General features: G+C 35.7%; 1 protein-coding gene across 1 annotated transcript; it reads left to right on the forward strand.

The window, feature by feature from the left end:
• Positions 1 to 219: 219 nt before the first annotated feature.
• Positions 220 to 51,981, forward strand: LOC149837352 (GTP-binding protein, HflX). The gene is made up of 13 exons (XM_090005983.1): positions 220 to 807; positions 920 to 984; positions 2,202 to 2,268; positions 2,421 to 2,506; positions 2,676 to 2,788; positions 35,639 to 35,707; positions 37,370 to 37,514; positions 42,764 to 42,819; positions 42,929 to 42,979; positions 43,120 to 43,174; positions 43,264 to 43,320; positions 51,183 to 51,302; positions 51,433 to 51,981. The coding sequence occupies exons 1-13, from the start codon at positions 432 to 434 to the stop codon at positions 51,838 to 51,840; spliced, it is 1,668 nt and encodes a 555-aa protein (XP_089862109.1). The 5' UTR covers positions 220 to 431; the 3' UTR covers positions 51,841 to 51,981.
• Positions 51,982 to 64,312: the final 12,331 nt, after the last annotated feature.

Here is a 64,312-nt window from a genome sequence, read left to right on the forward strand (position 1 = left end):
ATGTTTTCTATCTATCACAAGGCAAGAACGAGAAGACGGTCATGTGTTGTAACACAAGCTAAAAACAAAGGCAGAACGTGCAAATATATTTATGAGAAGCGAGAGGACATTTTCATCCAAGGCATATCCATCTTACATCAGGATATTTCCGTCAAAAGCATACCTACTTTTTTTATATGTTATTTTATTATAAAGTCATCGCCGGCAACATGAGCATATGAACTATCGTGGGTAAGTTATTCTTCCGTACAAACCAGAACACGTGAATTTGTGTTCCGGGGATAACACACAACCCTCTCCTCCACGACCATTCCAACGAACAGATTGCCATCGTTGGAGAGCGCTGTTCAACACCATCTCTTTCTACCAGAGAAGCATAGGGCCACGACAGAGAGGAAGGGGAGCGACGATTGAAGCAACACAAAAGGCAAATGTTCAGATCAGATTTTGCATTCCAAACGATATCCAAGCTCATCAGAAACGTCGCAAACTCCAGATTTTCCAACGACCCATTTCTCAAAACCATCCATTCTTCCCAAGTTTGGCACTTCTCCCCCAATGAATTCAAAGATGAGGAAGGTTACTCTATCCACAAGGACCCAACGAGGCCGCCGAATCTCTTTGTGGTTCAGCCTCGCCTTAGGCCGGACACCCTCTTGAAGGCCAAGCTTGATGAAGCTCTAAACCTCGCCAATTCCCTCGAGGAGCAGAGAGATGATTCGTTTTCTGATGGGTTTGGTGGGAATAAGGCGCCCCCACATCTGGTTGTTCAGAACCCTGCAGCTAGATCACTCAAGGCACACGCAGGTTCTATATTGCCCACAATTGTTTGTCTTTCTTTATTTCTTTCGTTTTTTTTGGTGGGGAGGTGGGGAATGATCTTTTCAAATTGTGGGTGACAAGCTGGTGGTGATTTTAGATACGTATTTTGGACCTGGCACCGTTGAAACTGTGAAATATCACGTCAATGCTTTGGATCCCGAGGCAAGTTACTTCTCTTTTTTTTTTCTAATTGTGATAATAATTTTTATTGATTTGCCTCATATTAACATCGTATCGTTTAGTTCACCATAGTGCAGTTGACGATTAACTTCATTTAGTCACTTCATAATGTGAAAAAGAGAAAGAAGAAGTCCATCTTTTCCCCTTTCCGTGAAATGCTTTTGTTTATCATTCTATTTAGGTAGTTAGGCGGTAAATGGTTATACTGTTTGTTTTATCTGTATTAATAACTATCTTATGATCGTACATTGACGATTTGATCCATTGATTGAAAATGGTCGTGCTCTTTGCAGTCGTTTTCTTCATTCCTGTCGTGGTTATGTTTGCAAATGTTAGTTTTGTGGCGTTTTTCTAGTGTTCTTCTTTCCATTGTACAAAATACTCGGTGAGGTATCCGTGTTTCAATTTAACCTAAGTGGTCTCAGTCTCATCATGTTCTATGCTTTTAAATTTTGATAATCTGTTATTATCATTTGTGGTGAACAAAAACAGTTTATTAGTTAAATAATGTATGTGTTTTATGTATTCCTTGCTTGTACTGCAATAAAACTTGTAATCTTAACTGGTTTTCATTTGGATCTGATGCTTCAAAATATTAGTAACAACATTCTTATCCTCTTTTGGTTGGTAGTCATGTTGATTCGGTTCTTTTTTTGTTTTCTTATTCTTTTTCTGTTTGCCTTGTTTTGTGTTATTTTTTGACCATAGTCACAAATCTTGTTCTTGGGAAAATCTCAGCAAGTTCTCGGTATATTTTAAGAATTTGTTTTTTTCTTAGAAAAATATCAGGAAAACGTCGGCATGTATAAGATGCACAAAATATATAGCATATATAAATAAAAATCTAAATAATATAAAAACCAAAAAGCTGTTTTCATGATGATAATATCACGATTAAAAGTGATATTTTCAAAACAAATGACATCTTGAAAATATCATGTTTCTCGGCACTATGTCGGCCGTTGAAAATCTCATGACAAAATTGTGATGTTTTAAAAAATATGCTGATATTTGTGACTGTTTTTTGACCCATGCTATTGATTAAGTTCTTCACAATCATCCAAACAATGGTTTCGGGTGTTCGGCTCTCCATGATATACTCTTGCAGTGTAATGCTAAAGTTTGCTGTCTACATAACTATTAGATGAAGATGTTATAAGTCATGCTATTGTTGATGTTCTAACTTATAATTCTGACAGGAAGATTTAGATGCAATTTTTGTCAACTCAATTCTTTCTGGGGTTCAACAGCGTAATTTGGAGGCAAGTTCTGTGCTCCTGTTTGATGTTTTCTTTTTCTTCGTGAAAATGTCAAGGAACAGCTAAATCAAAATTTTTGATTCTATATATTTTAAGGGAAGTTTGACGAAGCTAAAATATTTTTATTTGCCACACTATGCAAATGTGGATGGCAGCGAGCATGGGGAAGACCGGTTTTGGATCGTGTTGGTCTTATAATAGAGATATTTAATGCTCATGCTCAGACAAAAGAAGCAAAACTTCAGGTGCATTAAGTCCTCCTCAGCTATTTGTTCTTGTGCATGATATTTCTTAATATTCTTTTAGTTTCAATTTTGACTTGTATGATTAGAGTCAAGTTAATTTTGTACAGGTGTTCCTAATAGTCATCTATTGGTTCTTATTGCAAATTTTAGTTTTTGTATTGAATGGCAGTCAGAGTTGGCAGCATTGATGTACAAGCGAACTAGGCTTGTTCGTGTAAGGGGTCCCGGAGGGCGTTTAACATTTGGAGCAGACGGTGAAGCTGAGGTTGTTAGTGCTCGTGGGTGAGTATGACTGTCAGAATATGCTTGTGTGGCATTGATCTATTCCATTGACATGTAAAAACTGAAATCTTGAGCAATCATTATATTTCAGCACTGTGTTCTCCTTCATATTACATATATAAACAGATATTTTCCTGATTTCAACTTAAACTATAATGGTGTTACCATCAAGATGCCTTGCTTCATGCACAAGTATCAACAATTTCTTACATACCTATATCTTGGAAATGGAGGAATTGATGCAAACAGGAAGATTGCTCCTGGGCTATGCATATTGAATACTAGAAGACAAACTTAGTGAGAAAGGAACTGCAGAGTAACTAATTTTTTTTACCAAATGACTATGAAAGCAGAAAAATAAAGGACAGAACAACAAAATTAAAGCTTCAAAAAACAGAAAAATAAAGGAAAGAACAACAAAATTAGAGCTACAAACAATCCATAACTCTACTAACTAATCCTTATATAGCTAAAAGTTTCTAAACTTTAGTTTATAATTATATCTAATTCAATTATCTTATCGTATCTTGGGTTAAATCTAGATCAAACACAGTTTCATGTTTTCATGGATAGATTGGGCAAGGTATCTGACTTCTCATCTGCATGAGGAATCAAGCTAATGAAAGCAGTTTATGGAGCTAAAGATGCTTCCTTGTTTGACATGATAAATTGCTCTCTGCCAACCTTGATAGTGGCTTCTTTGGAAATCCCTTATTTCTTTCTCAGTTGAAAATGTCACCAAGATATGAAAGATACAACATATTCAAAGTTTCAAACAATCTAAGTTACCCATGGATCATCGCTCTTCTCTATTCTGAACAACACTAAAGAATGATCTGCCATGTTTCTGTTGGTGATACATCTTGGCGGCCTTTCGCTTCCTTGGGTGCAGAAATGATAGGACATCATATTCCCTATGCAGCAAACTTGTTACTTCATGGTTTATTGGTCAACCATAAATAATGAGATAGGGTCATGTGGAATTGGTGGCTGTTCTCAACATGGTTTGCACTTATTGAAATGAAATGGGGATCTTCGAAACACGTGCTTTGATTAACAAGAGCAAGTGTCAAGAATGACAGTAAAGCACAACCCTTAAAAAGGGTATAACTGGAAACAAAATAAAAATAAAAATGTATTCTTTATTGATATGAAAAACCAATTGCTTAAGAAGCATTGGGGTAAAATACAAGAGGGGCTGCACCCCTTTATATACACAGCTGAAAGAGGACTCAATAGAGCTGTTGGGTACAGTCCAACAGCTCTATTTAGAGCTGTTGGAATGTGTCAGTCCAACAGCTCTATTAAGAGCTGTTGGACTGTGTCAGTCCAACAACTCTATTGCTAGTCAAGTCTGGACAGGACTTGACTAGCAACAGTCATTCTAGTTCAAACTGAACTAGATGACATAAAGACAAAAAAATAAAAATAAAGGAAAAAAAATACAGAAAAGAAAGAAATTAAAAATGTATTTATATATATATAATAATATAATATTATTATATATACATATATGTACAGTTTTACATTTTAACACTCCCCCTCAAACTTACGGTACAATGAGCGAAAGTTTGTCTAAGAGAAAGTGAAATCGGGGAGCAGCGAGAGGCTTTGTAAAGAAGTCTGCTAACTGATATTCTGAAGTGACATATGGCAGATCAATTATCCCGTATAGATATTCCTCTCTGACGTAGTGACAATCCATTTCGATGTGTTTGGTGCGTTCGTGGAATGTTCTGTTACTGGCAATGTAGATCGCACTTTTGTTGTCACAACACATTTGTGAAGCCTTTGTTGCTTCAACTCCCATGTCAGCAAGCAGTCGTCGGAGCCAAACTACTTCCATGGTCGTGGTTGCCATGGCTCTGTATTCAGCTTCGGTGGATGAGAGAGATACCTTCTGCTGCTTTTTACACCTCCACGAGATTAATGATTCCCCTAAAAAGACACAAAAGCCAGTGGTTGAGTGTCTGTTATTGGGATCACCTCCCCAATCAGCATCAGTATATGCAATTAAATCAAGAGAAGAGGAGGAAGATAAGAAAAGTCCTCGTGAAAGAGAGGACTTGATGTATCTGATAATACGCATGACTGTTCCCATATGAACAGAAGTAGGAGCATGTTGAAATTGACTTGCTGTATGAACAGCATGTGCTATATCTGGTCTGGTAATGGATAGATAGGAAAGTGCCCCGACAAGCTGTCTGTAAGGAGTAGGGTCTGCAAGAAGTTCTCCATCATCAATCTTCATTTTAACATTAACAACTTCTGGAGTGTCAACTTTCTTATCATCAGTAATACCAGACCTGAAAACAATATCAAAAGCAAATTTAGTCTGAGATAATAAATATCCTCTAGGAGAATAAGCAACTTCAATGCCTAAAAAATATCTCAACAAGCCCAAATCAGTCATTTCAAAATGAGATTTAAGAAGTGTTTTGATTGTTTTAACTCCCTGTTTATCGCTTCCGGTGATGATCATATCATCCACATAGAGAAGAAGCACAATGATCCCTGCATCAGAATTCTTAATAAACAAAGCAGTGTCAGTTAAACAGAATTGAAAACCAATATCAATCATAACACGACTAAACCTATCATACCAAGCTTTTGGTGCTTGTTTAAGTCCATAAAGAGCTTTTTCTAAGCGAAGGACTTTACCCTTAGGAATACTTAGACCAGGAGGGGGTTCCATATATACTTCTTCAACTAGCTTTCCATTTAAAAAAGCATTTTTGACATCCATTTGAAAAATAGACCATTTTTTGATAGAAGCTAAGGCAATTAAGGTTCGGACAGTAGTCATACGAGCCACCGGAGCAAAGGTTTCTTCATAATCAATCCCATATTCTTGGGCATAACCTTTGGCTACTAAACAGGCTTTATATCTTTCAAGAGTACCATCACTCTTGGTTTTAATTTTATAAACCCATCGACATCCTATAGTTTTCTTCCCTGGAGGAAGATCTTGAATATTCCATGTAGAAGCCTTTTCAAGTGCATCTAATTCAGCTTTCATGGCTTCTATCCATTTGATATCATTTTTTGCTTGAAAATATGTGGATGGTTCTTCATATGAGTGAATTAATGCAATAACTGCCCTATATGTGGGTGAGAAAGACTCGTATGATACAAACTTTTCTGGAGGCCTCGAGATTCGGGATGATTGTCTAGTTGGAATGTTAGAATATTTCTCAAGTGCACATGGAGTATTAGACTCTTATCGCCTGGAATATTGAATACTAGTATCTCTATGAACTTCTTCATTTTCAACATTAAGATCAATAATTCTTTGATCATCATCAAAGTTACAATCAAGGTCATATTCATCAGATGTTGATGTTAGATCTAGCAAAAAGGAGTACTCAGTGACGTCTTTTAATTTTCTAAAATCAAAGAAGCTCTCCTTTTCAAGAAAGGAAACATTTCTAGACACATATAGTTTATTATTTTTGAAGTCAAAACATCTATAACCTTTCTGGTTTTCAGCATATCCTAAAAAGGCACAGGGAATCGCACGAGGGGAAAGTTTATCATTTTTGTCAGTAAATATGAAACATTTGCACCCAAATATTCTTAATCTAGAGTAGTCTGGAGAAATGTTCATTAGTTTTTCAATGGGAGTGATATTTTGTAACGAAGAAGATGGCATCCTATTAATGAGATAGGTGGCGGTTAAGGCAGCTTCTGCCCAAAAGTCTTTAGGGACTTGATTTGCTATTAATAAAGTGCTAGTGGTTTCTATAATATGGCGATGTTTTCGTTCTGCCAGTCCATTTTGTTGAGGTGTATAAGGACAAGATCTTTGATGTGTGATGCCATGCAATTTAAGATAATTTTGAAAATCTGTGGATAAAAACTCTCCCCCTGAATCTGTGCGAAAAATAGTAATATCATTTTGAAACTTGTTTTTAACCATATTATGAAAAGTTTGAAAGTATGAAAATACTTCAGACTTATGTTTGAGAAAGTACATCCACGTATGTCGGGAGAAATCATCGACAAAAATAACATAGTAAACAAATCCTCCTTTAGAAATTACTGGTGCAGGACCCCAAACATCCGAGTGTATTAATTCAAGTGGTCTTGAAGAGAAAAAGGTTCTGTTCTGAAATGGTAATCTTTTCATTTTGCCGAGAATACAATCTTTACAATCAAATGATTCAGAGTTACAAAATTTTCCTAGATTTGGAAAATGTTGGATTTTGGCTATATGTGGGTGACCAAGTCTCTTATGCCACAGTTCCAACTCTATTTTTTGAATATTATAACAAAAAGCTTTCTTCGGCATTTCCAAAAAATCCATGTAATAGAGTCCTCCTTCTCTATGGCCTTCCCCAATCAGCTTGCCTGACTGGCGATCCTGTACCCAACAACCATGAGAAGAAAAAGAAATATTACACCCATAATCAGAAATTTGAGATACAGATAAAAGATTTAAATTTAATTTGGGAACATGTCTAATTTCTGGAATAAAAAAATTTTTTGTTTTATAAATTTTTTCAAAATTTCCTATTCCTTCTATTTCAAGAGAAGTCCCATCAGCAGTAAAGACCTTTGACACACTTGTTTTATTTTTAACACATTTGGATAGACTTTGATTATTTGGGGTCATATGAAAAGATGCACCAGAGTCAAGAAGCCAAGAAATTTTACCTAAATCAGAAAAAGATGAGGCTGCTGCGCCGGTTGAAGCTTCAGATGAAGAAGAGGCACCTTTGATGAGAGGCTGAAGAATCTCCATTAGTTGGGCCAGGGAAACTGGTGCATCCTGATCTTTAGGCTCCGATCCAGCAATTGCAGCTCTTTTTTCTCTCAGCTCCTTAAGTTTGGGACATTGTGGCCTGTAGTGTCCCGGTTCATGACAGTGATGACAAATAACTTTCTTCTTATCATAGTCACCATTTTGTCGGTTAAAGTGAGGAGGCCTATATGATCGAACATGATTCCCTGGTCTAGACACGGCTAAAACGGAATCATCTTCAATTTTTAAAGAACCTTTCCGGAGACGATTTTCTTCCATTGTTAACTCTTCAATAGTTTCAACAATAGAAGGAATTTTTCCCCGGTGAAGTAGGGCCGATTTAGTGGTTTCAAATTCCGGCCTTAATCCAGTGATAAACTGGTAAAAATGTTCAGCATCGAGTTGTTTCTGACGAAGCTCGATGTCTTCGGCACAATGCCACTTTGGTTCTAAAAGGGAAAGTTCTTCCCAAAGTTCGGACAACCCATTGTAATATTCACGAATAGTTTTGTCTCCTTGTGTCATCATTCGAACTTTTTCTTGGAGGTTGCACACGTGTGCAATATCTTTAAGGGAATACATATTCTTAAGGTATTCCCATGCCTTATCGGCATGATCAAATTTGGCAAGACTTGAGCATTTTTTAATGTCAACGCTATTGATAAGCCATGACATTATCTTCGCATGAGATATTCTCCATTCTTTCCATTTCTTCTCGTATGAGGCAATAGCCTTGATTTTCTCTTCTTCCGATAGAGGGACCTCTTTATCTCCCTCCTTTTTAGTAAGAGATAGCTTAGGTTCCGAATCGGAACCATCCACAATCCCCCATAAGCCTTTTCCCTATATATGGTGCTTCATGATTGAAGCCCATGTTACATAGTTCGTATCGCTTAGTTTCATAGGCATGATGGTGACTTTATCATTGTCATCCATCGATTACAAGGAGAGAAAGAATAGGGATAGAAGAGAAACAAGAAGGAAAATGAGAAAGAAAGAAAAAAAAAACAATACAACAAGATGTGAAATCTTCTCCAATGAAGTGATAAAACACTTCTCTTCAAGTGGCGAACACTTTTGCAAACGGGCACGGAAACCGAGGCAGCTTTTCCTCAAGATTTAGTACTTCCGCGGCTCTGATACCATGAAATGAAATGGGGATCTTCGAAACACGTGCTTTGATTAACAAGAGCAAGTGTCAAGAATGACAGTAAAGCACAACCCTTAAAAAGGGTATAACTGGAAACAAAATAAAAATAAAAATGTATTCTTTATTGATATGAAAAACCAATTGCTTAAGAAGCATTGGGGTAAAATACAAGAGGGGCTGCACCCCTTTATATACACAGCTGAAAGAGGACTCAATAGAGCTGTTGGGTACAGTCCAACAGCTCTATTTAGAGCTGTTGGAATGTGTCAGTCCAACAGCTCTATTAAGAGCTGTTGGACTGTGTCAGTCCAACAACTCTATTGCTAGTCAAGTCTGGACAGGACTTGACTAGCAACAGTCATTCTAGTTCAAACTGAACTAGATGACATAAAGACAAAAAAATAAAAATAAAGGAAAAAAAATACAGAAAAGAAAGAAATTAAAAATGTATTTATATATATATATAATAATATAATATTATTATATATACATATATGTACAGTTTTACATTTTAACACTTATGACTTGAAAGAAACTGTAGTTCTCTCTCTTCTTCACCCTGCTATCTCTTTCTTCCTTTCATCTTGGGTTTGAGTTGGAAACATTCTGGCACCACACTTCTCTTTGTATGTGTGACTTCTTTTAATTTGCATACATTTTTTTAATGGCTTAAATAAGTGTGCCAAAAACTGGACAGCTAACAGAACATTTGCTATACCTTTTTGAGAAACCTATTATAAAATGACTTGAAAGCAACCATGAAGAAGCAGAGCCTTGCAAGTGACTCAATTTTTTGGCTGGATCAGAGCTGATCCTAATCCAGCAAAACCATGTATTATCCTGGTCCAAACGTGGATGGAGATCGGCCTAAACACTTGGTATCTGAATCAGAATTGAGGGCTGAATATGCAGCCTATTTGAGAAATATTCACTAATCCCATCCCCACTATCCCCTTAGACTGTTATATCGTAACCAAATTGGATGTTAGATATACTTCATGAACAAAACCGGGTCCAAACAAGATTGAGGTTTATGAAAATCTGACCTGGTTCTAACAAGGTCATTCTCTAAGGCATTGGTCGACGGCCTTATCAACAACTTATTAGGTGCATTAGGTTTCTTGGTGATAGATTTTGGTTTCTTTAATGGAGAAAACCGTAGCACATATACAAATGAAGAGGAGAACGAAAGAAGAGAAAATGAGGCTACACAACTCCCAATTAGGGCTGAAAAACGGTTCGGCTCGCCATGAACTCGTTCATGTAGCTGGTGAGCTGAGCCATGAGCAGCTCGTGAACCAAAAATGATTTAATTGGATCAGAGACCTTTCAGTGCAGGGTTTAATATCTAAAATTCAGATCCAAATAGTTTGGATTGGATCAAAGACCTTTCAGTGTGAGATCTACTATCCGAGATCCAAAGGATCCAAAACCAATTTTGTCAAATCGGATTAAATGTCTTTTGATACAAGATCTCATATCAGAGGCTTTTCAAAATAAAATCTGATATCCGAGATCCAAAACCAAATGAGACCAGATCAAAGGTCTTTCAATATAATATTTGATATCCGAGATCCAAAGATATAAAACCAAACTGCATCAGATCTGACCAAAATCCTTTTGACATAAGGTTTGATATTCAAGATCTAATGGATTCAAAACTGAAAGATTGGACCAGATCAAAGGCCTTTCAACATAAGATCCGGAACTGCCTAAACGGACCATTCAAAAGGCATTTGCATCCGTTTTTTCGGACCCGTTTCTCATCTCTCACCAGCAAATCCTGGTCCCTTAACAGACTTCTAAATATCCAAGCTTGAAGTTGCAGAACAAGCCCTCCTCTATTAGGTGTAGGAGCAACTTGGAGAAGAGAAAGCTCCATGGTTTTCCACAGGTTCTTTTGCAGAAGTAAAGCAGGGAGCAGGTCTGAACCTCCAAGTTGGGATAAGTAAAAAGGGCTTCCAGTGTGGGATTTCACTCGTCTGATTATGGAGTGGGACGAGTGGGAGTCTTTTATAAAGAGGAAAACTCCTCATTAAAAGAAGGGTGGGTGGTTGTTTGCAAAGTATAAAAAACTTCCGCATCTTAGATGCACCCAAACCAAAAAGCACTTGCAAGGATGCAAATGATTCCAATGAAAAAGAGCCAAAAGCATATGAATGAGGATGGGAGGAAAAGAAGTTAAAACGAAAAGGAAACAATCAAAGTAAATGTTAAGTAAAGAAAAATAATTGTAAAAGGCTATGTCACATAGGTGCGGGTGCGGCGATGCGGCACTTTAAAAAAACTTGGGTGCGGGGGTGCAGGAGGATCTCTCTCTCTCTCTCTATATATATATAATTTTTAACAGTTAACAGTAACACTAATGAAATAAAAAGCAATTATCATAATATCATCAAATCAATTCATCATGCATGCATGCAATAAATCAAATTAACAATCTACAATTCTATTATTTATCATAAAAACTAACACCACAATTAAATCAAGGCATGATTTGCAAGAGAATCATATGCTAATGCCATTGTAGAGCTCAAAATTTAATTTTGAAGTTTGCACAAATGCTGAATATATTATAACTTTGAGCTCAAATATGAAATTCTTATGCACGATTTTGAACGAACACTGAAGTTCAATTAAAATTGGGTTATTTGAGCATATAGGTTGTGTTTGAAGTTTAAGTTGTAACTGATTCATAAGTTTGTTGAGCCTTTGTGCTTATTAATTTTCATTGTTGGGTTTGAGTTCCTTCTCTCAACAGGCATCAATTTCATGGTCTTTCTGATCTTATTGGTTTCTTGGTGTTTCTGATCTTAACATTCTTATCATGGTAGGAAAACCCAGTTTCCTTCCACATGAGATCTCCAAAGGACAATTCGTATACCTTTAGATCTTGTTTTAGGATACTGATGTACACTTTGTCAATGTATTTTTAAAAGGATATTTTGATGAAAAGTATTTATGAAAGTTGGTCACCAAATTTTAAAAATCCAACTCTCACAAGTAGTGAGAGCCGGGATCGAACTCGAGGATCGAGTTGATAAAACTTCGTATTCCACAAATGCCAATTGTTTATTGCCTTAAAAAGGAAATTTTGAAAAAGGAAAATGTTAAAAAATTTGAAAATGAAACTTTTTTGCCTCTTCACTTTAGATTCAAATCCACTTCATTTCAACGTTGTGGAATCAACAAATAGCGCCTCCCTGCAAAAACAATAAAAAAAACACAAAAATACGAAATTCTCACTAATTTGAATTAACATGCGAAATTACAATTCTGTCACTGATTATTACAAAATTCCCTATCAGAACAGGTTTCTATAATTTGACCAAATCATATGTCAATTGGATTCAAATCATTCTCAAAATTTTTATATATATTCTCAACATGTAAATGGAGAGAATCCAATATACAAAATTGTAAAATTCAGTGTAAAACTCAATTTATTAACAAATGAACAACTTCAAAACTCTGAAAATTGCTGTCAAATTTTCTGACGACTTCCGGTATTTAACAGATTCAGTATAGTAAAACAGATTGAAAATGAACACAAATTTCACAGCAAAAATTAGATTTGTTCAGGAATCCAATCCATTTTATGGATTTGGAGTCTGGAAGCTTTAGATATATCAAAAACAAAAAACAAAAAATAAAATTTGCAAAAAACAGAGTTGCCGAAATATGTTGTTGCAAAAACTCAGAATGTGCCATGAAATGGAGTCCGATTCCGTTGATTTTTTGCAGAGAGCAAGTAGATTCAAACACAAATCAGATCCAATTTACGGATCGTAATTTGGATTCCGAAAACTCTATTTATGATCAAAACAAAAAGTTACAAAAAATCATCGAAAATGAATTTTCAGAATTTTGATTTTCACACTTTGATCTATTGAATTAGATCAAAGGATGAAAAATTCGAGATTCATAGAGTAAGATCTAATTCCTAAATGATCTAATTGCAGAATTAAAAACAAAAATTACATAAATTAAAATTCAATAAAAAAGAAACAACTACTCTAATGAACAAGATATCATCTATCCATCGAATTGCGCAAGAAGCAATTCCATTGATTGATGTATCTCTTTTGAAATGAAAATTGATTCAAAAGCAATGCTACAAAACTAGTTAAACTATTGACATGCTTAGAATTACATAATGATCAAATCAAACTAAAAACAAGAACAAATAAAAAAGAAAACACACATTTAACATGTGTGAATTGAAGAGACGGAAAAGGAAAACTCACCAAATCGCTAGATCCAATGAGTTCGATGACTTGGTCGAGAGAGAATGACCTTCAACGAATTATGGATGTGCATCCCTCTTTCGAATTGGTTTTCATGCATATCTCTGTTGCTAGATGAGAAGAAAAGAAGAAAAAGAAAAAGAAAAAGAAAAAGAAAAAGAAAAAGAAAAAGAAAAAGAAAAAGAAAAAGAAAAAGAGGAGTTTGGGAGCAAAAGAGAAAAACATGGAATTGAAGAAGGGGAAAAGGGAGAAGAAGACTAGGGCTGGCATGAAAGGGGCTGAAGACCCCTTTCACGCCCCCCAATGTGTTTTATTTATAGTAAAAACTAGGTAAAATTAATTTACAAATTAACTATCTACTTTCTTCTTATTTCTGAAATAAGACCTACTAATTTGAAACTTGCAAAAAAGAGGGTGGCGCTTTTTTCAAAAGAGGTTTTCTAAAATGTTTGAATTGGATTTGGCTTTAATGTGTTTGCTGAACACATTAGCAATGGATCCAAGATCCAATTAATGTGTTTTGGACTGGATCAAGGTCCGAATTGCCTTGAGATTCGCTTCATAACTGTAAAACGACCGTAACTTTCTCGTTTTAACTCCGAATTGCACAAAATTTGAACCATGACTTCTTTAACTCTGAAACATTATAATCATGAAATGTAAACCAATAAAAGATGCTTAAATGCATGATTTTATGTTTTAAGAATGAATGTATTGTCATGCATTATCAGATACCGAGTTGAAGGTACTAAATTTTTGAAGTATTCTGAGATTTTTAGTCTATGTTTAATAGGGGAACATTGGGGATCACCAACAAACAAAGGAGCTGAGCTCATTGGGAATCCAGGGGAGTCCCAATTCCAATAGTAAAATCTCCGGTTCTACATAGTTTCATGTAGACAAAAATGCACCGCTGGTCAGTGTATTAAAGGCTTCTGCCAGGTGCAATGCTGCTGGATTTCACTTTCCAGGACACAATAGGGGCAGGGCTGCACCACCTGTACTGGCTCAACTTATTGGCAAAAGGCCTTCTATGATTTGCCTGAGCTACTTGAACTTGATAATTTATTCTCTCCCGAAGGCGTTATCCTTGATGCCCAAAAGCAAGTTACAAAACTGTTTGGAGCAGCAGACACATGGTTTCTTGTGGGAGGAACGACATGTGGGGTTCAAGCCTCGATCATGGCTACATGTTCACCAGGGAAAACACTTGTTCTTCCTAGGAATTCCCATTGTAAGACCCACGAAATTCTAGGTATTTTTCTTATTTATAATTCATGTTTCTAAGATCTAGAATGAGAAACTGATAGGACTAATTAAACCTAGAATAATTAGTCAAAAATGTATTTTAGAAAAATATAACCTTTTATATGAATTTTGGAAAAATACAACCTTGTAATTGAATTTTGGAAAATATAACCTTTTATCTGAATTTTTGAAAAATATAACCTTGTATTTGAATTTTGGAAAAATATAACCTTGTATATGAATTTTGAAAAATATAGCTTTATATTTGAATTTTGGGAAAATATAACCTTGTATATGAATTTTGAAAAGTATGACCTTGTAAATGAATTTTTGAAAGTATAGCATTGTAATTGAATTTTGGAAAGTACAAGATTCAACATAGAATTATCTTAAAGTGAGTAAAGAATATTCTAAGGAATAAAATGTACATAGTTAAAGTAAATAAAAAAGGCAACTAAATAGTTAGGATCTAATTAGAAGAAGTAATATAAAGTTTAAAGTAACTAACTAGAGGGGGGCAGTTTTGCCTAATGATTAGATTGGATTTTTTAAATCCAATAAAATCCATAAAATATCTATTAAATATTCAAAATATCTTCTAAAAAACTAGAATGATTAGCTTGATAGGTCTTCTTAATAGGGTCAAGGGTTATGCTTGGGACAAAAGTGTTGATAGATTGAGATGATTTAATCTCAACCCTTGATTCTTTGTAATTCATCTCAACCCTCAATTTAGAAAGTAATCATTACTCTCCCTCTATAAATACCCCATCAAATTGAGAGTTTCAAGCCTCCAAGAGCTTCTCTCTTCCTTCTCTCTCTTGTTTTCTTCTCCTTTTAATTTTTGAGTTTTTTTTTTCCTTTTTTTACTTAAGAATAGTGAAGGGTGCCTCTCTAGAAACTTTTCTTTATTCTCTTAGTGCCTTGAAAGAATCCAAGCAAGAAGAAGAGGTTGAAGCCTAGGTCCCAAGTCAAGGTTAGTAAAGTTATCCCTTATGCATCTTAAAATTATTTAATTCAATTTCTATTCTCTCTCTTAATCCCTATCCTCATCCATATAGGAAAACATTTTCATAACATATGTAGTGTTGGGAATTGAATTATTATTTTGTTTTTATCCATTCTCAAGATACACGATTTTTCTTATTATATTCATATGAAAAGAAAAATGTTTTAAGAAGAAATTTCTTGATATATGCATTCATGCATTTTAGAATTATGCAAGTCATGCTTCATTCAATTTAAAAGTTTTCTTTTGAAGTCCATGTACTAATGATAAGAGAAAACTATACTTTTGAAAATTCGCGAGAAAGGATATGTCTTGATCCTACTTGAATTTGTGAATTTGATTCATGTGAGAATGAATGCTCAAAATTTGTATGATGTGCAAATCAAATTTTGAAAAATCCGTGCAACCATGTGTTACAAAGTATGCGGAAATGAATTACAAGAATGCATAATGCATTCATAAGGTCCAACATTGGACAAACACAACCCCATAATGGGGAATAACACAATGGTCCACTAAGGGACACCAGAAGAAGCCTACGAAGAACCATAAGTTACATAAACTTTATTGAATGAGGGCCTAAAAGGCCATGCCTTACATGGGGGAATACCCCTCTATTTATACACAAAGGAGTGAGAGAAAGAGTGAGAAAAGAGTGAGAGAGAGAGAACATTGGGAGGCCCAAAAGGGGACTCGTTGGGCCCCCAACGGTCACATTTGTGACCGTTGGGGGTCCAACGACTCCTTTGGTTGGGACCCCCAATGCAATGCATTAAATGCATTTTACAATAAATGAAAAAAATAAAAAAGGAAAAAGAAAATGTAAAATTAAATACATGTAAAAGATGTAAAAAAGACTAAAATGCCCCTAATGGGCAGAATTACAAAAATACCCTTTATCGGGTATGATGAGATAAATACATATATATATATGTATATATGATTACATATATTTTAACACCCCCCCTTAAAGTTTGCGTAGGGATAACGAAAAGTTTGAAGATACAAAATGAGGGTTCCAGTCTTTAAAAAAATTCTTCAATGAAAGTCACCAACATTATAGCACATGAAAGAACTTTGCATCTGTCAGCCTTTAACTGTCTTTAATGATCATCCCCAAGCTCCTTTCACGATGTATCATAGATGCTTCATTCATCCCATCTTGAAGATCCTGTGGAACAAGCCAAAAGAACTCCAAGTAAAAAGTACCTTTGTATCTTAATCAAATAAGAGATATAAAAAATGCATAATAGACCATAACATTGATTAAGAAGGACAATGGTTCAAAAGATAATTTATGCATTTTGATTGAGTATTTATGCAAAACACGAATTAACCTTAAACATTGATAAAACACACGAAGTTCTTGAAGAAAGATAAGTGCACAAAGGCCACACTAAGAACATTTGACCAAAAATATCCCTAAGAACCATGTAAAAATGCTTTGCACTTCAAGCACCAATCACCACAAAGGAATACGTGTGCAAAGACACACCAAAAACACTTGGAATAAAAGTACCCAAAGGTACAAAGGGGACACCCACAAATGCAAAAGATTGAATTTCTTAGAATAGGTGAGCACTAAGGCTCCCAAAATCATTCTTATAAAGGGTTTTATCAATATTTGAAAGTAAGGAGTGTGTGCACGGAGAACACTCACAAGTGCACAAAGACACAAAATATGAGATTTGTACTAAGATCAAGTAAAAAATTTCATGTATTAGAAATATATCTAAGAAGACAATGTTCACATAAGAACAAATTGCTCCCAAGGGAAGTGTACAAGATCATACGAAATAAAGCATGTTTAACACACATAGATCACCAATAGGGAGACTTTTTATCAACAAAAGATGAGTTAATGATTTCTCGCATCTTAGAGAGAAGAAATTCTATGCCAAACAAATGCCATATGTGAACTTGCAAGGACATGATCTAAAAAAACATTCACCCAAGAGTCAAGATAATGAGTTTGTTTTAGTAGAGAACCTTACACATTTATGAACATCTCACTCAAATGATTGCAATTACAAAAACTCATTTTGAATATCAAATACAAAGGTGGCAAAAACCATAAGCACTTAATATGTATATTAAATGCCAAAAAAATCAATTTGATCTTAAAATATGCATATTAATGATATGATTCACTTGTATCTTTTAAAAAACAAAATATGAATGAAATTTCACAAATTTCAACAATAGTTCATCCACTACAAACAACTACCTGATTAGTCCTCCAAAACCCATAAATCAAGTGTATAAGCTACTAGATCAAGAACATAAATATAATGTCATTAAAGGCCAAAGACACACACAAAGGTGTATAAAAATACCTCTTGTCTACATGTAATAATACTTGAAATGAGTGCATCAACGGCAAGAACAAGAGAATACATGCCGACATGGACCAAAAGCATCTCTTATCTACGTAAAAATACACTCAACATCAAGTATGTTCAACTACTAGAACAAGAGAATCAAGCCAACCATGGGCTAAAACACAATACATCTCTTGTTTATATAAAATGACACTTGAAATGAGTGAAAGAAGCCAACCATGGGCATATATCTCGGCGACTAGAATAAGGACACAAATGCCAACATGAACTAAAATCACACACCATGGTGTGAATCAACGTGCCTTGTCTACATATAATTACACTCAAGACAAGTGTGTTCAGCTACTAGACCAAGAGAACAAAGCCAACAAAGGGCTACCAACACACAAAGGTGTAATAAAAGTCTTGTCTACATATGATGACACTTAGATAAGAGTTATAAAAGGAGAAGACTTTTGAGACAATAGGACTTGTAATGACAAACATTTAACCGATTATCAATTTCAATATATGTTAAAACACTTATGGTTTCAAACTTTAGACATCCATCACATGTATACATAATTAAGAGCATCAATGGCCAAAATAAACGAGTGACACAATCATAATTAGAGATCACATAACAAGTCATTTTAGAGTCAAACTACAAGTTGACAATCTAAAATGACATAACAAGAGGTGCACATAACTCACCTCAACAAACATCTCTAATATAACAATAATAAGACCAAACAAATGATGCATTAAATAACATATGATGGACAAATATAAATGCCATAAAAAAGCAATAAACACTTAAGGGAATCATTTTCCAAATAAAAGTTTTTACAAAGAGGACCGATTAAAAATTGAATTAAAGGTCCTATATAATCAATCACAACAATATGCTTCATAACAACAATTTTGCATAAACACGAATTATGCTTAATCATGATCAATTCTTTAATTTATACTAAAAAAGACTTATCATGAAACATTAAACAAATAATGCATATGAAATTTCTATATCATGTAAGAAGAGGAAGCTCATGAAAGCTCTCATAATACAACATGCTCAAAAAGAACACTTGTGCACAAAGAGCACAATACAAACTCGCAAATGCGAACCCAAAAGTCATAAGTTTCACTAACAGAGCTTGGGCTATAATCCCACAAGCTTTAACCATGATAGATATAAAATGCAATTATATGCACACCAAAAGATAATAGATGCAATTTTTATGTAATATAAGATGTTGAATGACAATATAACAAATTTAGTTTAATATGGGCATTCTTTAATAGATGCGGTAAAATTTGGAAAAACTCATGCGGAAAAATTCACAAAAAAAACAAGTTTGTAAAACTTGCAATATTAGTAGAAAATCAAAAACTAAAGGACCAAGCTTGTAGAAAGAATTGGACTTCTACAATTAGACCTTCAAATGCCCACAACAAAACTTCTCAAAAGAATAATCCTTTTAAGACCGAAACTTTGAAGGATTTTCACAAGAACAAACACTCTTCTTACAAGAACTATGGAAGTCTCACACATAGTATTCACCAATAAGAACCACACAACACTCAAAAACGAGTATGTAAAGCAAAAAAGGAAAAACTTAACTCCAAATGGAAGAAAACCATACTTCAAGAGTTACTAGAGGTATTCATACATCACTACATGAGGAATCTCTAATTACAAAAAAATGCACTAAGACACATGATTTGAAATCATTTTTGAGATTCTTAAAAAATATCACTACATGAGAAATCTCTAATAAACATAATATATGATAGCGTGTAGAAAAGAATGTGAATTATCACAAGCTTTTATATGTTAAAGAATTTCAATCTCAACTCAACTTTTCTTTAAAAAACTTCCCACACATATATAATTCATGCTTTTAAGGAAACATGCAAGAGATAACTTCAAAGTACCGAAGTTATTTGATAAAAATTTAAATTCAAGGAGTCAAAGATGGACAAGCTTTTAAATCATATGTAGGATTTGAAAAACAACAATAAGATCACAAAGACTCCTAAAACCATACATAGGAGTTCAAGATTGACATCAACTTATGCTTGAAAGATAAGCACGATTAACTACCCTATTAAAGGAAGTTTTAAGCAATGACAAACAAGTTCACCGATTTAACTAATTATCTTTTAAGAGATTTTAAAAATGTGATATACACAAAAGCAAAGGCTCAATGAAGAACCGAATAACACAAGTACTAAAAAACAAAAAACACATACATATAGATTATTAAGGAAGTAGATATTTCTTTATAATGCATGATACTAAACGAAAAAGAATACATACCAAATAACTTTAAGAAAGAAAAGAGAGAACAAGAAAACTTCACCATTTTTCTTAATATTTCTTGAATAACACGTTTTCCGATGCACCAAAGAGCAACTCGGTCACAACCTTGCTCTGATACCATGTTAGAAAGTATGCGGAAATGAATTACAAGAATGCATAATGCATTCATAAGGTCCAACATTGGACAAACACAACCCCATAATGGGGAATAACACAATGGTCCACTAAGGGACACCACAAGAAGCCTACGAAGAGCCATAAGTTACATAAACTTTATTGAATGAGGGCCTAAAAGCAGTGTTTTAAAACTCGCCGAGTCAACTCGTTGACTCGGCTCGGCTCGCCTCTCCAGCGAGTCAACCCGGCAAGGCAAACTCGGTTTGCCAAAACTCGGGCTGGACTCGGCTTGACTCGGCCTGACTTGGGCGAGTTTTGGGATGTTTGAAATTTGTTTTTTGAGTTTCAAATTACAGTTTCGAAATATATAAGTACATATATTTTAACAAGGGTTACCCCCAGATTTTGTATAAAAAAGAAAATAAAAATCATTTAAAGATAAAAAAACATTTAAATCCATAGAATAAAATCGCCATGTTGTTCGAACTACTGTTCACCCTGTGTTATCAACTTATTCTAGCAAAATATTTTAAAGAAATGATTCTCACTATATATGGCGGGTCAACTGTGCCTATGGGAAGTATTATTTAGGTTTCATCATCCATTTGTTATGTGATCAAGCATTGTACATATTCAAATATTAGTAGTCTTTTTATAGTTGTGCCATTAATATATTTCCTGCATAGTTTTATACATGAGAGAAAATTGCTTATTTATGTTGATATTGGGCATTCTGTAAACTTTCAATATGCACATATATCCCTGTTTTACATTTATGGATTTGTTAGAGAGGGAATTAAAACTTTTAAAACAAGCTTGCATATATGATTGGCCATTTTAGGAACCTTAGGTAGTAGCATACTGAACTCATGGTGACCAAATCCTCTAATTCAAGTCATGAATTAGTCAAAGTGCTTGTATAGATATCAAATTCAATTATTCAAGCAAACCTCTATAGCTCTTTGCAGTTGTTTTTATATTCTTACAGACATTTGGAGACTATGTTTACTCAAAAACATGGTTTCAGACAAATTGTGTATTGTTTTTCTTTTAAAATCAAAAGTTAACAAAACCCGGTCCGAGTCACCGAGTTGACCCGCCGAGTCACGAGTCAATAAAGAGCGAGTCGAGTTCCGAGTCACAAGTTTTAAAACCTTGCCTAAAAGGCCATGCCTTACATGAGGGAATACCCCTCTATTCATACACAAAGGAGTGAGAGAAAGAGTGAGGAAAGAGTGAGAGAGAGAGAGAACATTGGGAGGCCCAAAAGGGGACTCGTTGGGCCCCCAACAATCACATTTGTGACCGTTGGGGGTCCAACGACTCCTTTGGTTGGGACCTATGTCACATGGGTGCGGGTGCGGGCGCGAGTGTGGGTGCGGGGATTCGGCACTTCCAAAAAACCCGGGTGCGGGGGTGCGGCAGGGGCAAAAATGTAAATATATATATATATATAAGGGGTCGGGGGCGGGTTTTTTCAAATTTTACATGATAGCACAAGCAAGGCTACCACCATCATTGAAAAGTCAGGAGCTGACAGCTGCTGTCAGCAGATTTTTTTTTTTGTATATACAGCTGCACGATAGCACAAGCAAAGCTACCACCATCATTGAAAAGTCAGCAGCTGTCACAGTTGCTGTCAGTTTTTTTTTATATACAGCTGCACGATAGCACAAGCAAGGCTACCACCATCATTGAAAAGTTAGGAGCTGACAGCAACTGTCAGCTCCTGACAGCAGCAGATTTTTTTTTATATACCGCTGCATGATAGCACAAGCAAGGCTACCACCATCATTGAAAAGTCAGGAGCTGACAGCAGCTGTTAGCTCCCGACAGCAGCAGATTTTCTTTTTATATACAGCTGCACGATAGCACAAGCAAGGCTACCACCATCATTGAAAAGTCAGGAGTTGACAGCAGCTGACAACTGCTGTCAGCAGATTTTTTTTTTTTTAAAAAAAATTCGCAGGGGCAATTTTTTTAAAAAATAAATAAAAAAAGGACATAAATGATCCTGGGTGCGGTCAACGCACCCAGGATCGGGTTGACCGCACCCGCGTCGAGTCGCGTCGATGCGGGTGCGGCACCCTGCTAGCCGAATCCCTGTGACATAGGTTGGGACCCTCAATGCAATGCATTAAATGCATTTTACAATAAATGAAAAAAATAAAAAGGAAAAAGAAAATGTAAAATAAAATACATGTAAAAGATGTAAAAAAGACTAAAATGCTCCTAATGGGCAGAATTACAAAAATACCCTTTATCGGGTATGATGATATAAATATATATATTTTAACACCATGATCACTAGAATCATGCCCAAAGCAAGTAATTCGAATAGTTGTGGTTCACCTAATTAAAAAGAAGATTTTTGATCTCTTCCAATAAAAATCGGATTTTTGAATGAATATGAGTTTGTGAACAAATAGATTATTGGATTTGGATTGTCGAATTGTGATCCAATTCTCTTTAATTGAATTCTCTAATTGATTTTCCTAAATGAATTTTCTACTTGATTTTCTTTAATTGAATTCTCTCTAAATTAGGTTTCTTCTCTAATTGGTTTGGATTTAGATTTACCCAAATAAATTTGGATATACTCAAATGGATTTGGATTTACCCAAATGTATTTGGATCTACTTAACTGGATTTAGATATACCCAATTGAATTTTTGGATTTGGATTTAACCCATATGGATTTCGACCTTTTTCTAATGGATTTTGTTTTGGATCTTCTTAATTAGATCTTGGATTCTTCTTAAATGGATTTGGTTTTGGATCTTTTTAATTAGATCTTGGATCCTTCTCAAATGAATTAGGTTTTGGATTCAGGGTCCCGCCGCACATCCAACCCTTGCACTGAATCATTCTTTACTACCTGCGCCCTATAACAAACGGGGTCAAACTCTTGTGAGCATGTAAGTAAAATTAAACATCATGCATTATGAAAATGCATCAACATCTATTATGCAGTATTTATCATGCTAAAATCTTATGACATGTAATGATTATGAATTGATAATAATAGCAAGATGATAATGAGACAACAATAAGATCATAATAATTTGAGAAATATAATCAAAATAATTTGCAGCTAGCTATGTCAGTATATTAGCAGTGTTAGTATTAAGTTTTGATAGTGTTACTCATCCGGGTACGTAGAGTTGGTCTTCGTGACAACAACAATAACTACGGAGTTTATTATGTAAATGGTGAATTTGTCGTAGCTTTTGCTCTGATCCCTAATCCTATGCCGCAACCTCCTAGGACCGAGAGAGATAACTGGTTCATGGGAAAATTGGATTGCAATCCCTACTGCTGCAACATCTAAGGTACATCCTCAGGTGACTGGACCTCCACGCCTCGAGTGACGGAGGTCTGAGGATGCTTTGCTCATCGTTTTTCAAGTCGGGTATGTCATGTAGTTATAAAACTCTACATGCGATATTTGTCACTCGAGGTGTACCATCCACCCTCTCTTGGTGAACCTGTTTGTGAATGAGTGACTTGGGCGACTCAATCTTCATTATGGGTGTTAGTAGTCATGCTCTCGTGTCATACGAGGTTTAAAGGCTCAACATCCTCATACTCTCCGCAAAGTAGTATGTCATGACAAGGTCTATGCCCAACCCAAATCATGTCCCTCCTTGGAGAAGACACCTTGCCAGTAACGACGCTGAAATGAAATGGGGATCTTCGAAACACGAGCTTAGATTCACAAGGGCAAGTGTCAAGAATGACACTAAAGCATAACCCTTAAAAAGGGTATAATTGAAAAAATAAAATAAAAATAAAAATGTATTCTTTATTGATATAAAAAACCAATTGCTTAAGAAGCATTGGAATGAAATACAAGAGGGGCTGCACCCCTTTATATACACAGCTGAAAGAGGACTCAATAGAGCTGTTGGACACAGTCCAACAACTCTATTTAGAGCTGTTGGAATATGTCAGTCCAACAACTCTATTGCTAGTCAAGTCTGGACAGGACTTGACTAGCAACAATCATTCTAGTTCAAATTGAACTAGATGACATAAAAACAAAAAACAAAAATAAAGGAAAAAAATTACAGAAAAGAAAGAAATGAAAAATGTATTTATATATATATATAATAATAATATAATATATATATATATATATATATATATATATATATATATATGTACAGTTTTACATTTTAACACTCCCCCTCAAACTTACGGTATAATGAGCGAAAGTTTGTCTAAGAGAAAGTGAAATCGGGGAGCAGCGAGAGGCTTTGTAAAGAAGTCTGCTAACTGATATTCTGAAGTGACATATGGCAGATCAATTATCCCATGTAGATATTTCTCTTTGACGTAGTGACAATCCATTTCGATGTGTTTGGTGCGTTCGTGGAATGTTCTATTACTGGCAATGTAGATCGCACTTTTGTTGTCACAACACATTTGTGAAACCTTTGTTGCTTCAGCTCCCATGTCAGCAAGCAGTCGTCGGAGCCAAACGACTTCCATGGTCGTGGTTGCCATGACTCTGTATTCTCTCATGGTTCTTTTCTTCCATTGAAACGAAGATAAATGCCAATATTTTGAAGTTCAAGAAAGCCTTTCAAGTATGAGAATATCTCGAAAGAATGTATACTTCGAGAGATTTGTCCCATAAATATTACCTTCAAAAGAAGGCATTAACCCTTCAACAAGGGGAAATGTCCGTTAGAGAATATTTTGCCGAGCTATCCACCATTTGGGATGAACTTGCTCTTTAAGAACCTAAATGGAGTGGAGAGGCTATTGAATTAAGGGCCAAACAACTTGAAGAGAATCACTTTTTCAACTTTTTAAACGGGCTTAGACCCGAATTTGAGCAAACTAGGTCCTCTCTCTTGTCTTCTTTCTCTTTTCCTCCGTTGGAAGATGTACTTACCAAGCTAAGTGGAGAAGAAACTCGATTGGGGATGAATAAAACCAATCAAAGTGTGTTGGCCGTTCCCTCTAAAGATGAAGATGAGGGTGCTTATGTCGTCTCTAGACTGAGGAATAATGTCAAAACATATAAACCCCCTCACTTCAACAAAAATCAAGGAGGAAGAGAAAATGATGGACAATATGGAAGAAGAGATTATAGCAAAATCATATGCCACTTTTGCAAAGAACCGGGTCACATTAAACCGGTATGTCCTAAATGGAAAAAGATGGTGGCTATGTCTACAACGTTTCAACAATACAAGGAGGAAGGACCATCAACTTCCAACAATGCTACATTATCTCTAAATCAAATAATGGAAGCTCTTCAACCTCTCCTCAAGGGATCCTTTTTCGGAGCCGCCATGTCCACCTTCTCTCCTTCCGGTAAGATTCTTTGGCTCTTAGACTCGGGTGCATCCTTTCATATGACTCCAAATATTTTTGCACTTTCTAAATACTCAAAAAATTGCCTCTCTTTTGTTTCTACGGCGGATGGGGCTTCTGTTGAAATAAAGGGAATTGGAGATTTTGAAAGTCAAGGTTTTTTTGTTCCGAAAGTTAGATTTATCCCAAAATTAAATTTAAATTTGCTTTCCGTCTCTCAACTATCGGATCATGGGTGTGATATCAAATTCTCATCAAAAAAGATATCGGTGTTTTGATCCCATCTCCCGTCGAGAGTATGTTAGGCAGATGTATCTTTCTTTGAATATGTTCCTTACTTTTCTACCACTGCATCTAGACTACATGTTGAATACGGTGATGCCTTGCCTCTTCCCATTCCTCCTTTTCCCTTAGAGTCTTTTTCACAGACTATTTCTCATTCTCAGTCTCCCACAATTGCTCGGTATCATGATCCTCCTCTGGTGTACACTCGCAGATCACCACCTGAATCAAAACCTACATCACCGCCTTCTTCAGAAGTAAGTTCTCCTGACAATATTGAGATGTCTAATGTTGATGATGAGAGACCTATCGCTCTCAGGAAAGGTCAAAGACAATGCATATTACATCCTATTTCCAAGTTTGTTATTGAGGCACAATTTGGGGTTCACATGAAGAATTTTATCTGCCATATCTATTCCACTTAATCATTATCAGGCGTTGTTAGATCCTACGTGGAAGCAAGCGATGTAGGTTGAGATGGATGTCTTGCTCTCATGACACATGGGATTTGGTTGTTCCACCCACTGATGCAGATATCGTTGGATGTAAGTGGGTCTACACCATTAAGTATAACTCTGATGGCTCAATTGAAAGGTACAAGGCCCACTTGGTGGCTAAAGGATATACTCAAACATATGGAGTTGACTTCTTTGAGACTTTTTCTCCAATAGCCCGTCTTGGGACTATTCGTTTGATCATATTTGTCGTTGTTCATTGTAGATGGCGTTTATGTCAGTTAGATGTAAAAAACACCTTGTTGTCTGTATTTGGCTTCAACAGGTCATCTTCAGATCACTCATTGTTTATCAAGAAAACCTCCATTGGTATTGTGGTTATAGTTGTATATGTAGATGATATTATTCTTACAGGGAGCAGTGCAAAGGATATCTTAGACATAAAAATTCATCTTCAGAAGCACTTTGTCACAAAAGATCTCGGTTCTTTTAGATATTTCTTGGGCATAGAGGTGGCCAAAAGCAGTGAGGGGTTAGTTCTATCACAGATAAATAAAGTATGTATTTGACTTACTGCAGGAAACATGGATGTTAGGTGCCAAACCAGCCAATATACCAATGAATCCTAAACTGCATATGTATGATGAAAAAGCAAAACCAATTGATAGTAGAAGTTTTAGATCCTTGGTTGGTAAACTTTTATATGTTACTGTAACAAGGCCAAATATCTCCTTAGCCGTGAGCAAGATAAGTCAATTCATGGATAAACGAACTCGAGTGCATTGGCAGGATTCTCAGGTATTTGAAATCCTCTCCTGGAAAGGGATTGCTATATAAACAAAGCTCCAACCTTGATATAATTGCATACTCAGATGCAGACTATACAGGGGCCATCGATGATAGAAAGTCCACCACAGGGTTCTGCATGTTTGTAGGAGGAAACTTAATTACTTGGAGAAGTAAAAAACAAACTATGGTAGCTCGTTTGAGTGCTGAATCAGAATATAGAGCTATGGCTCAAACAGCTGCTGAAATGATGTGGGTTAGGTCCATTCTAAAAGATCTAAAAGTGATGATTCCATCCCCAATGTTGATGATGTGTGATAATAGAGCAACCACCTATATAGCTAACAATCCTATTTTTTATGAGAGAACGAAACATATTAAAGTTGATTGCCACTATATACGTGACTTAGTGGAGTCAGGACATATTTCTATTAGTGATGTGACTTCTGAGGACCAAGTTACAGACGTCTTCACCAAGCCTATCGCAAGTGCAAGTTTTTCAAGATGTTGCAGCAAGCTGAGCATGATAGATATATATGCTCCAGCTTGAGGGGGAGTGTTAAAAGCAATATTCATAAATCTGGGGTGGTCATACATAATTTAGCACAATTACGTATGCCTACTTGTAATCACATTTTACTAATCACCTATTTAAATAGGTGATTAGGGTTAATAAAGGAACATGCTCTCTCCCTCTTTCTCTTTCTCTCTCTCTCTCACTCTCGTCTCTCTAAGATCGATCAAAGGGCTGATAGCTGTAACAACTTGCAAACATTTTAATAAGCCATTTGTATTAGAAATAACTTTAAGTTGTACAAAATTTGGATTTTTAAGGAAACCCTTGCCAAAAACCAAAACGTCCAAGATGCGAGTTGCCAACAAAAACAGTGGGATCTCGAGACCTTCTCGCAATCGTGCCATCGCCTGTCTCGTAACCTATTCATCACATGTTCCCATGAAATGGGTCAGTTTCACAAAAAACTACTAGGTGTACAAGTAAGACAATATAGAACAAAATTAATTACATACATTAGATTCTATTATGCTTAGCAATTGAAACAAGTGAAAAGCCACAACTAACCAGAGTTACCAGTCGAGGAAGCGAGAGTGGAAAGCGATACGGGAAGCGAGAGTGGGAAGCAAGGCACTTTCAAAAATTTAGGAAGCGGGGAAGCGTGGGACTACTTAGAAGAAAATTCCGAACCGTCTCGGAAGCGAACCGAAAGCGACCTAGGAAGCGAACCGGAAGCGAGGCGGAAGCGAAAAAATGGAAAAAATGGGGGAAGCGCGAGGGAAGCGTGGGGGAAGCGCGGGGGAAGCGTGGGGGAAGCACGCTTCCCATAAAAAGGAAATGCGCTTCCCATAAAAGGGAAGCACACTTCCCAAAAAAGAGGGATGCTTCCCCTCATGCTTCAGAAGCGCGATGTTTTGCGCTTCTGAAGCGCGCTTCGGGGAAACGCGCTTCCCCTTTTACCTAGGCGCTTCCGGTAACTCTGCAACTAACATCAACAATTAATTAACAAAAGTAAAATATACAACTAGCATAAACAATTAATTAACAAACATGATAACTTTTGTTTCAATATTAGCTGGCCTGCGGGTACACGCAAGGCACGAATCGTAGAAACAATTGAAACTAGTTCGGGGGTCTATTATGCCATGTATTTTTAATACCCCAAATAGCTAGTTGAGTCCGCTTCTAAGGGGACAGTCTGTGGCCGAGAGAAGATTCTCTAAAGGTGTACGTAGACAACAAATGCATCCTACTTCTGCAGAAGTCTATAAGATCTATCATCTAGGATAATCTCTAGTAGTCCCGTCCCCTAACTTCGATGACTGGGGACACCGAATCATTGCTCGAGGGGTGTTTGTTAACAACCTATCCATCAGAGTTTTTGTACCATCCCATTCCCTCCCTTGACGAGAAACAACGGGTCGAATGGGTGCTTCAGGTTTTATTTAACTGAAGACCCATTCTGCATGCTCTAGTCTTTCAACCCAACGCGAGCATCTTGCCTGTAAAGGCAAATCATTACTATTTATGTGATTACAACATTATGCCAATAGCACGATTCGAGGTCGCATCATCATCTCATCCAATCATCGTAGTACTAACATGTCACACATGTCTACAAGTACCCTACGATAAAAAGGGTATAGGTTTCTCAAAAGGAAACCCCAACACAATGTTTCACAAAGATGTAATGTAATACAAAAACTCTTTTTTGACATTGAGTAGTGAGACTCTATTTATAGAGACTCACATATAATGAGAGGGAGGTCGTTGTACTGTATCTCCAACAGTCATATTTGACTGACATACAAAAAAACAGAAAAAAACAAGGACTCTACAGTCCCTATTGGATTGTATTATATTATATGCCATTAAATAACCAAAATACCCTTGATATATGTATATTGCATAAATATATGCATATCAGTTAGGTATACAAATATATGCACTATATTTTAACAATGACTCGGTATTCTGCTTTAATTGAAGAGAGCAAAACTTTCTTTTGCTTCTTGTACCTTCATGAAATCAACGAGTCACCTAAAAAAATACAAAAGCCAGTGGTTGAGTGTAGGTTATTTGAATCACCTCCCCAGTCTGCATCAATATAAGCATCTAAATCTAAGAAGGAAGAAGCAGATAAGAAAAGTCCTCGAAAAATAGAAGTTTTGATGTATCTAATAATACTCAAAACTGCTCTCATATGAACAGTGGTGGGAGCATTCTGAAATTGACTCGCTATATGAACTGCATGCGCAATGTCAGGTCTCATAATTGAGAGATATGACAGAGCCCGAACAAGTTGTCCGTATGGTGTTGGATTTTCTAGTGATTCCTCATCATTAATCTTCATTTTGACAATTACAACTTCGGGAGTGTCAACCTTCTTATCATCTGAAATACCTGACCTAACAACAATATCTAAAATAAATTTAGATTGAGTCATTAAATAACCTTTAGAGGAATATACAACTTCTATACCAAAAAAATATTTTAAAAACCCCAAATTAGTCATTTCAAAATGTGTTTTGAGAAGTCTTTTAATTCTTTTAACTCTCTGTTTGTCACTTCCTATGATGATCATATCGTCCACATAAAGAAGAATAATAATAATACATGCATCAGAAATCTTAACAAACAAAGCTATGTCAGTTAAATAAGATTGAAATCCAACATCAAGTATACCTTGACTAAACCTGCCATATCAAGCATTTAGAGCTTGTTTAAGGCTATATAGAGCTTTATCTAAACAAAGCAACTTTCCTTTAGGAATAACTATACCAGGTGGTGCCTCCACGTAGACTTCTTCAACCAATTTACCATTAAGAAACACATTCTTAACATCCATTTGGTATATAGGCCATTTCTTCACAGATGTAAGGGCTAGTACGATTCTAACTGTGGTCATCCTAGCAACAAGTACAAAGGTTTCCTCATAAACTATTCCATACTCTTGGGAGTATCTCTTGGCAACTAATCTAGCTTTGTAACTTTCAAGGGTTCCATCACTATTGGTTTTTATCTTCTAGACCCATCGACAACCTATGGGTTTCTTTCCTAGGGGAATACCTTGAACAAACCAAATATTTGCCTTTTCTAAAGCATCTAATTCCATCCTCATGTCTTCTGCCTATTCAGAATGTTTTTTTGCTAAAACATAGTTTTAGGGTTTTATACAGGAATGTATCAATGCAATGCAAGCTTGATACTTAGGTGAAAAGAACTCATAGAACAGATTTTCCAAGGGTTTTTGATACTCTCAATGCCCTTTATTGTGTATTTCTACATGGTTTTTATTAGTATATTTTTCAAGGGCACATGGATGTTCAAAACTACTATGCCTGAAATATTGAATATAATTTTGAATTTGAGATTGTTCTTTACTTATCTCATTGACATGAGATTCTTCTTCCCTTACTATTTCATTTTTGATATCCTGATCTTCATCAAGATCAGTGTCACAATCACCAAACTTTGGAATTATATCCAACAGAAAATAATACTCAGTTATGTCCTTAGGATTTTTAAATTCAATTTTTTTTATATGAAAGACACATTTCTTAAAACATATAATTTCTTATTTTTAAAATCAAAGCATCTATAGCCTTTTTGGTTACTTGCATATCTCAAAAAGGCACAAGGAATAGCACGAGGAGAAAGTTTATTATTTTTATCAGTGAATACAAAACATTTGCATCCAAAAACCCTTTATCTAGAATAATCGGGAGTAAGTTTAAAAAGTTTTTCAATTAGTGATATATTTTTCAAGATAATATATAACATTCTGTTAATAAGATAAACTGCGATCAAAGGGGCTTCAACCCAAATTTTTTTAGCTACTTTATTTGAGATAAGCAAAGTTCTTGTGGTTTCTATGAGGTGCCTATGTTTTCTTTCGACCAAGCCATTTTTGTAGTGGAGTGTAGGGACACGATTTTTGATGTGTAATACCATTTGATTCCAGGTAATCTTTAAAATCTTTTGATAAAAATTCTTCCCCTGAATCAGTGTGAAAGATAGAGACATCCTTTTGAAATTTATTTTTGACCAAATTGTGAAATATTTGAAAATAGGAAAAAACTTAAGATTTATGTTTGAGAAAATAATTCTGCGTGTGTCTAGTAAAATCGTCAACAAAGATTACATGATATGCAAACCCACCCTTAGATATAACAGGTGTTGGGCCTCAAATATCCGAATGCACTAACTCAAGCGATCGTGTAGAGACAAAAGTTCTTTCTTGGAATGAAAATCTTTTCATCTTGCCAAGAATATAATCTTCATATGTAAAATTTTCAAAATTACAAAATTTTTTCATATTTGGAAAGTGCTGAATTTTGGATACATTAGGATGGCCAAGTCTTTTATGCCATAAATCCAAATCCAGATTCTGAACATTATAACAAAATGTATTTTTGAGTATTTACAAAAAAATCATGTAGTATAAACCTCCTTCCTTATGACCTTCCCCAATCAGTTTCTTGACTGGCGATCCTGCACTCGAATACCAATATAAAAGAAAGAAACCTTATACTCATGGTCAGATAATTGAGAGACACACAAAAGATTTAGGTTTAACTTAAGAATATATCTAATTTTTGGAATAGAAAAACCTTTTGAAATATTTTCAAAATTTCCTATTCCTTTTATCTCAAGGGATGTCCCATCAACAGTAAAAACATTTGATCCGCTTCAGTTACGACATTCGGATAAGATATCACCATTTCGTGTCATATTAAATAAGGTTTGAGTCAAGAAGTCAAAGAGTCTTATCAAGGGTCAGAGGTGCCATCAGAAGAGACCGTGACTTTAGTTGATGAAGCTCCTTTTAATAGAGGTTGGGGAGAGCTTCTACAAGTCGAGTCAAAGACATGCTCCCAATGTTTGATTCTTGTGTAGCTTTGAGCTCACTTGACTCTTGTGTAATCGATGTTACTTTCTTCTCATAGGGCCTCTTTAATTTAGGACAATATGTCTTGACATTTCTCGGTTCACAACAATAATAACAAATAATTTTTTTCTTCTCAGACTCATTGCTTTGTTTTCCATAGTTATCATTGTTTGGTCTCGTATAATGTGGTGGTTTGTAAGCATGGACATGGTATTTTGGCCTAGACATGGCTAGGACCGAATCATCATTTTCTTTAGATGTCTTCTTTTTAAGTCTATTTACCTCCATACTTAGTTATTCAATAGTATCTTCAATAGAGGGAACTTTTCTTCTATAAAGAAGAGTCGATTTGGTAGACTCAAGCTTTGGTCTTAGACAATTGATGAATTGATAGAAATGCTCTTCATCAATTTGTTTTTGACAGAGTTCTATGTCTTCGGGACAATGCCATTGTAGCTCAAGAAGAGCCAACTTATTCCAAAGGACAGATAACTCACTAAAATATTCTCTAATACTTTTTTGTCTTTGAGTAATAGTGTGTACTTTGTTTTGTAAGTTGCAAATGTGGGCGATATCTTTAAGAGAATACATTCTCTTGAGATAGTCCCATGCTTTATTTGCATGTTCAAACTTAGCTAGACTCTAGCACTTCTTGATATCAACACTACTAATGAGCCATTCTCCATTCTTTTCATTTTTTTTATATATTGCCATAGCCTTGGTCTTTCTGCCTTCGTAAGCGGTACTTCTTTTTCTTCTTCTATCTTAATAAGAATTAGTTTGGGTTCCAAATCCAACTCAGTCACTAATCCCCACAACCTTTTTCCTCATATGAAGTGCTTCATAATTGAAGCCCATGTTACAAAGTTTGTCATTGAGCTTGATGGGTTTTAGGGTGACATTATCATTGTCATCCATGTTTACAAGGGTTAAGAGGAATAATAGAAGATAGAGAAGAGAAAGACAAATAGCAGATGACCAAGAAAATCATGAGCACTCCACCACCAATAGAGCACCTCCAATGAAAAACACGAACACACGAGCACTCCACCACCAAGAGGGCACAACAATCTCATAAGCATTAAGTGAATTTTGCAAAAGAGACTTTATCTTTTCAACATCTAGAGTGACACACTTTCCAATGCACCAAAAAATCAGCTTGATCTCTAAGCTCTGATACCACAAAAGGAAACAAGGTCCTCTAAAAGATATTCACCAAAACAACAAAGTGAGTTCTACCAAAGCACTAAAAGAATATTCACAAGCCACAAAATGTGCTCACATACAAACACAAGGAATAAAAAATAATATTTTATTGATCAAGACCATGCAAGAAGCATACATTGTAGTGGGGCTTTGCCCCATATTTATACACAAAGAAGAAGAGGTTTCATAGAGAGTCGTTGGAGAGCCCAACGACTCCACTAGTCAACTTATGTTGACTAGTTCAAAACCAAAAACAAAAAAAGTAAAAAACCTAATCCTAGTTACTATCTAGTTACATTATATATATATATATATATATATATATATATATATATATATATATATATATATGAACACTTATTTTTAACAAAAACTACCTCCCAAATGGGAACAATCACTAGGGCCACTGAAAGGGCCAACAAGAGAACACACTAACATAAATATTTTTAATAATTTTAAACGGCACACTTAAAAAGCATTCATAAACCTCATAAAGGAGTTCAACATAAATTCCACAAGAATGAGTGCATAATTCTCATGAAAGAACAAATTTTACATGAAGAAATCATGCTCAATTCCTTTTGCACGAATAGACAAACTCATTCGTTAATGTGTATATAAGGCAGTCACTAGTGCACAAGGATCATATATAATCAATTATTCAAATTTCAAAATAACAAGATATCCATGATCATTTAAGACCCTAACCACATATAATCTTTAATACTACGTAAAGTATTCAATGTTTCACATAAGAATACATAAAAGAGAAAAGAAAGAAATTCAAACACAAGTTAAGCAAAATCTCATAAAATCATACTTGTGAATGACACACAAAACCATTTAAAAATAAATATTTCAATTCATTCTAAAATATTTAACAATATTAAAAAACAAAACAAAGTCCAACAAAAAACACAATAAGTTTGAAGTCTTACATAAGAACATGTTTTGACATTTATAACCATGAAGTGCTTGAATAAAGCATCTAAGAGCCAAAAAACACATGCTCAAGAATACTAGATCATATAAGTATATATTAAATAAAGAAAGTTAAAAAACCTAAGATTAAAACTATATCTCATAGAAGCATACACATCTATAAATATCATTTCACAAAACCATGAACCTTATAAAACATTTAATAAAAATAAATCCAACAATAAATTTGAAAAGCATTTAAGGATTTAGTTCCAACAAAATTAACGAATAATTTTTCAAAGATAAAGGCCCAAAAAGACAAAATACCAAGAAAAATTTCTTGGCTCTTATACCATGTAATGAAATATGCAAAAAAATAAATACAAAGTGCACAAGCACTATTATAAGTCCAATAAAGAACATTACAGAGGCACTACGCGCACAAAATGCACATACAAGACTTCAAAGAGTCAAAACAATAACACATGAACATAAAAAATATAATCTTTATTGAGTAGAATGCTTAGAAAAAGCATTAGAAATAAATTAGGTTTTTTATCCCTATTTATACACAAGCGGCAGTCTCAATAGAGCTGTTGAAACAGTCCAACAGCTAGAAATAATGCTGTAGGACTGTTCCAACAACTCTATTGACTAGTCAACTCTATGTTGACTAGTCCAAAAAGAACTTAACTAAAAGAATCCCTCAAAATCAAGCCAATTACAAAAAATATAAAACACAAAAATAAATACAAAACTGTCCCTATAGGACAAACCTATATACGAAAAGTAAAAATACTAAAATGCTCATGACGGGCATTACTTATTACAACAAAAATTTATATATGTATATATATTCATTATATTATGTATATATATACATATTTTAACAGGAAATGCAAGCAACACTTAACTTCTCATCATAACCTTTGGCTGTTAACAGATCCAACGGTTGTGATTCGGGAGTAGGTGCTCCATGTGCACCCTATCATTACTAATATGTGTGTGCATGTGTTAATATGCACTCTGTGAGTGATGATTTTTTGGGCTTTATAATACTGTCAAATTCTTTTGAAAACCTCAAGCAACTTGGAATTCATTGATTGTATTATTTCAAATCATTCACGCTTATGGCATACATGTGTAGATTTGAATGATGTTCTTTGTTTTGATCAACACATTTATTTTATCATTGTTATATATTTGCTTTTTCTATGGTTAATATTTGTTAATGATGAGTAGATATTTGTTTTAACCTATTTGCATATACCGAGAGAGATGTTAATGTGGTTACGCTCTCTGCAGGAGGGCAAGTGGTGGAAGAGGTTTCATTAGTGGTGCTGGGGAGACAGAGCTGCAGCTTCAGCGTAGGAGGTCCATGCAGCATTTCTCATCATTTCTTTCTAGTTATTTCTGTTCATATTATACCATGACAGTAGTACACTCTTAGATATTTGGATGTTAAAAGCTGCAGCAATGCTTCTAATTGAAGTTTTGTTTAGCATACCCTTCTTAATTGCATGCTGAAGTATTATGTTTCTCTCCTATGAAATTTTGGTGGAAAAGCCTTAGCTGATCTGAGCATAGTAGGAATTTGCTTTAGCAGTTTTATTTACAAAACTTTTTTATATAGAAAATATTAGCACTAATTCTTGTGCATCAAATGACTTATTTATTTTATTGTGGTATGCTTTTTTCTTGCTGATATGAATTTATGTTTGCCTGATTAGTAAAAAAGAACCCCTCTCCTAACCAAACTAACTGGTTGACATTACAAAATGCATTGAAATTGCTGAATCCTAGGACAACATGGATATATTTCTACTGAAGTTACCTACAACTTTACAAGTAAATATTAAGTTGTTACCTGTTGCAGTAACAGAAGTTCCAACCATTGTTCAAGGATCTTAAATCTTTGTTTATACCGAGGTTATAAAATGCATAATGTAGTTGATACAGTAAAGTCAGAATAGAAAATATATTACAGTGTAACAAGTTTTATCTTAATAGGAGTGTGAAAATTTGTAAGATCTAAAAAACATATAACTAGTTAACATTAAAAAAAAGTTTGGAATCTTTAAATGGACATTCACACTTAAAAGATATAGTGTCACTGAAGCTTCATAAACGATTGAAGCAACAATCTGATCCCATCTATGCGTTAAAAATTTGCACAACTAGTATTTCAATAATGTAAAAGATTTGCACAATTAGTATTGCAATAATGTGCTAAACAAAGTAGATAGAAAAGCATCTTTCAAGAATTGGCCAAAGAAAACAAAATACGGTTCTATAGTAAATTCATAATTAAATATGTCCATAACAATGTATAGGTAGTTGTATTCATTCTATGCCACAATTGTGAAATAACAAATGGTTAACCAGATAACAAATGACTATTTTCAACCATGCTTTATAGTCAAGTAAATAACACAACACACATAATAATAAGTATATAGCAGTGATTAACATAACATAGCTTCAAAAGGTATAACTATCTGATTATCCAGTGTTAAAATTTATAACATTATTCTTGTTTTATCCTAAGTAAATCTCTAGTATCTCATCAAACCATCTTCCCAACTTCTGGTTTTTAGCTTCATCTTTGTCTTCATTAACAACTAATGGTGGTTATTGACCATCATCTTCATCGTCTTGAATAAGAGATATGCATGAAGGTGGTGGTGTATCCACCACTGTACTTCCCATCCAAGCCACTGTTTTGTCTGAAACAAGAATATATATAACTACTTGAAGTATTAACTATCTTCATACATCATATAACATATATCCACACAGGGGATTAGATACTCTTGTCAAATTTAAAAACTTGATTCTTTAAAAGATCTCATAATTTTCTATTTTCTTGTTTTGTTGGCTCTGCTCATAATAGTTAATAGTCTATTCATTTGATTACCGTAATGAAAAATAATCCTGGCCGTAATATGAATTCTTGCAGGACTGATGGTTTCTGTTCTCTTAATTTTGTAATTTAAGGGTTTTAGGCTGATCTTGTTTTATATAATGTATTTTCAGAATTCTTGAGCGAAGAAATCATCTTTTGTCCCAGATTGAAGAAGTACGCCGCACAAGGGCTTTGCAACGTGCAGCTCGCAAAAGGCATGGTGGTTCACAAGGGCAAGGTCTACCTACCATTGCAGTAGTTGGGTATACCAATGCTGTATGTGTTACTGAACTCATTTATGTTTATTGTATACTCTCTCTCTCTCTCTCTGTATGCACGTGCACCATGACCACATTGTTTCTTGAAAATTTTGAAAAAGTCAGAAAATGCTAGTTATACAAGAAAAAATAATTACTATAGGACTCATAAATGTGCTTGGAGCAAAAAATGTTGCTCTTGGACTTCATAGACTACCTGAAAATATAGATGTGGTGAAGAATTAATTGAAAGGTTCAAAAACTGAGTTTAGGACTTGGACAGGAACCTATTGAGGTAAAACTTTGTGCAGTTTGGGCTTAACCTTGAAATGAATGCATTCACGTGGCCAATAATTATTGTTCAAACTCAGATAGATCAGTTTGAATCGATAAATTTAACAGGTTGATATGATGGTGAAAAGGAGATGAAAAGAGAACATATATTAGTTGTTAGCACGGTCTGCTGCCACACTTAGGTTGCCTCAAAAGATTCAAGTTATTATAATATTAGAAGGTGGAACATTTTGTTCACTACAGTGAATATTGTGGTTATTAGACATCGGCAGACATTGTTAAGATATATATAACATTTCCCTAAGTTATTTGTCTTGTATATACCAAAGTACACCTAAGTGTACTTTAGGTATTTTCCTCTTTTTTTGTGTATTCTTGTGTTTTTTAATTTTTATGCATTCAAGGTATACTTTTGGTATACCTTTTCTTATGTTTTTTAGGATAAGTATACCCATGTATACTTGTTAGTTTTTAGGATTTTCTTTTATTTTATTTTTATTTTCTTTTTGTATTATTGGTAGCTAGTCCAACTAGCTGTTGGGATCTTCAAGCAGTTAGGATAGTCTAACGGCTAGTCAAACTAGTCGTTAGACCATCCTAACGGCTAGTCTTTTGGTGGGTTATTTATATGAGGCATATGCCTCATTGTGTGCTCTTGAGTGAGGATACATGTGTGTAGAGTGTGTGCGCATGAGTGTTTTAGTGAGGTGTTCTTGTTTTTTTGTATATTTTTCATTGATAAAATATTTTATATTTTATGTCTTGTTTTTCTTCATGGTTATGCATGGTTTATTGTATCTAGTCAAATGCATGTCAATAATGCATTTGGACTTCATTTATGTTGTTACTTTTCTGTTTCTTGTGCCTTAGGTTTCATGTCATTAAAAAATACTTTCAAAAAGTTAACACACATGACTATAACAAAAAATAAAATATGAAACACATTAGTTATGATAAACGATTGCATACCATGAATGAGGATGATAATCTGTCCAACACCTCATTCGGGTACTCTTTTCATTGAGCGATCGGTCCTGGAAGATGCTGCAGTAGTGACTTCCTAATTTCTCGTACTACTTCTTGTGGCTCAAACCTCGCGCTGCACATGAATTGATACACATTAACAGTCGACTGTCGATGTACATTATTTATAAGATAAGTATTGGACAAGTGACAATGAAATACTTATGGTTGACTATCGATATACATTATTTGAATGAGTCGTTGTGTGTTAGACTGAGAATACCCTGCATCCGACGTTGTCTCGTGACGTGTATGAATAGATGGTGTAGGTGGGTCATCTGCAGACGAAACATCACCTATAAAAAATTGAGTTAGAAATTCACACAATGCACATTTAAACTAATCAAGTATACAATTAGTTAAATGATATACCTATCGAAACAGCCCGTGAAGATGAAGGCTGAGACTGTCTACCACTTGGTGCTCGACCACTGTGACCTCCACGAACCATATTCTAAAAAATAAAAATTTTATTTGGATCAGTTACACAACTCTATATCTTCATGGATATATAATCAAATCGAAAATAACTTTATGCAATACATTCAAACATTGCAATACATTCAAATCATTCACATCAAATCATTGCAATACATTGCAAATCATTCAAATTATTCAAATCATTCACATTAAACATTGCAATACATTCAAATCATTCAGATCATTCACATCAAACATTGCAATGCATTCAAATCATTGCAATACATTTCAATACATTCAAATCATTTAAATCATTCACATCAAACATAAGGTATGTATTACAAAATGTATTTCACTAGCTCGAGTATGCTTCCTCATCACTTGTTTGACTTTTATATTCTTCTTCTTCCTCCTCCTCCTCTTCATCTTCATTGGGTGCCCATTCACTTAGTATATCATTTGGATCATATTCTTTCATACGTGTGTCATCGGACAATGGAGATGTGACATGCAGACCATGTGTGACATCGTAACCATAAGAGAAGTCATACATATCATCTGATTGATAGTAATCACCCTCTTCAACAATCTTGTCTTTCTGTAACTGATCATACTGGGGGTATAGTTTAGATTTCACCTTGTAAACCGTCAACCATTCATTTCTATCTGACTTCCTTGTATTCAAATATTAAGTATAGTAAACTTGTTGAGCTTGCGATGCTAATATGAATGATTCATATGTTTCAAACATTGATTTATGATTCATCTCCACAATGCCTGAGGCTTTGTCGACTCTTGTTGTTGTGAGATCAAACTAATGACACTTGAATAAAGTTACCCTGTTATTTATGCCTAAGTAAGTCAACTCCATTATTTCTTCTATAACACTGTAGTAGTCAAGTTCATTTTCACTGTAACTACTACCCTTGACACACACGCCACTATTCATCGTTATCGTATCACTTAATTATTTTTTAAATATTTTGAATTAAGTTTTCTAGTGTATTTTTCATTAATATTCATGATTTAAATTATTGCTACTAGCTCTTGTCTCAATGATTATTGAAAATGTTTTTAGAATATTTCTAAATAGTTTTTCTCATGATTGATTGTAATTTAAGTGATTAGTGTATTTTTTAGCTTGTGCTTTTGGCGTGCTTGACCATCCTCTCTCCCTATGTATATATATAATATTATAATTATTTTGTCTTTATATCTATGTCACACAGACTCGGCTAAGGAGGTGCCGCACCCGAGTCGACACGCCCCGACACGGGTGCGGACTCGGGTGCGGCTTCGGACTCGGCCCGGACTCGGTCAACGAGTCTAGGCCGAGTCCGTCCACATTTTGGACTCGGTCAACTTTGACCGAGTCCAAAAATGTCCCTAAAAAACCATTTTTTTTATATTTTTATTTAAAAATATATATATATATATATATATATATAAAAAAAGGCACGGTGCAGTCACATACTGTGACTGTGCACAGTCACAGACTGTGCACAGTCTGTGCAGTGTGTAGTCTGTCACAGACTGTGCACAGTCTGTGACTGTGTGACTGTGCACAGTCTGTGACTATGCACAGTGCACAGTGCTGTGCCTGTGACTGTGCACAGTCATAGTCACAGTCTGTGACTGTGCACAGACACACAGACTGTGCTGTCAGCTGTGGCATTTTAAAAATAAAATAAAATTATATATATATATATATATATATATGCCGAGTCCCCGTGTCCAAAAATTTTAAAATTGTGCCGCACCCGTGTCGCACCCGCACCCATGTGACATAGCTTTATATATATACATTGTGTAATAATCCTTTTGTTGTAGTTGCTCTGTGTTGCTTCCTCAATACACGAACTAAGAGAAGTTGTGGTTGAAATCAAAGCTTCATGGAGATTTGAAGATTAGAGTGGTTGTAATTCTAATGATGATTGAAGGAGCCAAATATCTTATCTTGAAGATCATTTATTGAGGCAATTGAAGACCTATTCTTGTCTTGTTTTTGCAAACTTTTGGTGATCCACTGCAAGTTTAAGGGGGGTGTTAAGATATATGTAACATTTCCCTATGTTATTTGTCTTGTATATACCAAAGTACACCTAAGTGTGGTTTAGATATTTTTCTCTTTTTTGTGTATTCTTGTATTTTTTTAATTTTATTGTATTCAAGGTATACTTTAGGTATACCTTTTTTATGGTTTTTAGGATAAGTATACTCATGTATACTTGTAGGTTAGTTTTTAGGATTTTTTTAATTTTAATTTTAATTTTAATTTTAATTTTAATTTTAATTTTATTTTTTTGCATTATTGGCAGCTAGTCCAACTAGTCGTTGGACTAGCTGTTGGGATCTTCTAGCCGTTGAGATTGTCAACTAGCCGTTAGACCATCCCAACGGCTAGTCTTTTGGTGGGTTATTTATATGGGGCATATGCCTCATTGTGTGCTCTTGAGGGAGGATGGATGTATGTAGTGTGTGTGCATGAGTGTTGTAGTGAGGTGTTCTTGTATACTTTTTTTGTACATTTTTCATTAATAAAATATTTAATTTTTTATGTCTTGTTTTTCTTCATTGTTTATTGTATCTAGTAAAATGCATTTGAACTTCATCATTTTTGTGATCCTTGTGCCTCGGGTTCTCTGCCATTTCATGACAGGCATATCCCCGTAAGGAGGAACTAAGAACTGGAGCTAGGAACAAGAACCAAACTTGGACATTGCTGGATCCTAAGCCCATTTTCAAACCAGTTTTCAGGATATTCCCTCGATAAAAATCTATAGATTCTGCCTTTTTAGGTCGGTATTTTGTTCCACATTCTAAGTTGGAGTCCAGTGGCATACGGGTGCCAATATGCTAAAAAAGGAGTGTAGAAATTCTGGAAATGTCTTAGACAAAGTTGGATATTTCTGCTGAAAACATTATTTTGGATATGTGATTTATGAAATAAATACTTCAGGTTTTGTACAACTATGTGCATAGACAACCATAAAGGTGCATCACAGAATATGAACAAACTGATTCTGTAACTCATTCGAAAGTGAGTGAGGTGTCAAAACTTGAATGGCAAACATATACAAGGGGGCAACTGCACAAGATATCAAATGAGTTGAAGGTTAAATTTTTGTTATATGCAGATTGTTCAGATATCAGCTGCTGGATATTCTCTTGAAGTTCTTTCCTGTTGTCCTCTGCATCAGACTTAACATTCTAAAACTTTCGTTATTATTTACTAGTTTTAGCTTATTGTTGCATGTTAGACTGTTAGTGGGGGTCTCAATATCCTGATTGTTGGAATTGTTGGACTAACTACTGCTTGTCTACATCTTTTATTTTCTTTAGCACCAGTTCTTTCTGTTGAGAAACCAATATTAATTTCACTGATTTTCCTGAAAATTTTGAATGTTGGAAGATGGAATCTTCTGTTAAATCGTGGAACACATTATCAGTTGATGGTTGTTGGTCTTCATCTTATTGGATTAACCAGGTGTGTTTTATTTGTTTTGTGATTGGCACGTTACATTGCTGCAGGGGAAATCCACTTTGGTCAGTGCTCTGTCAGAGAGTGATCTATATAGTGATGATAGGTATTCTTGAACTGTAATTTTTCTGTTTTAGTTTTGACCCTTTTAACTGCTTTCCTCTCCATGATGCAGCACTTATCATTTAACTGCTGTGCACATCTAACCTATGCAGATTGTTTGCAACTGTGGACCCACATGTGAGAAGTGTAATTTTGCCTTCGGGGTAATGATATCAATGAGGAGCCATTTGGTGCCTATTGTTTTAAAGCTTCTTTGGGTTTAGCATATTATGCTCAGTTGCTTTTTGACAAAGATTAGGCAATCGAATCTGTATCTTTACGGAAAGTTTGGTTGTTTCTGCAGGAGAAAAGTCCTTCTTAGTGATACTGTTGGTTTTATTTCTGATTTACCAGTTCAGGTAATGGGGTGCTGTTTTGACTGATGATATTCCTGATATATTATTCTCCTGGTAATTGCTTTAAATATTTTATCAAACTATTTATGCAGCTAATTAAAGCTTTTCATGCAACCTTGGAAGAAGTTGTTGAATCAGATCTTCTAGTGGTATGCTTCAGTGATGACCTACTGCAGAACTTGATAGTTAATACTTCCATGCTCTTTCGTTGTTTCTCTGTTATGATATAAGGTGGATCTATAATTGGTTAATTTGTTTATAGTCAGTCATACTTCCCTTGTGGCATCAGGCTATTGAACATGATAATGACCAAATTCCTATATTACACTTTTTGCTAAGTTTGCATTCACAGTATTATCTAGGCTGATGTCCATCTCACAATAAGTGGCTATCTTTGTTTTGGTTACCATGAGTTTACCATTTTTCTATGTTAGTTGATGCACACTCTTTTTTCTTCTTCCTTTTCTGTGCCATATAGGTTGGGGACAGCCAAAACTAGAAATTTGAATTGCTTTTATTATTAGTTTTGTCCTAAGGATTAAACAAAACGATATTTATACTTTTCATTGAATTCATATACAGTACTTTTCTGGGCTTCATGTTATTGACCTGTTTGTGGAGGCTGAACATTATGTTTCATGGGATACCTAAACCTGATTTTTTAGGGCGCTCTTGCCGATTGTCACTTTTTCAACTGTTTAATATTGGTTGTTATGGTCAAGAATGTTTGTAGAGAAAAGAATGAGAGTTCAGATAAGTTTGTAAATAAGGTGAGTCTGTGCATAGTGCACAAACCTTCAGTACGTAATGTCTAAAGTTCCCTTTTAAGATTCATATAGAATGAGTGCCCAACATAAGGAAAAGGATGGAAGTGCTCTAGTGTTATCCAAAGTACGATTGTGGTTCCTTCCTTGTCTAATAAACTCGTGGAACTTAAAAAGTAATATGTTTCCTGTAATGTTGGTATTAGATCTTCTAGGAGTTTTTCTTTCAAGTGAGGAATTGTCTCCTAAGATTATTTTTAAATGCCCAGAATTGATTCTTAAAAGTTTTGTTTATGCTTTAATTTTCTTTATTAGCATCGCCCACCATCTTGTGAATTGGATTCCACAAGTGGACTTGACTAGGTCTCAGGGCTTTATTTTGAGCAGGCTGTTCATTGCTGAGCCAAGCTAAGCTTGAAAACCTTTGTTTCTTGGTTCAGTGCTCGACACTCAGGCTAAAAGGACCATATTGGAGCTCTTAATCTTGAAGGAAGCCCAACTGTAAAGCAAGCTGGAGTTCTTTTCTTTTTACTCCTCTCTCTTTTTCTTTTCTTTATTTGTTCCCTCCTGTTAACAAAGGTGAAACAAGATAGCAGAATCTGAAGCTGCAACTTATAAAACGTTGAATCTAAAGCTGGAACTTATAAAACGTTGAATCTAAAGCTGCAACTTGTAAGATGTAAAATTGTAACGCCCCAAATTTCAAACTTGCGAACATTTTCAGAAAATCAGGCAAGAGACTAGAAATATCTCTTTCCTTCAGAGTTTGTTTATGAAATCAGCGGAAGTTTTTTCTTTTGATAAATCATAAGGCAAGCTGACAACTTTGGGCACGTTAGCTAAAAGAACCAAAACTCACAAGATTCGGATATCCCGAGGAAAATCCGATACAAACCTATAGCGTCCAGAACGCGAGCTAAGAGTAGAAAGAAGAAGTCTTGAAGTCATCTTGCAATCGCGCCATCGCCCGTAGAGTATCTAATTATCACCTGTACCCATAGAATGAGTTAGTTTCGCGAAAAACTAGTAGGTTCACAAGAGAGACTACAAGAAACTGAATTAAGTACATTTAATTCAGTATGTTACGCAGTTTAAAACAGATATGCAGTTAAACAGGTAAGCAATGCAAGCAGGTGAATAGTGCAAATGCGTAAGTAGTACAAGCGAATAAGTAGTACGAGCGAGTAAGTAGTGCAAACAGTAAGCAGTTCAAAGCAAGTAAGCAGTGCAACTGCGTAAGTACTGCAAACAGTAAGCAATTCAAAGCAAGTAAGCAGCGCAACTGACAAACGCAGCATACGATTCAATTGATCGTAGGCTGTGAACCACCACGCAACTAGCTTGTTTTCGTTCCTAGAACGAGGTCTTTGCATCTAATCACCATCAGGACATCGTTTGTCGCTCACTACTTCTAACAAACGCTTTGTCTTGAACAACTTTAATCTATTCTCATCTCTCAAAGTCTTACGCGGCTAACTGTCACCGGTTATGACTCACTAAGGCGTCATACTTTCTCAGAAAAGCTCACCCTTCCATAGAAGGTCCAAAACATGATCACTTACTCAAATCGCTAACGATCTGATTCTCACACCTGAGTCATGCACGTAATCATGCTAAAATAGAAAGCTGAAACTATGGATTCATAGTTGGCTATCACAAACAATCTCAGAAGATCATCACAGCTCAGCATAACTTTTTATGGTAAGCAAAAACACAAGATCCACATCGGATCGCTCGGTCCGGGAGATATACGACCTGACAAGGAATTACCGCCCTAGAGGGTATACTTGGTCTTGGACCATACACTTCCTCACAGGAGTTCACCGTCTTCGCGGCTACCCGTTCGTGGACAATGTACATCCTCACAGAGATTCTACTGCTCTAGCCGGGTCACCTGATCTGGGAAATGTACAACCTCACAAGGAATTACCGCCCTAGATGGTATACCTGGTCTTGGACCATACACTTCCTCACAGGAGTTCACCGTCTTTGTGGCTACTCGTTCGTGGACAGTGTACATCCTCACAGAGAATCTCCCACTCTAGCCGGGTCACCTGATCTTGATCATACATACCCCCACAACGAAACCTTTGGGAGACCGGTCCCTAACAAATGCCATATCCAATGAAAATCATTGCGATACACGCATCAACACAAAGGATCGCTCTCAGGGTCGATAGCCACTAATACAAACAACAAGATCAACGCCGGATCACCTGGTCTGGGAAATGTATAACCTCACAAGGAATTCCGCCCTAGATGGTATACCTGATCTTGGACCATACACTTCCTCACAGGAGTTCACCGTCTTTGCGGCTACCCGTTCGTGGACAGTGTACATCCTCACAGAGAATCTACCACTCTAGTCGGGTACCCGATCTGGATCATACACACTCTCGCAGATAATCCTTTGGAGATCAGGTGCTCGACAAACACCCCACTCAGTGATACATGCATCAATAATTGACTGCTCTGAACCATTGACCGCCTCGGGGTCCGTAGCCACAATATGGGCACAAACATTTATATCAGCAATATGCATCGTATCACTCCACACAGAAGCCTATAATCCTACGCATCGTATTATTGCTATAATGAATATTGCAATCCTCAAATAGGACCTCAAAGCATGCGTAAACGACACATGAAAACACACAGATATGGCAATCCAGTTGATTCTATGGGCGAAGAGTAACTAACTCTACCCGTCAGCCAAACAAAACAACTGAATAAGACGAGCACTCATAACAATGCTCGTAAAACATACAATTACCATCAATTGGCTCAGTCCATCAACAAGTAATTAAATTAATCGTAAGGCATAAACCATTGCATCACAAGCCATTCATAAGCAATCATACGACAACAGTTATATCACAATATGTAAGCAACTTATAAGACAAACGACCACATCAATCCTAGTTGCCACCAGTTCGTAGAGTACGAGCTGTATGCAATCACATCAATCATAAGAGATGCAAGCCAACAAGTGCTACACTACAACAAGCACCAAACAATTCGACCAAGGGATAAAGCAGGTCACCTGCTAATATGTAGCAACTGGCATAATGCTATTATTATAAGTATTTAACTAGTATGAGAAGCTCCTTATTACTCCGCAAAGAACTGCGTAAGCAGTTTAACCAACTAGAGTAATGCCTTGACAGGCGTACACAACTCAACGAGTAGCATACTAAACTACCGAGCAGGCAAGCGATCGACCAGTGTGAACAGACTTTATGTTTCGATAATTACTGGCCTGCGGGTACGCGCAGGCAAAACGTAGAAACAACTGAGACTAGTTCGAGCGTCTATTATTCTATGTATTTTCAATAACTCGAATAGCTAGTTGGTTCTGCTCCAAAAGGGCCGTCTTTAGCCGAGAGAGGATTCCCCAAAGGAGGTTGTGCCACGGATGCATCAAACTTCTGCAGAAGTGTTGAGCTAACTAATGTAGCCCCTTTTCCCTTAACTCCAATGACGGGGGAGGCCGGATCATTGCCCGTGGGGTGGTTGTTAACAACCTTTCCATTGAAGTTTTGTACCGCTCTGTCCTCTCCCTTGACAGAACAATCAGAAGCGAATGAGTGCGTTAGGGGTTGCTTAACTAACGACCCATCCTTTGCTGTGGTCTTTAAACCACTCGAGCATCTTGCCTGCGAAGGCGAATGTGAGGCCATTTATGTGATTACAACATTTTGCATTTAGCGCTGTTCGAGGTCGCACGACCGTCTCATCCGATCATCGCAGTACTAGACGTGTCGTGCACGACTACAGGTACTTTAGGATGAAGGGGGTATAGCTCCTCAATAAAAGCCTCAACAAGAGTGTTTCACAAAGATATAAAGTTTATCAACTTTACTTTATCTTTTGAAACAACAGTACCTTGTGCCAACATTATGCATGTGATTATCTCGAATCACATCCGCTATCGGAGTATCTACATGTCTCGCATGACTCGATACCGGCCTCGATAGACGGGATACAGGTTTCTCAACAGAACACCCGCTAAGAAGTTCGCTCGAACCCTCAATTCGGGATCACCCGAGATAAGCCAAAAAGGCGAGCAGAACCAGTCAGTCACATCCTTCCAAATGCTTCGATTTGGAGCAGTCTTTGATGCTTTTGCGCAGCTCCCTAAAATCTAAAGTCGATTCTGCAGGACTGCGCACACGAAGAGCCAGTATCCTTGCGAGGTATCCCTCTCCTTAGACGAGGATGTGTCGCTCGCTCCCGACTGAACTTTTGTCGCAAGAGGGAGAGTGGTAAATGCCCCTTGCATCCTCCACGAGGATGCCTTTAAGGCATACACAAAGAGCAAGAACCTGCACGTCATCTGCAATAGCAAGGCAATACCAACACATATGCAAAAGCAAGAGCCTAGATGCAAAGCGCGACGGCAAAGTAAAGACGGTAAGCAGAAGTGCAACACAAACCCTCGGCACAACGCGCAACGGCAAGTAAAGACTGTAAACAGGAGTGCAACACCAAACCTTTGCGCGATGCACAACGACAAAGTAAAGACCGTAAGCAAGAGTGCAACACAGAACCTTTGCGCGATGCGCAACGACAAAGTAAATGACAAGGATCGTGAAACCACGTCCTTGAGTTAAATGCGTACTCGTATAAATATATATGATATATATTTATTTAATTGTCCTTTTTAGTTAATTGAACTCAATTCAATTGTCCAAGTCTTCTGTGCAATCTTCCCCTACCTTTGGGAGTTGCAAGCTTGCTGGCGTCTGCGAGTGTAAGCGGTGGACGGCTTGGGTCGCAGAGCGCGATCAGGATCCGTCGCACGAGCTGCAAAAGTAACGATCTTAGCAAGCTACCACAAAAAAGAGAAGGTCAGGGGCACTGTCGCCGTCCTGACGTAAAGGAAGCAGAGGCAGGGGCATCTTGCACATGCGCACCTGCTATAAGCGCAAGAAGTAGGGGCAGGGGCTGCGAACCCCTGCTGACTTGCTATCAGCGGACTCCGATGAGGCAGGGGGTTGCACCCCTGCCCTCATAAAGCGAGGACATGCAGGGTTGCGCCCCTGCCTGACAAAGTAGAAGAGAGGCAGGGTCAAAGCCCCTGCCTGTCAACAACGAACGAACGCCCGCTTGATGCCAGGGAAAAGCGAGGCGAGGGGGCTTTCCCCGGCCTGCCGAAAAACAACGAAGGCAGGAGCGATGCCCCTGCCTAACAAGAAAAGAGGCACAGGGAGGGCTCGACCCCCTCTCATGTCGTAACAGGGAGCAGGGAGGGGGATCGACCCCTCCCTTGCCGTAACAACGAGCTGGGAGGGGGCTCGACCCCCTCCTCTGTCAAAACAAAGAGCAGGGAGGGGGCTCAACCCCTCCCTTACCGTAACACGAAGCAGGGAGGGGGCTCAACCCCTCCCCTGCCGATCAAAAGGGCAGGGAGGGGGCTCAGCCCCTCCTCTGTTGTAACAGAGAGCAAGGAGGGGGATCAGTCTCTCCCCAGCCTAATAGGGAGCACGGAGGGGAGCTCAGCCCCTCCTCTGCCGTGACAGAAGGAACAAAGAGGAGGGGGCGAACCCCTCCTCTGTCGTAACAGGAGGCAGGAAGGAGGGGCTCAGGCCCTCCTTTGCCGTAACAGGAGGCAGGAAGGAGGGGCTTGGCCCCTCCTCTGCCGTGACAAAGGGAACAGAGAGGAGGGGGGCGAGCCCCTCCTCTGCCGTAACAGGAGGCAGGAAGGAGGGGCTCGGCCCCTCCCTTGCCGTGACGGAAGCAGGGAGGGGGCTCAGCCCCTCCCCTGCCGTAACGAAAGAAGGGAGGAGGCTCATCCCCCTCCCCTACCGTAACGGAGAGCAGGGAGGGGTGTCAAGCCCCTCCTCTGCTAAGAGGGAGCACAGGGAGGGGATTTGACCCCTCCTGTGGCCACAGAGAGAGGTGAGGGAGAGAGAGAAGAGACTGAGAGGGAAAAGAGGGGCGTACCTGGTGGTCGGCGGCGGCGGCAGCATCAGCGTTGGAGGGAGGTCGCAGGGGTCTCCAGCGAGAGAGAGTGCAGAGTCGAGTCGGGGAGAGAGGAAGAAGGGGGGCGGGGGTTCTCTTTGAAACCCCTGCCTCGCTGTCTTCAAAACACACGGGAGGCGGTGCCTCCCTTTCGGGTTCGGGTCGGGTCCGGATCCGACCTGAATCCAAGTTTTTTTTTTGAGTTCTTACAAAAATTATCTTGCCTAGTCATGGTAACACTGAAGTTTTTCCTTCTCTACTTGAACAAAGATAATCATGCCGAACAAATCCAAGCATTCTAAGCTCAAACTGTCTATTTTTCTAATGGATCTGGAAAACTGGGCCAGACCTAGCTTATGAACGTAGCTTTTGATCTCAAGCAAGCTCTTATGCGCTCAGAGCTACTCTGCCTGGTTTCCTAATTGAGAGGAAAATGGTCAGCCTTGGCTAGTAAGCTTAGTTTTTGAGCTATGCCAAGCTCTTAACCGATGGCCATTCAACTTGGTTGTAAATGGTTAGAGATTCCTAGGTGATAACCATCACTATTTAGTTTTCAGAATTCAGAGTTTATATTCTCTTAGAATGTGGTGTCCAAATGTTTGGCTCTTTTGGGAGTGTATAACGAGGTCCTATTTTAGTTTTGCTGCTTTTCTTCGACTATGCATTTATACTCTAGCTTTAGCTAGTAGATGTGATTCCTATGTGCATAATTGTCATCTTATTCTCATTTCTCAGTGTGTTTCATATCAATTTTTTTATCAAGGGAATTTCTAATACAGCTCATAGGAATTCTTCGAGGCTGAGATATCATGGAATCCATTTTCATCTATGCTATTCTGTCCAGGAGCAACTAAATTTCATTTGCTACAAAATGTAGACTAATTATTTTATTGACTTTTTTTTTTTTAAATATTTTTTGGAAGATTAACTTTATGAAATAGTGAGGAAATGCACATTAAGATGATAAGGCATTTAGGTGTATTTTTGTTATCTTGACTGTTGATCCTTTTGTTGGTTGCTGTATTCCTTTTACAATGTCATTTCTGTGATATTATTTTTCTCCTACCTTGACGATCTTGACTTCTGATTTGGAAGTTCATAGTTTTGTTTTGTGAATCTGGTATTATTCTTTTTCTTGAACATTTAATCTCCTATTTTCCATTGTAATTGCTTCTGCTTGGGTTTTTTTTTTCACTATTTTTACTACAAATGGTGATGAGGAATTGCGGTTACATCTGCTGCATCCAATAATGATGCTTTCTTCTCACCTTAATTGTTGTCAGCATGTGTTAGATTCTAGTGCCTTTAATCTGGTTGAGCAGCGATCGGCAGTTCTGCAAGTGCTGCAGCAAATTGGGGTTTCTGAAGAAAAACTGCAAAATATGATTGAAGTTTGGAATAAGGTAGTTTGTCTGATTACTTTTTCATCCTGTCGCTATCTATGATATCTTTGTTTTCCTCTTTCATAAGGAGAAGTAAAATAAATAAATGAGACAAAAAATTGATACTGACTTCTGATGAGAATCTGTTCAGATAGATCTGCTTGAAGATAGTAGTGGAACTAAAGAGAGTTCTGAGCATCCAGAAGAGGATAAGGGTGAACCAACCTCAGAGCTGTCAACAAAACCTTGTGATGAAGATGAGATGAGTTGTAATCTCCAAGAAGAAGATCTGGATGAGGATAATGTGGAATCTGAACCGCTATATAAGGCACATACTGTTGACCATCAAGAGAGTCATTACCAATGTTTTCAACTTCAACATGTGGAAACATCTGCTGTTCTTGGAGTTGGCCTGCAAGAGCTTTTGAATCTCATTGATGACAAGCTTAGAATTCAGCCATTACCAGAAAGGAGCTTTGATCGTAAATGGAGACCACACTCTAAGGAAGAAGATAGCGAAATCAAAGAAAGTCAGTTCGAGGGATGGTCCATTCCATGAATCTTTAATTGGTATCAGAGCTTGCCTCTAGGAGAAGTTTTGAATAATGTGACCATTGTCTAAGGCATGTATTGTTTTACATTGAATTTATATTACCACTGCCTCTGTAAAGTCCTCATACACAGTAATCAGTTAAGTGTACATTTGTGATAAACTTATCAGGATGTTGACGGATCAAAATACCAATCGTGTAAACAAGAGCAGTTGGTATGAATCCAATTGAAGATGCAGGCCGAAACTCACAGATCCAGATGTGAATAAACTGGTTAACATGTGTGCAAATGAAGCTCAATATTAAGCTCTTACCCTGCAGTTATTCTTAGGTGTTTTTGTTCTCTATCTTAATGGAAAGTCAATAGAGAAGCCTAAAAACTTTAGTTTATTTGTAATTCTGAGATTCATTGGTACGAAGGTGTCAAAATCGTGAATCATAATCCCTAATCTCTTGGACATATTTAAAGTACCATTAATTGGCTTCATCTTTATTGATAATGGCTATTGTATTTTTGTTTTTCCTGATTATTATTCGTGAAATTGTTACTGTTGTATAATTTCTTATTCATCCAAAATTATTTCTAGTATCTCTAAAAGTTCTGTATTTTATTATGGTTTTACCAGAAACATGTGCTTTGGTCCTAGACTTTAGGTTCCAAAGCAACGAAACAAACCAAAAGCTTCAAAAACTTTAGTATTATAGATGACACCAAACATAGAATAGCCAAACATGGAGGCTGTGATTGCCAGTCTTTAATTCAAGCATTCAAAAGAAATCCCAAATACTTTGCACTTGTTTAAACTTTGGCTTCTAACACCAAAGCTTGATCTGCAGCAGTTTGAAGGGCTGATGTGATGCAATTTTAAGGATATGCGAGGGAAAGAAATAAAAGACTTCAGTGATGCAGTGAGGTGCAGGCATAAAATAATGCAGTGGCTCATGCTTTATTAATAGATGTAAATGAATAGAGACAGAAGGCTTGGAAAATTCTAACCCTTGAAGATGGGATAACCAACCATGATTTTCATGGCAACGATTATGATAATGACAAGACCAGCCTCAGGATTTTGTATAAATCTCACTAGGATCAATCTCTTGCAACATTTTCAACTTAAAGAATCAGATAATTTTAGGCTCTGTTTGGTAGTTGGGCATCAGGGGGAGTTGGGAACTTTTAAAAAGGATCTGGAATCAAACTCTCTTAGAGTGATATTTGAGAGTGATGTTGCAGTTGTGATGTTTAGGAGTTCAAGGGTTTTAGCTTTTATTATCACAGTAAAAAAGAGATTTTTGCATCTCTTTAGAAACGAAACATTCATAGAATCCTTGGTTTGAGCTCAGATCAGGTGATTTGCTATATCACTGATGAGTCAATTATATGCCAGTTGGTAGAATGGCATCATAGCCATCCATTGTAGAGATGAACAGCGGGTATCAGACTTCATTTTCCATCCATCGACACTGCCCTAATGGTAGTGATGATGCCATGTGGCACTAGACAATTTGTGGGGAAATGAACAATGGTGAAGTTTCCAGGTAATTTCCATAAGCCTATACTAACCCAAATTTTGCAAAAGGAACTTGCTTTTGACTCTGGATTCCATATGCCTCATTACTTTATTGAAGGAGGTTGGTAGGTTTGTGTGGCACTCCATGTTTAAGCTTATTGCCTTTTCTTCTTTAGTAGCAAAAGGAATTGCAAGTGGGACACTTGGTTGCTTCCATTTTAAATGCCCCAACCTCACCCTTTGCAGCTATGCACTGAGGGTCTCATTATTTATACTCACCGTGAAAGCATGATGACTCACCATTGCTTATTAAATGCTTCAAGGCTCTGTTTGGGAGCCCGTAGTTCGTGGGTGTTGGAAAATCTCAAAGCTCCCATATCCTTGACTTGAGATATCCAAGATTGTGGCATCATAATACTAAATACAGTCTCCTAAACAGAACCTTGGTTGTGCTGGGAGGAGAGGGTGTTGTGTGTTCTCCTCGGAACACAAATTCACGTGTTTCGGTGTGTATGGAAGAATATCTTGGGACCCATGATAATTCATATGCCAATGTTGCCCACGATGACTTTATAATAAAATAACATATAAAAAAGGTAGATATGCTTTTGACGGAAATGTCCTCCCATAAGATAGATATGCATTGGATGAAAATGTCCTCCCGCTCCTCGTATATAGATTTGCACGTTCCACCTTTGTTTTTAGCTTGTGTTACAACACATGGTCGCCTTCTTATAACTGCCTTATGTTAGATAGAAAACATTCTCGGGTTCGTTCCTACCTCGTCGAGATAACTACAAATCGAACGACTGGTTCGATCATTGGTGGGCATCATAGAGGGATTTGTCGGCCATCTCTTTTAAAAATCATTTCTTCTTCTTCGTTTTCATTAGGCAGTATGAAAAAAAAAACAATGACGCACAAGCATTTCAACAAGTGTCATTAAAGCGTGGTGAGTACCTTTCCATGTTATCATGCTATTGTTGAAGAACGTATGTCATCATGAGTGTCATTAATTAAGGCGTTTTGTTATTGTAGGTAGATTTTATCGTTTCGATGTTGGAAACTTGAAGATATTTGTAAGATACTGGGACCTATTGACAAGAATGCTTGGTTACAGATGCGAACAAATGCCTCTACCCCATCCGGTATTGTCCATTCACTCAGTATATGCAATGTAACACAACTTGTGATTGTAGTCATACATATATCAATTTCTGAGATATTGTTTTGTTTGTTAATATCGATTTATAATATATTATGCTGAATTGCCGTATATCGATTTGTAAGATATTATTGTTTTCTAGCGTCGATTTATGAGATATTGTTTTGTTTGTTAATATCGATTTGTAATATATTATGCTGAATTGCTGTATATCGATTTGTAAGATATTATGTGTTTTCTAGTGTTGATTTGTGAGATATTGTTTTGTTTGTTAATATTGATTTGAAATATATCATGCTGAATTATCGTATATCAATTTGTAAGATATTATGTGTTTTCTAGTGTCAATTTGTGAGATATTGTTTTGTTTGTTAATATCGATTTATAATATATTATGCTGAATTGTCGTATATCGATTTGTAAGATATTATGTATTTTCTAGTGTTGATTTGTGAGATATTGTTTTGTTTGTTAATATCGATTTGTAATATATTATGCTGAATTGCCATATATCGATTTATAAGATATTATGTATTTTCTAGTATCGATTTATGAGATATTATTTTGGTTGTTAATCTCGATTTGTAATATATTATGTTGAATTTTCGTATATCGATTTGTAAGATGTTATATGTTTTCCAGTGTCGATTTGTGAGACATTTTTTTGTTTGTTAATATCGATTTGTAATATATTATGTTGAATTGCCGTATATCAATTTATAAGATATTATGTGTTTTCTAGTGTCAATTTATGAGATATGGTAAACGGTTGTTAATATCGATTTATAATATATTATGCTGAATTGTTGTATATCAATTTGTAGGATATTATGCTGAATTACCGTATACCGATTTGTAATATATTAAGCTGAATTGTCGTATATCGATTTTTAAGATATTATGTGTTTTCTACTGTCGATTTGTGAGATATGGTTTTGTTTGTTATTATCTAATTGTAAGCTATTATATTGTTGCTTTGATATTGTGATTTATTCAATCGTTTCTTTGACTTGATTAACTAATCGATAGCCGTTGTTATATGCATCTTGAATAAATCATAGTAAACATATGCATTGGCTAACACAAATTGATATTTTGCTCATGACAGTGTTGAGCATATCAACTAGTTGTAGTGAAGATGATGTGTCTCAATCACTGAAAAGTCATGGAGCAACAAACATCCATACTATCGACGCACTTGATAAAGTGAATATGTGCACTAATGATGCACATGATAAGAAGGGTGCATGCATTGAATTCACTCTAGACTTGAATATTCCAGCAAACGAAATGCAATTCGATAATGATATTCCAGCAGACGAAATGCAATTCGATAATGAGATAGACAATCATGACAGTGCACTTGACAAAGATGCATGCACCTCAAGTCTGCATGATAGTACACTTGACTCTGTTCTCGTAGAGGGAATGCAATTTAATAATGAGAAAGCTGTATACAAATTTTACAATAATTATGCCTTAAAACTTGGCTTCAGTGTTAGAAGGTATTCTTGGGCAAAAAATGCAAAGGGTGTCGTGGTGATAAAGGCATATGTTTGTTCTAAGCAAGGTTGAAAGAAGTCAAGTGGAAATCCAATAAGGAGCAAGCTAGATTCAAGATGTGGCTGTCCAGCAAGAATGGTGTTAAGAAGACTTCTGAATGGGAAATATGTAGTTCGTACTTTAATCAATGATCATAACCATGAATTAGCCCCTTCATTTATGACTCATATGTTAAGGTCACATCGTAAAGTAACTAAAGTGCATGCTGCAATTGATGAAATAGCTGATAGCGTCAGCATTGTACCAAGGAAGACATACAATTTGTGCGTGCACATAGATGGCGGTCGCGAGAATGTATCATTCACATTTATGGATCTAAGAAACCATTTGAGAAGGAAGATGTCAGACAACATGAAGAATGAAAAAATATGTTCTTTGGTTGATTACCTACAAAAGAATTCAAGCAATGACCCTGGTTTCTTTAGTGCAATGCAACTGGATGGAGATGGGTATGCTGTGAATATGTTTTGGGCAGATTCAAAGTCAAGAGTAAACTATGAATACTTCAATGATGTGCTTATTTTTTATACGACAGTGAAGATTAATACAGAACAATGGCCATTTGCATAGTTTATCAGAGTGAACCATCACTCACGGAGTTGCATATTAGGCGACACTTTTTTATATGACCAGACCAAGGAAACCTTTGAGTGGTTGTTCTGAGTATTTACATAGGCAATGAATGGAAAGCACCCTGGAGCTGTACTTACAGATGGTGATCATGCAATTACAGCTGTAGTGTCTCATGTATGGCCATATGCACATCATCGCCTATGTTTGTGGCATATCTTTCAAAATGCAACAAAAAATATATGACACATTTTTAATCAGAAGATAAGGTTTGATAAAAAGTTTAGAAAATGTATACTTGAGAGCATGGACGAGGTCACTTTTCTGTCTGATTGGGAGAAAATGATTCAAATGTATGACCTTGAAAACTGTGTGGTTACAAAATTTATATGAAAACAAAGAGAAGTGGGCATTGACATATGGAAGACAATACTTTTGTGCATGTATGATAAACACATAAAGAGCTAAATCTATGCATGCCACACTGAGAAAAACCTTGTATTCATGTTTAACAATGTTTCGCTTTATAGAATAATATGAATTATTTGTAGACGATCTTAGACAGAATGAGCTTGAACAAGATATAAAATGCTTCAACACCCGCCCTATAACTTTGGGCATGAAAATATTGATACAACCTGCGGATCTGTATACACTAACTGTATTTGAATGGTTATACAGGTTATGAATTGCAATATAGAAGAACATATGCAATATGTGAATATGCACAAATACCATGTTGTATGGGAGGGCGAAGAGCAACCAAAAAAGAAAGAAGCACATGTTATATACAATGTTGACAACAAAACAATTGAATGTACGTGCAAAATGTTTGAATTCAAGAGCATTTTATGTCGTCATGCATTAAAGACACTTAATCAAGAGAAGATACAAGAAATACTTAAGTCATATATAATGCGAAGATGGGCGAGACAAGCAAATATTGAATTGCTGGATACAAATAATGTCAGTCCACCTGGTGTTGATGAGAAGTGCCACATAGCCTCCCGTTACTAAAAACTATATAGGTCACTTATGCATGTTACAGATTTGACATCGAAAAGCGAAGAAGTTTATGTATGTGTGAGAAAAGTGTTAAGGGAATTACTTAAAAAAGTGCAGTTAATTTACCATGAGTTCATTGCAGCTCATGAACACCAATATAAGAAAAGATGAACGAACAACGTAGGTGAAAATCACGCTTCCCCTGACCCTTATGATAAGTTGTGCTGAAGCGTCAATATCATCTTCGACAAGTCAGAAGTAAACCTTATAGATTATGATGAAAATATTAACCTAGCAAAGGGTATCAAAAGGAAACTTGCCTCTGATCGCAGTCGTCAGAGGACAAAGGGTGCACTGAAATTGTTTTGCAAGAAAATGTGTAAGAAACAACAAACCCCTAAGCAACTAAGCCATTCACATGAACAAGTATGTAATATAGTATATTGCTTCCCATGTAAATTGTATTACGTGCAACTTATCAATATCTAACTTGTGTAATTTCCAACATGCAGCAATACTCTAAACACGTGCATTACAATGTTGGAACCTGCAATCCCTCTGACCTATTTGAGTGGAATGATGGCATGAGTTTGACAAGTCTTTTGGTATGTAACAATTTTGGGAGGATGTTTGCATTTCTTGTTGAACTTAATGTAGTGCCTGATATTGTTCTATTTAATGACATGCTCAGTTTAATTCAAAAGTGAGCAACGCAACACAGGAATCACGTGTGGATTCTTCAGCTACAAAATAGTTGTAACATTTGACTTTCATTAGTGTAAATCGTTGTAATGTTTAGCATTCTACAATTCTTTGTTGTAATTCTATAATTCTTTGTTGTAAATCGATAATTCTTTATTGTAAATCTATATTTTTTTGTTGTAAATCTATAATTCTTTGTTGTAATGTTATAATTCTACAATAGAAATCATACTACGAATATTATAAAACTCGTTCCTAGAAAACACATAATATCTTACAAATCGATATACAACAATTGAGCATAATATATTACAAATCGATATACGACAATTCAACATAATAGCTTACAAATCAATATTAACAAACAAAACAATATTTCACAAAAATTGATACTAGAAAACACTTAATATCTTATAAATTTATATACGGCAATTCAATATAATAAATTACAAATCGATATTAACAAACAAAATATTATCTCACAATTCGACACTAGAAAACACATAATATGTTACAAATCAATATACAACAATTCAACATAAAATATTACAAATCGATTTTAATGAACAAAACAATTTCTCACAAACCTGCTTGTTCTGAGAAAACACATAATATATGAGTTACCGTCTTTGTGAGTTTCATGTAACCATGTATTTTTATGATTTATGAAGTTACAATATCTCACAAATCGACACTAGAAAACACATAATATCTTACAAATCAATATACGACAATTCAACATAATATCTTACAAATCGATATACGACAATTCAGCATAATATCTTACAAATCGATATACGACAATTCAACATAATATATTACAAATCGATATTAACAAACAAAACAATATCTCACAAAACGACACTAGAAAATACATAATATCTTATAAATCGACATATGAAAATTCAACATAATATATTACAAATCGATATTAACAAACAAAACAATATCACCAAATCGACACTATAAAATACACAATGTCTTACAAATCGATATACGGTAATTTAGCATAATATATTACAAATCGATATTAACAAACAAAACAATATCACCAAATCAACACTAGAAAACACATAATATCTTATAAATCGATATACGACAATTTAGTATAATATATTACAAATCGATATTAACAAACAAAACAATATCTCATAAATCGACACTAGAAAACACATAACATCTTACAAATCAATATATGGCAATTTAACATAATATATTAAAAATCGATATTAACAAACAAAACAATATCACCAAATTGACACTATATCAGGAAGCTTCATTCTCAAAAAGGCGGGTTGCGGAGGCGGTTTTGCCTCATTCATTTGCTCGAGAAAAGAGAGGGTGTGCTAACAAAAACAATAATCAAATTTACATTAAGAAGCCAATGATTGAAACCGCTGATGAACCTTTCTCTATTTCATCAATTAATGACCCTGAAGTTCTCATTTCTAAGAAAGTTGGTAAGATTTTTCACTTCTCTTTGGCTTGATAACTTACAAATCAATTTACGGCAATTTAGCATAATATCTTCCAAATCGATATACGACAATTCAACATAATATATTATAAATCGATATTAACAATCAAAACAATATCTCACAAATCGACATTAGAAAACACATAATATCTTACAAATTGATATACTCCAATTCAACATAATATATTACAAATCGATATTAACAAACAAAACAATATCACCAAATTGACACTATAAAACACATAATATCTTACAAATTGATATACGACAATTTAACATAATATATTACAAATCGATATTAACAAACAAAACAATATCTCATAAATCGACACTAGAAAACACATAATATCTTACAAATCGATATACGATAATTCAGCATAATATATTATAAATCAATATTAACAAACAAAACAATATCATCAAATCGACACTATATTGGGAAGGCTCATTCTAAAAAAGGCAGGTTGCAAAGGCGGTTTCGCCTCATTCATCTGCTCGAGAAAAGAGAGGGCGTGCTGACAAAAACAATAACTAGATTGGCATTAAGAAGCCAAAGATTGAACCCGCTGATGAACCTTTCCCTATTTCATCAATTAATGACCCTGAAGTCCCCATTTCTAAGAAAGTTGTTAAGAATTTTCACTTCTCTTTGTCTTGATAACTTACAAATCGATTTACGACAATTTAGCATAATATCTTCCAAATCGATATACGACAACTCAGCATAATATATTACAAATCGATATTAACAATCAAAACAATATCTCACAAATTGACACTAGAAAATACATAATATCTTACAAATTGATATACGACAATTCAACATAATATATTACAAATCAATATTAACAAACAAAATATTATCACCAAATTGACACTATAAAACAAAATATCTTACAAATTGATATATGACAATTCAGCATAATATATTACAAATTGATATTAACAAACAAAACAATATTTCACAAATCGACACTAGAAAACACATAATATCTTACAAATTGATATACAAATTCAGCATAATATATTAAAAATCGATATTAACAAGTGCCAGGTGCATAATTTTGTAAGATGTATCGATTTGTAAGATATTTGTATTATGATTTTAAAACGTGTGCCTGTAAAATTGACATTGTTGCGATTTGCTCGCTTGAGGTAGTGATTTGCATATTCAACACACATATACCATGTGCGTAATTTTGGTTTTTGGATTAATATAAATTTTGTACGCAGTCTTACAAAATTTGTATACACAGTCTGCAAAATTTGTCATGTTTGGGAAATTGAATGTTGAACCAAAAATTGCTATCTCTCTCTCTCAGCAGTAGAACGTAACCCTTTTCACGTTATCCTTGAGAATAGGTAGACGTTTAAAACTGCTTCCTCTTACTTCCGAGGGCCTCGTGTCCTTCATTGCTTTCTAGGTAATCTTGCAGTCTGGGGTTTTGTATCTTTCGTAATTAGAAAATCCATCAATTTTTTGCATAGTTCTGTGTGAAATCCAAGAATATCATCCTGAAAGAAAACCCCAAAAGTTAGACCAATATAGAAATGTAGTCAGCAATAATATAGGATAATAAAACATGTTTAAGTGTACAACATACAATGGTGAATTCTAGTACTCGTCCATAGTATATTGCTTCAATATACTTTATTACAAAGACGCCACAATCAATGCCATTATTTTGTAAAAGAGCATCCTCTGCGACGTGAAGCCTCCACGGGCCAATATCGACACCCAACATATCTCTGAAAAATCCAACATATGGTTTATGTAAAAACAAGTAAATTTTGGACCACGATAGAAGATACAGTAATCTTATAGATAGAAAATTACCAAATACACAATGTCACAGCCTACACCAATGTTATAGTCCAAGGAGTTGTATAACCATATTTTTTGTTTTCGTACATCCAACACATATAAGACCTAATGCTTTTCTGATTGCCATAATGTAGGAATCAATATCTGAAAATCGATGTTAAGAATCAACATATAAATCGATATTAAGAATCAAAATAATATCTTAAATCAATATTAGGAATCAACATATAAATCGATATTAAGAATCAGAATAATATCTTAAATTGATATAGAAATTCCTATTGATAGCTTAAAATATATATTAAGAATCAACATAGAAATCAATATTAAGAATCAAAACAATATCGTAAATCGATATTAGGAATCAACATATAAATCGATATTAAGAATCAGAACAATATCTTAAATCGATATGTAAATTCTTATTGATAACTTAAAATAGATATTAAGAATCAACATACAAATCGATATTAAGAATCAAAACAATATCTTAAATCGACATTAGGAACCAATATATAAATCAATATTAAGAATCAGAAAAATATCTTAAATCGATATGTAAATTCCTATTGATAGCTTAAAATAGATATTAAGAATCAACATAGAAATCAATAATTAAGAATCAAAACAATATCTTAAATCGATTTAACATCTTGCAAATTGATATGGTCATAAACCTTTTCACTTGATGAAAAGTCTGCCATTTGGTCATCATCACCCCAGTATTGTAGTCTATCTAGAAATCCAGTCGTGTATGGCATTCGGCGGATGATACTCTGTTGAAAGAAACAATAATAATAACAAGTTTAAAACACGCATGTACATTAGTAAATCAAAAAAGAAAATAAACATATAAGATAACTCATATACCATAAAATGAGGGGTGACAATGCGGACCGGCATGAATAATCTCTTGCTTTGAATATACATGACGAAATCGTGTATAGTCTGTTTACAATAAATATACACTTATTAATATAGATGACCACGACATACGTAAATGTATAACTGATAGTGGTTTCATACATACAAAATTACTGATAGTGTGTCCTTCTGCAAATTCATCTCGCATCCGGTCGATGTTGTCTTCAAGCACTTTGCTGAGTTTTCTGGCACCTTGTTTTGTGGATGTTGCACTGAAATTAGCTGAATATTCAGTAAATGAACTATTGCATTATATTTAGTAAGCAAACTATAAATGACATAAAAAAGATGAAGCAGGTTAAAGGAATCGAAGGTACCCTTTTTTATGGACGGTCGACTGAATTACAGTGTCCTTCTTCGACATTGATACAGTTCTTGCGACGACGGTGGTTAACTGAAACATTTATTTTTTTGTTTGTTGCTCACGAAGCAGAAAAATGAAATGTCGCCTGTTCCTTGCTCTTAAAGGAAACGTCTTGTGTTCCTTGCGAAACACACTACCAAAGTTAAGCGACGTTTTATTTCACGTCCCACCCATTTTAAAAAATCACGCCCAAAGATTATAATAAATAAATAAATTATATTTCACATTAATTAAAAGATGTCATTTCATTTGCTAGTATCATCGAAATGATGTTAGTACGTGTAAATGAATGACACATCGCATAACATCAGTAGTGTGTCGAATGACGTTTACCTAAACTCTAGACCCTAAACCCTAAACTAATCTTATGGAATGTTCCTTGCACTTAAAGGAAACGCTACAAATAATAAACCCTAAACCAGAAATCGCTTAATGGTTGAGCAAACCTACGTACAAATCGTGGTAACTTCATAATCGCTATACCTAGTAATCGCTATTACAAGAATCACTATACATAATAAACTCAAAACTAGTAATCGCTATACGATTTAGCAAACGTAAGTATAATTTGTGATAACTTCATAATCGCTATACTAAGTAATCACTATCACAGGAAATGCTATAAATAATAAACCGTAAATAAGTAATCGCTATACGATTTAACAAACGTAAGTACAAATCATGGTAACTGCATAATCGCTATACTGAGTAATCGTTATACTAAGTAATCGCTATCACAGGAAACACTATAAATAATAAACCATAAACCAGTGATCACTATACGATTTAGCAAACATAAGTACAAATCATGCTAACTTCATAATCGCTATACTGAGTAATCGCTATTACAAGAATCTCTATAAATAATAAACCCTAAACTAGTAATCGCTATACGATTTAGCAAACGTAAGTATAAATCATGAAAGAATTATATAATTACAAACCTAATTTTATGTATTCTTGTCAATTTTTTAGTGGCACTTCTGTGTTACACTTATTAAGAAAAGAATTATATAATTACAACAAAGAATGATAGAATTACAACATAGAATTATCGGGATACATAAATCACATATGTTTATTCACTGGCACTTGATGACTTAGATGGACATACAAATTGTCTCTTTATTTGCCTTGGTGGAGTCTTTTTATTCGGTGGCCTCTTCGTTCCCTTGACCTTATTAAATCCACTGGTAATCATCTCAACCAGTGACTCGATTTATCTCCCCAAATTCTGCACGTCCTTTTGTAACTTCTTATTCTCCCTCTCCAGCATCGCTAACCTTTTGTCGAACGATACATTCTCCTTTAGGAGCTGTGTTTGCTCCTTATTGTATACTGCAATAGAGGGAATTGCAGGAAGTGCCAAAGAGA

Source organism: Nuphar pumila, chromosome 5 (genome assembly GCF_984573655.1).
Source record: "Nuphar pumila chromosome 5, dmNupPumi1.hap1.1, whole genome shotgun sequence".
NCBI classification, from domain to species: domain Eukaryota; kingdom Viridiplantae; phylum Streptophyta; class Magnoliopsida; order Nymphaeales; family Nymphaeaceae; genus Nuphar; species Nuphar pumila.

Excerpts from the sequence above, each read along its gene's own strand:
- LOC149837352 (XM_090005983.1), top strand. The coding sequence starts at position 432 with ATGTTCAGATCAGATTTTGCATTCCAAACGATATCCAAGCTCATCAGA. Across the intron at positions 42,980-43,119 it reads AGTGTAATTTTGCCTTCGGG|GAGAAAAGTCCTTCTTAGTG; the intron begins GTAATGATATCA and ends TTGTTTCTGCAG. Across the intron at positions 43,175-43,263 it reads TTTCTGATTTACCAGTTCAG|CTAATTAAAGCTTTTCATGC; the intron begins GTAATGGGGTGC and ends CTATTTATGCAG.